The sequence below is a fragment of the Alnus glutinosa genome, chromosome 11 (assembly GCF_958979055.1).
Source record: "Alnus glutinosa chromosome 11, dhAlnGlut1.1, whole genome shotgun sequence".
Lineage (NCBI taxonomy): Eukaryota > Viridiplantae > Streptophyta > Magnoliopsida > Fagales > Betulaceae > Alnus > Alnus glutinosa.
In genome coordinates this window covers 11,984,990-12,057,078 of record NC_084896.1, presented here as the reverse complement: position 1 = coordinate 12,057,078, position 72,089 = coordinate 11,984,990, and the positions used below count along the sequence as shown (strand labels likewise).

The 72,089-nt window shown below is 39.9% G+C and overlaps 2 protein-coding genes across 3 annotated transcripts; one reads left to right on the top strand and one right to left on the bottom strand.

The window, feature by feature from the left end:
• Positions 1–22,969: 22,969 nt before the first annotated feature.
• Positions 22,970–39,668, top strand: LOC133882512 (uncharacterized). Of its 2 annotated transcripts, none has more exons than XM_062321701.1 (3): positions 22,970–23,195; positions 23,651–23,705; positions 38,157–39,668. In XM_062321701.1, exon 3 carries the CDS (start codon positions 38,170–38,172, stop codon positions 39,262–39,264), a length of 1,095 nt encoding a protein of 364 aa, XP_062177685.1. In that variant the 5' UTR covers positions 22,970–23,195; positions 23,651–23,705; positions 38,157–38,169; the 3' UTR covers positions 39,265–39,668. The 2 variants fall into 2 exon arrangements, with proteins under 2 accessions (XP_062177685.1, XP_062177684.1); XM_062321700.1 differs by having other exon boundaries at positions 22,972–23,195; positions 23,651–23,709.
• Positions 39,669–42,967: 3,299 nt separating this feature from the next.
• On the bottom strand, positions 42,968–63,486 carry LOC133880903 (partner of Y14 and mago). Its single transcript, XM_062319860.1, has 4 exons — positions 63,185–63,486; positions 57,018–57,134; positions 52,025–52,273; positions 42,968–43,282 (listed from the first exon to the last, which is right to left on the bottom strand). The coding sequence occupies exons 1-4, from the start codon at positions 63,383–63,385 to the stop codon at positions 43,139–43,141; spliced, it is 711 nt and encodes a 236-aa protein (XP_062175844.1). The 5' UTR covers positions 63,386–63,486; the 3' UTR covers positions 42,968–43,138.
• Between the last annotated feature and the right edge of the window lie 8,603 nt (positions 63,487–72,089).

Here is a 72,089-nt window from a genome sequence, read left to right as displayed (position 1 = left end):
AGACTTTATGTATTTGTTTAAAATACCATGGCTTTTCTATTATACTCTGTTTATCCTTTGTCCTTTTGTGACAAAAAGGGGGAGTATTTTTTGTTTTGGACCGAGAATGTATTTCCAAACCGGTCAAGTGTTTTTTTGTCCCAGAATGGCCAAAGTGGGAGTTTGTTAGTATTTTATGCTGGCTACATTCTGGATGACAAAAACACTTTATGTAATGGTTGCTATTTAAACAGGATTATCAGTCTTATTCAAAATCTTCAAGTTATATGGCCAATGTTTATTTCAAGCCATGTGCTTTGTCATAAGTTTCTAGAAGATGTTAATGAAGATTCCATGCAAATTCCAAGTCAGCTAGCCGGTTCTTGTACAACTGTCCGGACGGGCCTTTGAAGGCAACCTGACGCCCCGTAGTGTCTAGAAGCTTCAACGTTGAAGATGTCCGGACGTCAGGGCAACACTGTCTGGACGCTAGGTCAAGCTTCTCCAATTTCTACACGGAGTTGGATTTCAATCGACACTTATTTAGGAAGTTTCTGTAAGACGTTCGGACGATGTGGTAACACGTCCGGACGCTACCCAGGGTTCCAGAATATTATGGGTTTCCTTTACGGAAGCAGAAAGGAGTGACAGTGAAGACCGTTCGGACGCTTGGCCAACCTGTTCGGACGTGGACCTGTTATGGGAAGAATCGAGCTATTCTGGAAAGGCGGTCACAGAAGACCGTTCGGATGAGGCTAACTTCTGTCCGGATGCCAACTTGTTAGAGTCCGAATTTGAGTTGAAATAGGATTTGTAAAGCCTATATAAAGAGGGCTCTAGGCTTGTTATATGTAAGAATTCAATATAGAATTCCATAGTTCTTAGAGAGGGTGTTTAGGGAGAATTGAAGATCCACTAGCTCTCTAGCCGTTGCCGGTGTGTGCTACCATTGTTCGTGTGAAGTCTATCTTAAGGGTCAGCCCTAAGGTAATGGAATTCATCAAAGACCCCTTCAAGTAGGAAACTTGGTTAGTTAGCGTTCACAATGGGCTTCGTGTTATAGTTAAAGGTATGACTACAGCAATAGGTTTTGTGAGTACAAGTGCTTTGTAACTTGCTTTGTCTTTGGATATTGAATTTTTTGGGTTTGGTTGCCCCGAAGTGGTTTTTCTCTTCATAGAGTTTCCACTTGGTCAACAAATATCTTGTCTCTTTTACTTTCCGCATTTAAGATATTTTGCTGCACACGAACACACACTTGGTTGTTTAGAAGTCATATTTTATTTTCAAAATTCTTTATAGCTCAGAGAGGCTCTTTAGGGAGATATTGTGAAGATCTACTAGCTCTCAAGCTGTTGCTGGTGTGCTGTTGTTGTGCTTGTGTTTGAAGTCTATCTTAGGGAAGAGCCCTAAGGTAAAAAATTCGTTGAAGACCCTTAAGTAGGTGACTTGGTTGGGAGGTGTTCACGTTGGATTACGTGTTAAAGTGCAAGATACGATCGCTGCATTAGGTATGTGAGTGTTACTGTCTTTGTAGTAGCTTTGTCTTCTAATAGTGGATTTCCTGTGTTTGGCTACCTCGGACCGATTTTTCTCTGAATTGAGTTTCCACTTCATTAACAAAATATCATTCTCATTTAAATTCCTTACTTTTGATATTTTGTTACACGTTGTACACACACACACAGAGTTAAATTAGAAGTCAATTTAATTTTTCAGCTTACAAGAAGGATTTCTTCATAGCCAATTGTCAAGCAGCCTAGGTGAATATTCAACTTATTGAGAAAAGATACTAAGTTTTGTAGTTTTATAATATGCAAAATGCTAAATTTGCTTACACTTGCGATTGATTTCAATACCTTCAAATATGTTAAGTTATGCCTTTATATGATTTCAAATGAGTTGAGAATTATGTTTTCATGATGTATTTGAAAAGGGATAGAAAAGCATACAAATTTATACGATGCATATGTGTATGATAGCATGATCATGATGAGTATGAGATGTAATGAACATGAGCATAGAACGAAATCATTAACGTTGAAAGATCACCATGGCATAGCTAGTGTAAGACTAGTGGGTATAAAGCCCCACGGCATCAGTAACAAGACCAAGGGTTTGAGTCCCACTTCACATAGCAATTAGAGCAAGTGTAAGACCAATGGGTACAAAGCCCCACGGCATCAGCAATAGAAAACAAAGAAAACATATGTATGGCAAGCATGACATGGTGTGTGACATGATTTACGTTTTATGACATTTTCATAGCTAGATGTACCAGTATGCCTAAGAGTTTGAATGGAACATAACATATGTATACAATTACAACTAGATTGCGTAGATGATTGTTAGTTTGTGATTGGCTACATTTTGTTGGACAAAATCACTTATATGTAATGATGCATTTAAACAGGGATTCAGCTATTCAGAGTTCTTCTAGAAGAATCTGCACAGTCTACAAGTTAGTGAAATCAGATCCCTTGCAGCCGTCCGGACGATGTGATATTCTGTCCGGACGCCCAACTGTCCAAAGCATCATCCGTCCGGACCATGAGAACTTTCCGTCCGGACCTTCCTCTGTGTCGAGAAGCTTCGAACTATTCCAGCTTGCATCCGTCTGGACGTTTTAGCAGCACGTCCGGACGCCACAGTGTTCGATCAACTATGGGATTTCTTTCTAAAACATAGATATGGGAAAACAGCTGCAACTGTCTGGACGATGTGGATTCTCGTCTGGACGTGCTCATCCATAAGGCAAGTCTCGCATTCAAAATTCAGACGTCCAGACGACGGTCTTCATAGTCTGGATGCTTGAGCTTCATATATGGAAATTGCGTTCATCAGATTCACCGTCCGGACGATAGATGCCATGGTCTGAACGTGCGAAGCCTTGATATGGAAATTGCATGCAACTAAAGTGAGACCGTTCAGACTACAGGGCAACACTGTCCAGGCGCGGCTCAATTCGGGAAAGAATTTCTACGAAATTTGGAAAGCCGATCGCACTGTTGTCTGTCCGGACGCCTTATGTCTACCGTCCGATCGGCGCCTAGGTATTTCAAGCTAGACTCATGAACCTGCAACCTATAAATAGAGGCCCCTAGGCTTGAGAATTGTAAGGATTCGGTATTGAATTTCGTAGTGCTTAGAGAGTTATATTTTAGAGTTGTTGTGCTGAGTTGGTCTCTCTCAAGCCATTGCCATTGTATACTGTTACTGCGCTGATTTGAAGTCTATCTTAGGGGTTGGCCCTAAGGTAAAGGATTCCATTGAAGACCCCTTCAAGTAGGTATCTTGGTTGGGAGGCGTTTGTGTTGGGTTACACGTCAGAATTCAAGATACGACCACTGCATAAGGTTATGTGAGTGCTACTGCTTTGTAACTAGTCTTGTCTTCTAAATAGTGGATATCCTGGGTTTGGCTGCCCCGGAGTGGTTTTTCTCTTAATTGAGTTTCCACTTCGTTAACAAAATTCTTGTGTCTTTTAAATTCCGCATTTATATTATTTTTTTTAACACATTGTGCACACACACACGATTAAATTAGAAGTCATTTAATTTTCAATTGGTATCAGAGCTTGGTACACTCTGAGAAGATTAAATTCTTGAGGGTTTTTTTTTCTGCTTGACTTCTATTGCTTATATCATGTCTGTCAATTTTGATTTGATGGAAAAGGATGAACTCCAACGGTTGTGTGTCAAATTGTTTAAACAATTTGAAGATTTTAAAAAGTCCAGCATTGATCACTTACAAAGACTTAAAGATTTTGAAATTGAAAAAGATGTGTTTATTGAAAAAATTAAGTCTTTAGAAGATGATCTAATAGATTCTAAATTATCGTTGGACAAATCTTTTAATTCTGATTTGAGTATTGATAAAGTTGCTTCTGTTTGTCATGCTATGTCTGTTCATAGAACTATGTTTGTTAAACCTAGCATGTCTCATAATCATACTCAGTTTACTTGTGGGGATAAAAGGGCTAGTCATTCTATACCTACGTGTCATCATTGTGGCATTAGTGGCCATATTCACCCTAATTGTTTCCAGATTCATTCACAAAAACCTTGGAATAGATCACATGTACCTAGGGAAGATGAACCAGGTTTTGAGAACCAAGTCAAGAATTTAAGTGATAAAATAAGCTCATTAGGGAGAAGTTTGGAAGCCTCACTCCAAATGAACAAAGATCTATTTTGGCTAATAATAAAAAGAAAACTTCCAAACAAGTCTGGGTTAAAAAGATGGATAATCTGTGTTTAGTTGCTCATACTGCTTTAAAAATTCTTGATACTTGTTTGTAGTATTTGGATAGTGGTTGTTCTAAATGCATGACAGGTGATAAGACTCTACTGAAAGAAGTTCAGATGGGCAAAGGAGGAAGGATCACCTATGGAGATGGCAGCCAATCCAAGGTTATTGGAAAAAGGATCATCGACATTCTGGGACTCTAAGCATCTCAGGAAGCGTTGTGTGTGGAAGGGCTAAAAGCAAATCTCCTCAGCATCAGCCAATTTTGTGACAATGATTTGGTGGTGCAATTCTCCAAAAAGGAATGTAATATCTTTGACAGTAGTGGCAAATGGCTTATGGGGGGAGAAAGGACTGCTAACAACTGTTATGGTCTTCCGAGTCTCACTTCAGACCCTCAAATTTTCTGCAATAAGGCAACCATAGATGACAGTGAACTTTGGCATCAAAGGTTGGGGCATTTGAATTTTACAGATATGTTGAAGATTGCTAGCAAAGACATTGTCAAAGATCTGCCTAAATTGGAGAAGACTGGGAAGGGAATCTGTGGTCCATGCCAGCTAGGGAAGCATACGCGAGCAGCTCATAAGAAGACCTCAGGTATTCTAACTTCCAAAAATTTAGAATTGCTGCACATGGATCTCACGGGTCCCACTAGAACTGCTATTCTAGGTGGGAGGAAGTACATATTGGTGGTAGTAGATTATTTCTCTCGATATACATGGGCTATTCTTTTTCGGGAAAAATATGATGCTTTTGATGCAGCTCAACATTTATTCAAGAAAATTCAAATTGAGCAAAATTGCCAGATTATGAGGATCCCCAGTGATCATGGAAGGGAATTCGAGAATGCCAAGTTTGAAGAATTCTGCCTTTCGTATGGAATCAAGCAGGAATTTTCTTCTCCTATCACTCCTCAGCAGAATGGAATTGTAGAAAGAAAGAACAGGGTGATTCAAGAGAAGGCTCGTGTGATGATCCACTCAAAGAATCTTGCTCAACATTTTTGGGGAGAAGCCATTAATACTACATGTCATATTATCAACAGAGTCTACCTAAGGCCTGAAACAAACTAGACTCCCTATGAGATTTGGCGAGGTAAAAAGCCCACAGTTAAGTACTTCAGAACTTTTGGAAGTAAATGCTATATTCTTCGTGATAGGGAGAATCTTGGAAAATTTGATCCCAAAAGTGATGAAGGTATATTCTTGGGATATTCCACAAACAGTCGTGCTTACAGGGTTTTCAATAAAAGAATAGAGACTGTGATGGAATCTATCAATGTTGTTATTGATGATGAAGAAGTCGAGGCACCAAGTGAGGGGGAAGAGAATCAACTCATTTCTGCCGAATTGCCTGTTCCATCAGCTGACGTAATTAAGACTTCTCCAGGTATGTCTTCAGTTGAATCTCTTCCAGCTTTTGATACTGCTGTCAGTGCTTTTGAAGATGAGGATAATCCCACAAATCCTCCTAAGCGGTCTTGGGTAAAGCTCAATCATCCTCCCTACCAGCTTTTTAGGTCCATTGAAGAAGGACGTCGGCTAAGAAACAGAGTCATCCAGCCAAAAGTGAAGTAGCTAATCAAGTTTCCGATTACCTCGCATAGACAGAACCTAAGAAAGTTGACAAAGCTCTTCAAGATGAAAGAAGGGTGTCTGCCATGCTTGATGAGCTCCACCAGTTTACTAGAAATGATGTCTAGACTCTGGTTCCCCGACCTGCTCATCACAATATCATTGGCACCAAGTGGATTTTCAAGAACAAGTCTGATGAGCATGGTACAGTGGTCAGGAATAAAGAATGTCTTATTGCCCAGAGATATACTCAGATTGAGGGAATAGACTTTGATGAAACCTTTTCTCCGGTTGCCAGGTTAGAATCCATCAGAATTCTTCTCTCCATCGCTTGTCATCTTGGTTTCAAGTTGTATCAAATGGATGTAAAGAGTGCTTTCCTGAACGGCATTCTTCAAGAAGAAGTTTATGTAGAACAACCGAAAGGATTTCAAGATCCCCATCATCCCCATCATGTCTACAAGCTCAAGAAAGCACTCTATGGCCATAAGCAGGCTCCTAGGGCATGGTATGAGCGTCTCACCACATATCTTTTGGCCAAAGGGTTCACAAGGGGACAAGCTGATCGAACCTTGTTCATCAGAAATCAAGGAAATCACAAGCTCATTGGTCAAATCTATGTTGATGACATTATTTTTGGAGCGACTCTAGATTCCCTAGCCCATGAATTTTCCAAGGAAATGAAGCAGGAATTTGAGATGAGTATGATTGGTGAGTTGAACTATTTTCTTGGTCTTCAAGTCAAACAAACTGCTGAAGGTATTTTCATCTCTCAATCCAAGTATGCTAAAGATCTGGTTAAACGGTTTGGTCAAGATTGGAAGAGTCATGCCCGGACTCCCATGAGTACCAGTGTCAAGATAAGTAGTGATCTTGTGGGGAAATCAGTTGATCCATCTCTGTACAGGAGTATGATAGGGAGTCTTCTATATCTCACAACCAGTCGACCTGATATTGCCTTCAGTGTAGGAGTTTGTGCTCGTTTTCAAGCAAATCCTAAAGAATCTCACATCACTGCAGCCAAGTGTATCATCAGGTATGTAAATGACACTCTTCTCTAAGGCATATGGTATTCGAGGTAAACAAATCTTGTTGTTGCAGGATACTCTGATGCAGACTGGGCTGGAAATGCTGATGATAGGAAAAGCACCTCTGGCGGTTGCTTCTATGTGGGAAATAATCTAGTAGCTTGGATGAGTAAGAAACAATCCTCTATTTCTCTCTCCACTGCTGAAGCTAAGTATATTGCTGCGGGTAGCTGTTGTACCTAATTACTATGGATGAAGACACTACTAGGTGACTATCGATTCTCTCAGGATACAATGATTATCCACTGTGATAATATAAGTGCTATTAATATCTCCAAGAATCCTGTTCAGCGCTCTCGGACCAAGCACTCTCTCTCCTTCATTCCCACTTATAACCAATTGGCTGACATTCTTACCAAACCTTTGGATGGTAGCAGGTTTAGTCTCTTCAAAAAGCCATTGGTGTTTGTGACATGTCCTAGACATGTTTTTCCATGCTAGGATTAGACTTCCTTATGGTTCTTAAGTCTCGTCCTCTAATAGCATGATGTTTTATTTTGTTGTAATAAAAAATAAAAAGTTTGGGAAGTTTGTAGCAAGGTGGTTCTTTTGAAGGTTTGTCAGCTATCTCATGTCTCTTATTCTTGTTTATAAGTTCATTTTGCTTTTGTGAATTATACTTACATGTGGTTGAGAACATAAGTCTGACATATGCAAAGTTTTCTTGCTCACTTTTTATGATTGATAGTTGCTTTTCTCATGTGATGATTTCGTGCACTATCCAAGGCTCTCCTAAGGTACATTTTTTTTTTCTCTCTGACTTCTTGCTTTTGGAAATTCTTAATAAGAGAGATATTTTTGATAAGATGGTCAAATTGACCAACATGCTAGTTGAACCTAGAGCCTAAAAATTCTAGCATTCTCTCTAGGTTGCAGGACCAAGAAACAAGCAGTAATTCTTCTGCTTTCTGTGCTATATGCTTATATTCACTGCTTCTGTGCTGAATTAGCTTTATGCCTTGTCCTTCATGGTGCAAGTAAAATTTTACCTAGTCCTTCATGGTACAAGTAAAACAATTAGGTGCTGCATCTTAGGGGGAATGTATCAGATGAGGGTGACTAGGCCCTAATACTTTATAAGGTTTGACTTTTGACTGATCTTTCATTGATTTTCTCTCTGGTCTAGAAAATCTGGTTGCTTTAAGTCATGTCAGTGAATTTTAAAACCTTTTTGGGAAAACCTTCACACACACATGCATTACATGAGTTAAGCAAGCTAGTTTAATCATTATGTTTGCAGGGAAATGTTTACCTGAAAATAAATAATGACTTCTAACAACCAAGTGTGTGTGTTTGTGTGCAACAAAAATATCTTTAAATGCGGAATTTAAATAAGACAAGATATTTGTTGATGAAGTGGAAACTCTGTGAAGAGAAAAACCACTTCGAGGCAGCCAAACCCAGGAAATTCACTATCTAAAAACAAAGCAAGTTACAAAGCACTCGTACTTACAAAACCCATTGCAGTAGTCATACTTTTAACTATAACACGAAACCCATCGTGAACGCTTCCCAACCAAGTCTCCTACTTGAAGGGGTCTTTGATGGAATCCTTTACCTTAGGGCCGACCCCTAAGATAGACTTCACACGAACAAGGAGCACATTGGAATATTCTGAAATGCTGGACAGCACCCAAACGTGTTGCCATGTCGTCAAAACGACATGCAGAGACTTCCATAACAGTGTCGACTTCTAAAATCCAACTCAATGTAGAATAATGATTGACCTAGCGTCCGGAAGGTGTTGCTTTGTCGTTCTGATGACTTCAACGTAATATGCTAGACACTACGGGGCGTCCGAACGCCTTCAAAGGCTCGTCCGAACGGTTGCATAGGAACCGGTTGATTTGGCTTGAAAATTGCATGGGATCTTCATGGACATCTTCTTAGAAACTTGTGACCATACACATGGCATGAAATGAGACACTGTTCATATTACTTGAAGACTCTGAATAGAACCGATAATCCTGTTAAAAAGCAACCGTTACATAAAATCATTTTATCAACCAGAATGTTACCAATATAAAATACTAACAAACTCCCCCTTTGGCCATTCTGGAACAAAAAAACACTTGACCGGTTTGAAAATACATTCCCGGTCCAAAACAAAAAATACTCCCCCCTTTTTTCTCAAAAGGACAAAGGGTAAGCAGAGTATAAGAGAAAACCACAATTACTAAAATTCAAAACAACAAGAATAATAGTAAAGTGTCTCATCAAAAGCTCAAATCAACATAAGAGAAAACCAAAACCTCAAGATATCACATTTCCTGAATTTGAGCCACTTCGGCTTCTTGCTCCTGAAGCCGGGAAACCATAGACTGAAAATTTTCAATCACTTGAGTCTTCTAGCCCGAAACTGATCATCCGCAAAAAGAAATCCTCTAGACAAGTGGTCAGCAAGATGATAAAGAAGATTCACCACTGAATCTCTAGCTGGTGCAAATCTAAAGGAAAATGTTACGGAAGACTCTGTATGAGCAGGGGGAATGAGCTCATCTAAAATTTGAGATCTCTGGAACATATGATTTCAACACTAGTCTGTTTTCCAAAGAGCCCTCTGTCTGACACTATGCTGGAAGCTGCTGGACAATATATTCCTGAAAATATTTAAACATAAATCTATCCAAAAATAACACCACAATGAAACCAAATGAAAATAAATATTAGATCCTGTTAGTTTAAACAGAATGTGGTATTATGATGGTTATCAATTGGATGCATAAAGAAATACAAAAGTAGATATAGCAATCCAAAAGGCACAGATTAGTAATATCCATCCAGCATAAAGATAGAAAAAGATATTCATGCACAATCTCTCAAATCGTAATCAATTAAAGATTCCAATATTCTAAAAAGAACCAAAGCTTAAGAGAATAAGGAAAGTCAAAGGAAATACCTGGGAATGAGAAAAGATGTGCAAAGGATGCCAAAATCTCGGGATCAGTTCGAGAGAAAACACACACACAACACAACACAACACAACATGATAGAATAGGCAAAAAGTAGTGTGTGTGTGTGTTTGGCAAAGAAAGCAAAATGCTTGCGTCCGGTCGTGGTTCATACTCGTCCGGACGGCATGCTGTCAGATAAGAGATCGACAGAGTCGAGCACATTCGGACGCAAGAACATGTCCGTCCGGACACTTCACACTAGAAGCTAAAAAAATAGAGGGAAATATGCAGAAAAAATTTCCTAACGTTAGCTTCAGAACACGCATGTATAAATAACTGATAAAACAGTCAAATAGCATTTCAAAAATATGGCAAAATATAATTGAGAGTTAAGAGTCAATAAGCAAAAAAATTTCCCTGCAGATAAAAATTTTTCAATAGTAAACTTTACTCATCCAATGCGTGTGCATGTGAAAGCTTTCTCAATAAGGTATGAAGTTCACTGATATGACTTAAAGCAACCGGATTTTCTAAATAAGAGAGAAAATCAATGTTAGATCAGTTAAAAGTGAAACCTTATTTTACTAGGGCCTAGCCACCCTCATCTGATACACTCCCCCTAAGCTGCAGCACTTTTCGTTTACTTCGTCCTTTAGTGACCGTCTATTTCCGCAATGATTTGGTCATTGACTGTTTCTATAGGGACAAGTTCAAGAACATATTTATAGCACAAAAGCAGTGGATCTTTTTATTTATCCATTTTTATTCAGTTTTGAATGCTTTTTATCACTTGGTGCTACAACCTAGAAAGAATGCCTGAATTTATGGGTTCTAGGTTCAACTAGCGAGTTGGTCAATTTGACCATCTTAGCAAAAAAAAAAATATCTCTCATTAGAATTTCCAGAAGCTAAAAGTGAGAGAGAAAAAAAATGTACCTTAAGGGAGACTTGGATAGTGCATATTTTCATCGCATGAGAAAAGCAACTATCTATCAAATAGATGCAGCAGAGAAACTTTGCAGGTATCAAACAAGAACTCTTAGTTATATAAAAGCAAAAAGAGTAATGCACCAAGAACTGAGACATCAGGTAAAAATACATAAGATATCTGAAAAGCTAAATACAGGAATAAATATCTGCATCTTTCTCCCCCCCCCCCCCCCCCCCTTTTTTTTTAAAAAAATAAAGCGGAAAAACAACAAAGACATGCTTAAAAAGGAAAATAACATATGTCTAGATAAAACATGTAGGTAAGAGCAAACCTATCCTCAGGGAGAGAGGTTTGACTATACCAAGACAGAAAAGCAGTGACATGCTTTCTCTGTCATCCCTAGAATGTACCTGCAGAAAATTCTCAAAGCAACCAAGAGAAAATCTAGGGATAGAAAATGTGGTTCCTCAAATAGAATGCAAGGCAAAAATAGGATATATATATATATATATATATATATATATATATATATATATATATATATATATATATATATATATATGACAATCAATGCAATGCAAACATACTTGGTATGTACTAGGATTTAGGAACCAAAATCCTAGGCATGGTGAGATTGCACCTATACTAGGCGAGTCCACTCCCCCTCAAAGGGTGAATGGTCTCATCCTTTCTGACCCAACCCTGGTGTACCCCTGGTAGATGTGATCGGGTATTGCTCATACTGTTCATTCTCCTTAGCATCCCTTGTAACAAGCTCAGCAACCCTTCATACGGATGGTTGCTATCGGGCTTTTGTGGCTTCTTCTTGTAGTGCCTTGATGTGCTCTTCGGAACAGACCGCAGTTGTCGCCACTGATGCCATGGAACCTGATGTCCCGCCGAAGGTAGAGTACCTGATGTGGTCTTAGTAGGCAACTTCCTTTGAGCCTTCTTTCTCTGAGCTTGCAGCTGTGGACATTTGGGTTGGATGTGATCGGTGATGCCGCAGTAATGACAGGTGGGCAGGCTTCTTTTGCTGGAATGGTGCTTGACTTTCTCTGCAAAAATATTGTTAACATTCTTACAAACAATATTGCCCTTACCTTTTATATGTCTTCTATGCGGAGGGACATATTTTGATGAGGAAGAATCTTCAACTTCACTTTTCCTCAGAGCATCCTGCTTAATCTAATGCCTTTGGGATTTCAACAAATAACAATTTGGCCTAATATGACCAATCTTCCCACAATTATGACTAAAAATTGAAATTGACTTCTAAATAAAAGACAAGTGTGTGCGCAAAGTGTCAACAAAAATAAACACAGTGGAAAGTTAAAGACACAGAGATTTTTGTTGATGACATGGAAACTCAATCAAGAGAAAAACCACTCCGGGGCAGCCAAACCAAGGAATTCCACTATTCAGAAGACAAAGCTAGATACAAGACAGTAACACTCACATTTACCCGATGCAGTGGTCGTACCTTGCTCTCTGACGTGTAACCCAACACGAACGCTTCCCAACCAAGTCTCCTACCTGAAGGGGTCTTCAATAGAATCTTTTACCTTAGGGCCAACCACTAAGATAGACTTCTGATGCAGCACAGCAACAGTACACTTGAAATGGCTTCAGAGGAAAAAACACGTCTCTGAGCAGTTGTGGAATTCAATACAGAATTCTTGCAGTTCTCAATGCCTAGGGGCCTCTATTTATAGGCTGGGGGCAGCGTCAGGCAAAATATAGCTGGGCGCCATCCGGACGGTGGACATGGGTCGACCGAATGGACAACTGTGCGACAGGATTTTTTGAAAATTTCGCTGAGACATCTTTCCTGTTTAAGAGCCGCGTTCGGACGGGATGACACATCGTCCGGACGGTTGCACGTCCGCTGCAAGTAATTTCCTTATAAGGCTTCGCGCGTCTGGACCATGGGGGATGAGCATCCGGACAGTTGAACTTCAACACGCAATTTCCATATCTGCTATGCGCGCTTCTAAACCTTGAGAGGCAGTCGTCCGGACGGTTGAAGTCGAATCAGCAATTTCCATATTAGTTTCACACGCATCCGGACCAAGGCTGACTGACGTCCGGACGGTGATATTTGAATTGCGATTCTTACCTTAAGGAGACGCGTGTCAGGACAGGATACAACATCGTCCGGACGGTTGATCGATCTTTCCTTTATCGAAACTTGGAAAGAATCTGAGACTGGTCGAGTACCGAGAGGCGTTCGGACGGGCTGCTGAGACGTCCAGACGGATGCAAGTTGGATAGAAACTTCTCGACTAAGTGGAGGGTCCGGACGGATGATGCTTGGTTTGACTGGCGTCCGGACGGTATGGCACGTCGTCTGGACGGATGGAACAGTGGTCAGAAGGGCGTCCGGACGGGATGGCTCAATTGTCCAGACGGCTGACAGGGAACCAAAATCTTCACAGTGCAAAGTCTTCTGAGAGTGCTCTGAATAGTGGAATCCCTGTTTACAGCATCTTTACACACACAAGTGATTTTGTCCAAACACAGAATGAGGTCAAACTACTAACAAACTCCCCCTTTGATCATTCTGGGACAAAAATACTTGACCAGTTTGGAAATACATTCCCGGTCCAAACAAAAATTACAAAGATTACTCCCCCTTTTTGTCACAAAGGGACAAAGGGTAAAACAGAGTAATAAAAACCAACTGTAATAAAAATTACTCCCCCTAAACGGTCTCAGAAGGACCCAGGAAACAAAGTAATATAAGTCAAACAGTTTTATAGACAAAAGGAAGGAAAACATCAAGCTGAATGGAAGAAAAAGGAGCAGCATGGATAGGTCTTTCACAAGTATAAGAGCACACGCATGTATCCCTGTCTTGAAAAATTAGACACAAGGCATGTCAAAATTATCCAAACATACAGTTGATAGAAAAGAATAAGATAGGCACAGATTCCATTGCAACTCGAGTAACGAAAGTAGCACTATTTGCTCATGCAATGTGTGGGTGTGTAGAGACCTTTTCCCATAAGGTATGACTTTCAATATTTTGACCAATAGCAACCAGATTTTCCTAGATAGGAGAGAAAATAAATGGGAGATAAGCCAAAAGTCAAACCTTACTAGGGCCTAGCCACCCTCATTTGATACACTCCCCCTGAGATGCAGCACCTAAATGATTTACTTGTACCACGAAGGACAACGTAAATGTTTTACTTGCACGTAGAGGGCAAGACATAAAGCAAATGTAGCACATAAGCAGTGAATATAAATTTTAAAACACAGAAATCATATGATTAACTGCTTGTTTCTTACGGTGCTACAAACTAAAGGGAATGCCAGAGTTTATAGGTGCTAGGTTCAACTAGCATGTGGTCAATTTGGTCATCTTATCAAAAACTTCTTCTCTTATCCAGAATTTCTAGAAACAAAAAGTTAAAGAAGGAAAGATGTACCTTATAAGGAAGTCGGAGATAGTGCACATCTTTCATCGCATGAGGAAAAGAAGCTATCATTCAAAACAAGTGAGCAGGAAACCTTTGCATATGTCAGATTTGTGTTCTCAACCATATGTAAGAATAATTCATCAATGCATAGTGAACTAATAATCCAAGTAAAATGCATGAGAGAGCTGACATACCTTAGAAGGGACCAACCTGCTACAACCTCCCAAATTTTTATTTTATTTTATTTTTTTTAATTTTTACAACATCATGCTGGCAAATGACAAGAAGCTTATCCCAGCATAGAACATCATGTCTAGGACCTGGCACACACACCAATGGCTTTTCGAAGGGACTCAAACCTGCTACCATCTAGAGGTTTGGTAAGAATGTCAGCCAATTGGTTTTCAATGGGGATGAATGAGAGTGAGACTACCTCGGATTCCACAAGATCACGTAAGAAGTGATGTCTGATGTCGATGTGCTTGGTCCGAGAATGCTGAACGGGGTTCTTGGAAATATTGATAGCACTAGTATTATCACAGTTGATAATCATAGTATCTTGAGAGAATCCGTAGTCCCCCCAGCAATGTCTTCATCCACAGTAATTGGGTACAGCAGCTACCTGCATCAATATACTCAGCCTCAGCAGTGGAGAGGGATATAGAGGCTTGTTTCTTGCTCATCCATGCTACAAGATTGTTCCCCACATATAAACATCCTCCTGAAGTGCTCTTTCTATCATCAGTATTTCCAGCCCAATCTGCATCAGAGTATCCTACAACAACAAGATTTGTTTCTCTAAAATACCAAATACCATAGAGAAGGGTATCATTGACATACCTGATGATACGCTTGACTGCAGTGAGATGTGATTCCTTCGGATTTGCTTGAAAGCGAGCACAAACTCCCACACTGAAAGCAATGTCCGGTCTGCTGGCTGTAAGATACAGAAGACTCCCTATCATGCTCCTGTAAAGGGATGGATCAACAGATTTTCTTGCAAGATCACTGCTAATCTTGACACTGGTGCTCATGGGAGTGCGTGCACGACTCTTTCCATCCAAATCAAATTGTTTAACTAGATCCTTAGCATACTTAGACTGAGAGATGAAGATGCCTTCAGCAGTTTGCTTAACTTGAAGGCCAAGGAAGTAGTTCAGCTCACCAATCATGCTCATCTCAAATTCCTGCTTCATTTCCTCAGAGAACTCATGGGCAAGAGAGTCTAAAGTAGCTCCAAAAATGATGACATCAACATAAATTTGAGCGATGAGTTTGTGAGTACCTTGTTGCCTAATGAACAGGGTTCGATCAGCTTGTCCCCTTGTAAACCCCTTAGCTAGGAGATAAGTGGTGAGACGCTCATACCATGCTCGAGGAGCCTGCTTAAGCCCATACAATGCCTTCTTCAGTTTGTACATATGATGAGGATGATGAGGATCTTGAAAGCCCTTCGGTTGTTCTACATAAACTTCTTCTTCAAGAACACCGTTCAGAAAGGCACTCTTTACATCCATCTGGTATAGCTTGAACCCAAGATGAAAAGCAATGGAGAGAAGAATTCTGATGGATTCTAACCTGGCAACTGGAGCAAAGGTTTCATCAAAGTCTATTCCCTCTATTTGAGTATATGCCTGAGCAACAAGGCAAGCTTTATTCCTGACCAAAGTGCCATGCTCATCTGTTTTATTCTTGAAAATCCACTTAGTACCAATGATATTATGTTCAGCAGGACGGGGAACCAAGGTCCAAACATCATTTCTAGTGAATTGATGGAGCTCATCATGCATGGCAAACACCCATCCTTCATCCTGTAAAGCTTCATCAACTTTCTTGGGTTCTGACTGAGCAAGGTAGCAACTGTAGGAAACTTGATTGGCTACTTCACTGTTGGGCTGAATGACTCTGCTTCTTAGCCTACGCCCTTCATTTACGGTTCTGAGGAGCTGCTGAGGAGGATGATTGTGCTTCACCCAGGCTTGCTTAGGCTAATTAGTAGAAATATCCACATCTTCGGAAGTAGAGGAAGTGGTATCCGAAGCCGTGGGAGAGAGAGATTTCTCTGGAGACATGTTCGGAGAAGACTTAGTACAATCAGTTTGAGCTGGCTCAACTGTATTGAGCTGACTTTCTTCACTGCTGCTTGGTCTCTCATCTTCTTTGTCATCAACAACCACGTTTATGGATTCCATCACAGTCTCTGTCCTTTTATTGAAGACCCTGTAGGCACGACTGTTTGTGGAGTATCCCAAGAATACACCTTCATCACTCTTGGAATCAAACTTCCCAAGATTCTCCCTGTCACGAAGGATATAGCATTTACTTCCAAAAGTTTTGAAATACTTTACAGTGGGTTTCTTACCTCGCCAAATTTCATATGGAGTTTTGTTTGTTTCAGGCCTTAGGTATACTCTGTTGATAATTTGGCATGCAGTGTTAACTGCTTCTCCCTAGAAGTGTTGAGCAAGATTCCTTGAGTGGATCATCACACGAGCCATCTCCTGAATAACTCTGTTCTTTCTTTCAACAACTCCATTTTGCTGAGGAGTGATAGGAGAAGAAAATTCCTGCTTGATTCTGTATGAGAGACAGAATTCTTCGAATTTGGAATTTTTAAATTCTCTTCCATGATCACTGCGGATTCACATAATCTGGCAGTTTTGCTCAACCTGAATCTTCTTGAATAAATGTTGAGCTGCATCAAAAGCATAAGATTTTTCCCGAAGGGGGATAGCCCAAGAATATCGAGAGAAATCATCCACAATAACCAGAATATATCTTTTCCCACCCAGACTAACAGTTCTAGTGGGAACCATGAGATCCATGTGCAGCAATTCTAAATTTTTTGAAGTATGAATACCTGAGGTCTTCTTATGGGCCGCTCGAGTTTGTTTCCCCAGTTGGCAAGAACCACAGATTCTTTTCCCAGTCTTTTCCATTTTGGGCAGATATTTAACAATTTCTCTACCAGCAATTTTTAACATATTGGAGAAATTTAGATGTCCTAACCTCCAATGCCACAGCTCACTGTCATCTATGGTTGCTTTATTGCAGAGGATCTGAGGATCTGCAGTGAGACTAGGAAGACCATAACAGTTGTCAGTAGTTCTTTCTCCCCCCATAAGCCATCTGTCACTGCTGTCAAATATATTGCATTCCTTTTTGGAGAATTGCACCACCAAGTCACTGTCACAAAATTGGCTGATGCTAAGAAGATTTGCCTTGAGCCCTTCTACGTACAAAGCTTCATGGGATGTCCCAAGACCTGGAATATCAATGATTCCTTTTCTAATGACTTTGGATTGACTCCCATCTCCATAGGTGATCCGTCCACCTTTTCCCATCTGAACTTCTTTTAGTAACGTCTTGTCGCATGTCATGTGCTTAGAACATGATAAGCATTGAATGTTGCACATTCAAATCCCTTAACTTATATATGTTAATTCTTTAGCATTGTTATTTGTTTGATTTTGTGTTGTTTTTATTGTTTTCAGATTTTAAATAAAGATGCAATTAATTTCATTAATTTTGGGCTTAAAGCACACTTTGAGAAGACCTAGAAGATATGTTTAAGCTTAACCAATCGTAATAGAAGACCTATATGATGTGGTTAAGTTTAATCAAATCAAGAGAAGGATTAAATCGGAATTTCTCCATTAAGAGTCAAAATCGGATTGGATTCAAATTTGGATTTTGCACATATCTCAGTGTTTTGATCATAACTTTTGACTCAGATATTTAATTGCTATGAAATTAGTGGCGTTGGAAAGCTAAGAAAAACTTAAACAAATATGTCAGAAATAGCTTTTCCCAAATTCGGAAGTTTACTATACCAAAATAGCCCCGTAATAAAATACCACAATCCTGGACGAATTTGGAATCCTTTTCCTACTTGGATTGAAGTTTCAATCTCCTACTTGGACAAGGAGACTCAAGAGTCAATTTTTATGGAATTCTAAGAGCTTCTAGGCCTCTCCTAATCTCTATAAATATGCCTCTAAACATTGAAGAAAGACACATTGCTACCTAGAGCAAATTCAGAGAAAAACTTCTTGAAGGCTTGAAGAGTTGAAGAGAAGTAATCATGGCAAGAGACCATTGCAGCAACGTCATGAGCGGCTAAAAACCTTTGTAGAGTACTGATGTAGCCCTATCCAAGCACAATGGTTTGATTGTATTTTAATTTAGAGAATTTTAGTTTATGCATGTTGGTTGTATAATTACGAGAATTGCTACAATTTGATATTGTTCTTCATCTTTTAAATGCAATTGTTCTTCAATTCATAATCAATATTGGTAGAATTCTTCTCTTGTCTTAGAAAGCTTTTTACCTTTATTGAACTCAAATTATTCTTATTTTCTGTGATTATGAGAATAATGATTATACAACGGGTTTAATTGACATATGATCAAGAGGATTAGATAAGCCATGCCTAGGGAAGACGAATCGTACTACATCCTAGTTTAGTATAATTTAGGTAGACGATTCGTGCCAACCGAAGATGGGTTATACTTTTCCATTGATTGTATGTATCCTATTAAAGACGTAGCTAATCCATGCCTAGGGAAGACGGGTCGTACCGCATCTTAGTGGTTAGGTGGACGGTCCGTGCCAACCGAAGATGGATTATACTTATTCTTTAATATGGTAACTTCTTGTTTATTTATAGCATGCATAGAATGAATTTATCTAATTAAATATGATTAACCATTGATGTGCGGATATCAGTGAATTGTACATAAGCATAGACATAAATTGTACATAAACATAATCATAAAGTAGTAATGTGACAGTTTTAATGCAGTGTCTTAATTAATCATCTTTTGCACACCATTCGTTCATAAATCCATAGGTCCGGTATAGTGTGTTAGCTCGGGATTAATGTCCCCTCACTTAACGTTTATTGGTTTTGAAAATTAAAATAATGACTTCTAACAACCAAGTGTGTGTTTGTGTGTAACAAAATATCTTAAATGCGGAAAAATAAAAGAAGACAAGATATTTGTTAACGAAATGAAAACTCTGTGAAGAGAAAAACCATTCCAGGGCAGCCAAACTCAGGATATCCACTATACTGAAAACAAAGCTAGTTACAAGACACTCGTACTCACATACCCTTATGTAATAATCATACCTTTAACTCTGACAAGAAGCCCATCGTGAACGCTTTCCAACCAAGTCTCCTACTTGAAGGAGTTTTTGATGGAATCCTTTACCTTAGAGCCAACACCTAAGATAGACTTCACACGAGCTGTTGAGCACACACCGGCAACGACTTGAGAGCTAGCAGATCTTCGATTCTCCCTAAACACCCTCTCTAAGCACTATGGAATTCGATACAAAATTCATACAATTTACAAGCCTAGGGCCCTCTATTTATAGGCTTACAGAAAACCTAAATTTGCTGAAATTCGAACTCTGGCTGTTGAGCGTCCAGACGGAAGTTAGCCACGTCCGAACAATCTTCTGCGACCGTCTTTCAGAAACAGCGCAATTCTATCCTTATCAGGTCCACGTCTGGACGGCTTGGCCGAGCGTCTGGACGGTCTTTGCTATAACTCCTTTCCCGATTCAAACGGAATACTGGAATATTCTGAAATGCTGGACAGCGTCCAGAAGTGTTGCCACGTCGTCCGAACGACTTGCAGAGACTTCCTTAACAGTGTCGACTTCTGAAATCCAACTCAGTGTAGAATTATGATTGACCTAGCGTCCGGATGGTGTTGCTCTATCATCCAGACGATGTCAACGTAATCTGTTAGACACTGCGGGGCGTTCGGACGCCTTAAGAGGCTTATCCAGATGGTTGCACAGGAACCGGCTGTTTTGATTTGGAAATTGCATGGAATCTTCATGGACATCTTCTTAGAAACTTGTGACCATACACATGGCATGAAATGAGACACTGTCCATAATACTTGAAGACTCTGAATAGAACCGATAATCCTGTTAAAAAGCAACCGTTACATAGAGTGTTTTTGTCAACAAGAATGTTGCCAGTATAAAATATTAACAAGTTTGTTACTTGAAGCCAAAGGTCCTAGCGTCAGGTTATTTATTAGGTTCAAACGGGATCTGATGGTCCCACCATTGGCCTATAACCCCCTCTATCTATCAGCTCGTTATTAAGCAGTTTAATTAAAATATAAAATATGTAAAATCATATGCGCAACCAAATAAACAAATAGTAAACATCATATTGAGGAAAAGTCTACCAGTATCACCCTCAGTAAGTATAAAGATACTTACTGTTCCATCCACAAGACAATTCCGAGTAACTACATAATTACATTTATGCATTAATAAATTAATTAAAATAATACTTAATGAACCTACTTATTCAATGTCTTGTTTGAGCATCGTTATAAATATAACTTCTTTTAACATTTATAAAACACCTTATAGACAAAAAAATATAAGGGTATAAAATCTCGTTATTCTGTTTATTTAAGTTAAACAGAAACGACATTATTATTTTAACGCCAGATATTAAAATAGCATAACTGTGCTATAAAATATCTTTTCCTAACAAAACATATTCCTTTTTGTTTTTTTTTAAAATATCAATACATATTTATACATAAAATCCATACATTTTACATATACATATTCATATTCTTTTAAACACATAAATATATATATATATATATATATATATATATATATATATATATATATATATATATAATCACAACTTTTAATAAATATAAATATTCTTTTTCTCTTTCTTTAAACACAAAAACACACTTACACAAAACACTATCCTCCCTCTATTCTCTCGCTCTACCCGAAACACACCCACAGGCACTTCCTTCTTTCTTTCTTCCCTCCTCATTTACACCCAAACACTTTCTCCTCTCACTTACTGCCAACTCACACACATATACAAACATCACCACACCCTCTTCATAATCTACACATATGCACAAACACCACTATACTCATTCCATAACCCAACACACACACACACACACACGTTACACTCTTCACACACACATGCCCCTGCTATCCGACACCCAAGCACCGCCATAACCTCACAAAAATCTCTATTCCTCACACAGATACACTGCCCGGAGCGCGCACACACACATATTCACTCCCATCTCTTATTTATTTTCTTTCTTTTTTAGCTCCCTAATGATCTGTTTGGGAACCGAGTGGAATAATTATTCCACTCGGATTTTTACTAAAACCCGCCCACCCGCCCGAATACCCGAATTTGACCCGGATTCTCGTTTGAATTTTAAGCTGATATTTTGTGTAAGAGCTGGGCCCACGCGCAGGGAAAATTGTCTCCCAAAAAGCGCGTGGGTCCCACATATAAATAATAAAATAATATAAATTTAAATAAAAATAAAATAAAAGAAATTAATTAAAAACAATAGGGGTGGCTGCCGGTTGGCAGCCACCCCTTGGGGGTGGCCGCGCGGCCACCCCCGAACAGCGGGGGTGGCCGCGCGGTCACCCCCGACCAGCGGGGGTGTCCGCGCGGTCACCCCCGGCCAGCGGGGGTGGCCGCGCGGCCTCCCCCGGCCTCCCCCGACCAGCGGGGGTGGCCGCGCGGGCCTCCCCCGGCCAGCGGGGGTGGCCGCGCGGGCCTCCCCCGGCCAGCGGGGGTGGCCGCGCGGTCACCCCCGACCAGCGGGGGTGTCCGCGCGGGCCTCCCCCGGCCAGCGGGGGTGTCCGCGCGGTCACCCCCGACCAGCGGGGGTGGCCGCGCGGTCACCCCCGGCCAGCGGGGGTGGCCGCGCGGCCTCCCCCGACCACGGGGGGTGGCCGCGCGGCCTCCCCCGGTCACCTCCGGGGGTGGCGCGCGGCCACCCCCAAAGGGGTGGCTGCCAACCGGCAGCCACCCCTGCATCAGTTTTTTTTTTTTTTTAAAAAAAAAAAATTATTTATTTATTTTTTAATTAAATAATCAATATATAATATATTATTATTATTTAAATTATTATTTTACACAACTTTTCAAAATACCAATCATTATACACAACTTTTTAAACTTCCAATCATTTTTTACCATTAAAATATAATATTTTTCAATCTCAAAATTCAACATCCAAACACAATTTTTTACCTCGATATTTGTAACTAGAATTAGAATTCAATTCTAATTCTCAAAATTTAATACCCAAACGCACCATAACTATTTCTCCCTTGCACTAGCCGAACCAAAATAGCAGCCCATCCATCTCTTCTCTTTTCTTTAATGCACACACAGCATGCCAAACACTCAACAACAAGGGAATTTCGCAACTCACAATCTGGCCAAAGAGGGAGTCCTTAGTGCTTCTGATTGTGTTCGGCTTGATTGTTTTTTGGAGAGCATTAGGGGAATCGTATCATCAAAGCTTTCCACTCTGGTTATGTAGAGCTTTCATGCTGTGGTTTGTTTTCATGTTATGATTGAAATTGGTCTTTGTTTTATTTTTTTATTTTTAAAAAAGAAAGAAAAAAAGAAAAAAAAGAATACGTTTGCGTTTGCGTGTGAATCAAACAAATTGATGTAAAACTACTGAACTTAAAAAAAAAAAAAAAAAACACAAAAAAACACAAAAAAAATGTAAAAATACTGGTAACCATTTTCCAAACAAATCAGCGGAAGTGCTTTGAAGTTTTAACTTTTAAGAAGCGAATTAAGTCTGGCGTCGCGGATGCTAACACGTGAACCACAGTCACGCCTTCCTATTCCCGGCCAGGTTGAAGTTAAAGGCGGAACTGACGCCACCACGTGAAGCTACGTGAGCGTTGCGTGCACTCCCCTTAGTAGCGCGTGAAGCATTCCCCCATTCGCCTCACATCTCTGAACTAATCCCTCTTTTCTTTCTCCGTCTCTGATGTCACAGCCACAGAGAGAGAGAAAGAGAGAGAGAGTAGCGTAGCAATGACTCGACGAATCCGATAGAACTCTCTATACGTTTGCCCTCAGTTTCTTCGTCCGTGCTTTTCGTTTCGTGATAGAAAACCCTATTTCTCTCGCACTCGCACTCTCTCTGTCTCTGAATTCTCACGTCTTCGATGAGCGATTAACTATTCTGAACTGCAATTTCGGGTATTATGCTACACAGATTTCGTTTGGTAAAGGATTTCCTTTTGAAAATTTGCAAGATATGGGAATTGGGAAACCATTTTCTCGGCTGAGCTTGTCGTTCAGCGTTCTCAAGTTCTCATTTTTCCTTTAATTTTCCCTTGTCTTCCTGGCTCCCAAGCACGGGCAGTTTTCAACAACATTTTTTTTTTATTTAAATAATTTTGAACACCTTTACTTTTACTTTCACTCTTTATCTCTTTTATTTTTCTTTCAAATATTTAAAATAATACTAATTTGGATCTCAGATGGATATAGGTCCTGGCCATAAGCCATGTGCCCTCACATCTTAGCTTCGTATCATCGTTTATTATTTTATACATAAACTGTTCTTTTGCGTGATTCTTTGGCTATGCGCGTTTTCTATTCGGAAATTCGTATTATAGCCTCTGACTTTGCATTGTTTTTGGTATTATCAGACGCACTTTGGTCTTTGCAAATTGTTTGTGAATCTAGATTTCCTTCAACTGCGAGGCAGGTGAGGTTTCTTTTCTTTGCATGCTTCATTTGGCTGAATTCCTATCAAGTTTTAATTTTGATATCATTGTTGGATTTGCAGAATTACACTCGGAACTATGTTATTTTTGTAATTGTGCATTTCTTTCTCGAATTGGGTCAAATCAGGCATTAGCGCCTTGCTTTTTGCTTGATTCCCAGTTCTTACATTCTTGGACATGACAGCGTATATGCATAACGAGAAATAAAGACAAAAGAGAATAGAACATGGCTGCCTATTTTAACTATTGATTTATCCTTGTAATTGGTTATTTTACTTTGGATTCGTTGGTGGTGCTGCAATATATTTCTGCATAATAACAATCTCTCTCTCTCTCTCTCTCTCTCTCTCTCTCTCTCTCTCTCGTATGTGTGTGTATTTATAATATTTGAGTTCTTTCAACTGCTTGCTGGTAGATTTTTTCTGAATTTTTCTTTTGCCTCGGGTAATAACTCTCCAGACATTAATTTTTCTTTTCACATCTTGTTATCATTATCATTAATTTTTTTTGCAATTTTGGTTGTCTTTGAAATTGTATTTTACGCTTGGATAATTCATTTGAAAACTGGATTACTTGGTTCTCTTCGATATTGATGACTTTGGAGTTGCTATTTTTATAGTTTTTGATATTTTTGTTCAGGTTGATATCAGATTCTTCCCTCCTTGTATGTTTAAATGCTTATGAAACAACTGAGTTACTTTCTCTTGTAGTGAACCTAATCCGTCATGTTATAACCGAGTTTTAAGGATTGACATAGATTTAAGACACTTTTTTTAAAAAATAAAATAAAATAAAAAGGTAATTATAAATACAATATTTCAGTAAGTCTTTGAATGATCCAGAAACAAAATCTCTATGCCATCATCAAAAAGAGTCTCTATGACTTCATAATTTAATGGGTCTCTTGATTGGACATTTCACTTGGTATGGTTGGATAAAATAACGTGTTTGTTAGGTAGTCAGCTGAGACTCTATTATTGATCTGGTAGCGGGACAGGTCAATATGGAGGGAGCAACACTACTTACATTGTTCAGAGCTGAGCTTAGAGTATCCCGGACTTGGGAAATGTGAGGCAATTTGATGGTTTAAAGAGGGAATTAAGGTTTTAAGACTCATGTCTATTAGTTTGTTTGTTTTTTGGAGCAGGAAGATGCATGCCCTGGAATTTTGAAAGGTTAAATAGCAATTTTCTAATGCAAACGTAACATTGACCTGTGAAATTAGGAGGGAAGTGTGCGTTGCTAGGATGTTGAGAGATTTGGAGCCAAGTTACACTAGTGAGTGGATTTCTGGCCTCACGAAGTTTGGAATATCATGGGATGTTTGGGTGCATTGTTTTTCAAAAACAAATTCTATTGGTATTCGCAATTTTTCAAAAACAAATCATATTTTATCTTTTTTTTTTTTTTTTTTTTTTTTTTTTTTTTTTAATTTGTCTCGGGAAGTCAAACCATCCAAACATCTTTTTCAACTTTATTTTGCCTCGGAATTTGCGCAGTAAATTATAGTTGAATTTAGATTTCAAAAAATTGAATACCTAAACGTGCCATTACTTTCTAGAGAATGTTTTTCCATGTGTTTGTATGTTTATACGTGTAAAAGAGAGAATTGGATGGGCTTAAAGGGTTTGAGTTGGTTGTACATGTTCTTAGTAAGTGGGAGGTGGATTCCGTCTCCTTTTGCTTCCACGTTTTGTATTCCGCTAGAGCGGGCCAGGAGGGTGATGATAGCCTATGTTGGCAACCCGAAAAAAGAAGAGCTTTTGTGGTCAAATCTTTATATAAGGTCCTTCTCCCTAATGTTGCTTCCCCTTTTCCTTGGAAGAGCATTTGGAGGACTAAGGATCCTTTGAGGTGGGCTTTCTTTACGTGAACAGCTTCTTCCCTTGGGAAAACTATCACTTTGGATAATCTACGCAAGCGTTTCATCATAGTGATAGATTGGTGTTGTATATGTAAAAAGTGTTGAGAAACTCCGAATCATCTTCTTCTTCATTGTGATGCAGCTAGAGAGATGTGAATTATGGTTTTCCAGATGCTTGGGGTAGAGTGGGTTTCGCCTAAACGGGTGGTGGACCTTTTGGCGTGTTGGAATAGAAGGGTTGGCCGGAATGACAACATTATTGTTTGGAATGCAATACCTTCATTTTTATTCTGGTGCAATATGGGAGAAAGGAACACTCGAGGCTTCAATGGTCGAGAGAATGAACGTGGATCTATGGACTAGTTTTCTCAAATCCTTATTTAAGTGGAGCTCTGCTACCACCTTACCTCGTGTCTCTAGCTATGTTACCTATGTACATTTTTGTTCTTTTGTTTTTCCTTGCTCTTGATTTGTTAGGTATTTTATCTTATATACTTCCTGTGTACTAGTGTTGCGCCCTTTGTGCTTCAAATGAATTTCTTTTACTTATATAAAAGAAAAAAGTTCCTTGGTTGAAAGGTTTGCTAGCTGATTTTCGTGGGTATTGCTTGTAACACCCTAGTCTTATATTGAGAAGATGAGTAGTCCACATAGATTGGGTGGTTTATAAAGGCACTCAAGGGTGCTAGGAGAGTATGAAGAAGGCAGAAATCGTTAGCGAATTTGAAAGATCCACTCTCATGGAGGAAGTGAGTTGGAGGCAAAATTCTAGGATCTTGGGGCTCAAGGAGGGTAGTATTGTAATAAAAACGAAGAGGAAATGACCAAGTGTCCGTCCCTATTAGGTATCTTATTTCTAGAATATTATACTAGTTGTCCTCTCCTCTAGAATGATATAGGGCTCGTTTGGTAACGCTTGTTAGGGAGCTTTATGTTTTTTAGCAAAAAAGCAAAAGCTAATACAGGCAACTCAAAATGCAAAACACTCAAAATTAGTTTCACCTTTATGTTACAACACAATGAAAAAGCAAAAAGCACCTTTTAATTTTTTTTTCTTCCCAAACTAACCCATATTTTGCTTCTATAAATAGTAACATATGCTAAGGGCCAAAGTTGTACAAGGCTTCTCTCTTTTGTGAAAACCCTAATCTCGACATGTTGTCAAAGCTTAGAAGATTTTTGTAAAAAAATTCTTGTCCCTCATGTTGTCTTTTTCTTGCTTTCTTTCTCTTCTTCTACAACAATGTTGTCTACGGCTTAGGCCCAATATCTATGGTTGGACGCCGGTCATCACTATAGCAATTGAGATGCTGTCACCATTGACCTTATCAATGTGGTGGTTTTCGTCAATTGTTCATAGCGGTCAATAGTTGTGTGGTGGCCAAAAAAGTCTACAAGTTATTTGGTGAAATCCCTCGATTGCGGTGGCTTTTGGTTGTTTTTGATTAGTTATTTGTATTGTGATGGTAGTTGGCTGCGTCTATAAAGGTGGCTGGTTATTTCTTCAGTGGTTGTATTTGTCCATGGTTATGGTGGTTAGTGGTTGTCATTGATTATGTTTCGGTTGAGGTTGTGGTTGATTGTGTTTTGGTTGAGCTTGTGGGTGATTGTGGTCCTTGCTGGTGTCTATTAGTGTTTTCGTGGTGGTTATTGGCATCATCTGGTTGTCGGCAGTGAATCTCCAGTCGGATTCGAAGATGGAGGTCAGTGTTTGGCTTCAAGTGCCACTATCCCTCCTTCGGAGAACATGAATATCTCTTGACTCGGTATAATCCAATTCCTGGCCTACTTTATTCTAGTTTTACCTTTGGGCCTGCTCAGTCAAGTTTGACTCACGCTTCACTTCAATCCTTGATCAACTTCGGCTTATGTCCAAGTTTGGTCCAAGTAAACAAATCCATACTTTTTCGTAACAACTTAATCGGGTAAAACCCAAATTTGAATTGAATTGACCTAAATCTAAGTCGACCTGACATTGTGCATGTTGGAGTTTTCTTGTGTGTTTTGGATAGTGTAGGTGTTCCCCGACGAACTTTGGCTAGTGTTGGTGTTTGTTTTGGCAAACCTTGGCCGGTGTTGGACTTCAAGAAAGGGTACCTACTTGGTCAGTAGGTTGCTTGTCTCCATGTACTTAGCCCTAAAGTGCTTCAGCATGAAGCAACTTGGTAGTTGCTTTCTTAGCAGCGTACTCACTTAGAATAAGTTCCTCGTCATGAAGTAATCTACTTAAGTTAGGCTATAAATGGGTTATTAAATATCATTCTTGTTATAAGACTACCAGCTTACTTGGTTTAGTTCTTCAAAAAACCTCATTATTGAGATATGGGAAATGTGGGACTATTTTATTTTATTTATTTATTTATTTTTTTATTTATTTTTTTTTTACGTAATTTATTGTGCGGAAAAATGACCCTTAAGGAAACTTTCCTGGTTTTGTATGGCATTGCTCATGAGAAGGATGCGTTTGTTGCAGCTTACTTGGACTTTTCTAGTGATTCCATTAAGTGAGATGTTAGCTTTATTCGAGCAGCCCACAATTGGGAGGTGGATGTGTTGGCTTCTTTCTACACTTTGTTGTATTCCCTTAGAGTGAGAAGGGAAGGAGAAGACAAGCTTTGGTGTGCCCCTTCTCACAAAGGGGAGTTTGATGTTAGATCTTTCTATAGAGTCCTTGTTTGTAAAGATGACGTTCCTTTCCCCTGGAAGAGTATTTAGCGACCAAGGCTCCTTTGAAAGTTGCTTTTTTTGCATGGTCGGCGGCTCTAGGAAAGATTCTTACCATGGAAAATCTTAGGAAGAGGCATGTCATCGTGGTTGATAAGTGCTACATGTGCAAAAGGAATAGGGAGTTTGTGGACCATATTTTTCACCATTGTGAAGTCGCTTGCACCTTATGGAATGCTATTTTCAGCTGCTTTGGGTTGTCTTGGATTATGTCTCATAGGGTGATTGATTTGTTTGCTTGTTGGTGGAGGGTGGGCGCTCTCAGAATGCTGTTGTGTGGAAGATGGTGCATTTTTCTGCCTTTTCTGGTGCTTGTGGAGGGAACGAAATGATAGAAATTTTGAGGATCAAGAAAGGATCTTAGAGGAGCAAGACCTTTTATTCTCTTTTTTCTTGGACAACTACGTGTTTCGCTTCTTTAGTGATTAGCTTTAACGATTTTCTTGTTCTTTTTTCTTCTCCTAATTAAGCGTTTCTCTTGTATACTTCTTGTGTACCTGGGTTGCGCTTTTCACTTTTAATAATAATTTGCTTACTTATATAAAAGAAAAAAAAAAGTGATTTTTTGTCCCCAAGGAGAGGGTGAAGGGGAGATTTGAACTAGTGACCTCTGCTTTATGAGGTGTGGTCCCCAACCGATTGAGCTGCTTTTCTGAGGTTGTAAATAAGGTTGTAACTATATCATTTATCAAGGAGATTCTGAAGAGTTTTCAGCCATCATTTAGTTTCATTATTAGCTAGAAAAGAGAATTTGAAGAACAGTTCTGCAGCTTACTGGCTCTTGAAATTCCTTGAGTTCCTAAATCAAGAAGTAAGGTGGTTCTGGAAGTGAGGTGCCCTATGGAATACCATTTTCAGCCTTGTAGAGTTGGTTTGGGTTATGCCTAATCAAGTAGTAGACCTTTTCACTTTCTGGAAAGGTCAATGCTGTAGGTTTTGGGATGTGGCCATGTGGAAGATTGGTTCTGTCATGCCTTATGTGGTGTATTTGGAGATCTTTTACATAACTTATGTTTACATGTGAGGAAAAAAAAAGGAAGTGAGGTGCAACACTTCCAAACTATTTTCTCTTTATTTCTACACGACAGCTCATTTTACTACTCCTAGAAACTGTCCAGCATCAATTAAGTTGCTGTCCTTCTATGTCATCAGCTAGTAAAGCATTAGGTTTTGCCATAATTTTCTAAATTCATTGTGGATACTAAATGACTAGATTGACATATTTTGAGGAGATGAAGATGGTTCTCAGAAATAAATATTTTTCACTTTTCAGTATTATCTGTATAATCAAATGCTCAATATGTAACAAAGTAACTTGCTTGTAATTGGTTTGCTTGGTTGGAGATTGACTTGAGACTGAACAGTTGTTTCATTATCATCGATGTGCTGCCTCCAATGAAAATATGCAAGCAATATCATGTTGACTTCCTACCATATGCTGAAGAAGCTCTCGAGAATGGGCTGATTCTAGTATTGCAACATTTCAACCCCGAGTTTTATCCAACTTAGAGAAAGCAATGTGGAAAGAGAGAATTCTGTGAATTAAGGTTGATTTTAGTACTTGGACGACAAAGCTCTTTTAACATTTTGTAATTCGGTGATCAGAATCTCTTGTCTCCCTTTAAAAAAAAACCCTTAGCCTTTTTTGAGATCGTCTAGTGAGGAGGGAGGTGAGGCTCTCCTCCCTCCCTCCTCCACTTCCGATACCCTTCCGGTCTAGGTTCTCAAGTGTTCTTTCTTCTTCTTTTTGGTCTTTTAGTTTTGGGATTCTCTTCTTCTTGGGTGTAGATCTACGGTAATTGGGTCATCTTCTCCGTACACACGCCTCGCCCGAGGCCTCGCCGGCTTGTTCTAGTCTTAGCCATCGACGTCGCTTAAGTGGGTGGCTGCCGCGCCGGTGTGCGTGGTTGTTGGGTTCTTTTGCATCTTGGGTTGTAGATCTATGGTGTTTGGGACCTCCTCTCCGTGCATGTGCCTCATCGGGGGACTCTCTGTCGTGGTCCAGCTCTTCTCCGCAGTCAGCGCAGTTGTGGGTGGCTGCCACGCGCCGTTCTGGCACGTGTGGCTGAGGGGGTGTCTGAAGCTTTGGGAGTTAGATCTACAGTGTTTGGCACCTTTTTACCGCGCACGTGCCTCTCTGTAGCTTCTCTGGCTGTTTCCGCGTCTTTCCGCTGGCTTCTCCAGCTGAGCTTGCGCCACTCCGGCGCGTGAGGCGCCACGCGGCACCGCCTTTTTTTTTTTTTCCTGTACGACTGGCTTTTTCTTTGCATTTTGGGTTTGCTTTTTAATTCGGCTTCCATTGGCTCGGGTTTTGGGTGTCTCACGTGGGTTTTGGGGGGTTTGTTGGGTTGGGGTGCTTTTGGGATAGGTTTGGGTGTTTGACGGGGGCTTCAACTGTTTTTTGGGTTTTGGGTGTTTGCTGTTTTTGGGTTCTTGCTCCTTGTGGGTTTCAGGTTTTAGGGTAGGTCCTTGTGGGTTTGTTTGGGCTTTTCTTTTGTTGCTTTGAGTGCTCTTTGTGGGTTTTGTGCTTTAGGGCTTAGGTCTCAGTGGGCTTGTTTGGGTTTCTTTTTGTGGGCATGTTTGGGTTTGATGGCTTTTAAGGGTGCTTCGCCATGAAACAATTACTAGTTTCTTAGTCAGCAGCTTACTTGCTTAGTCAGCAGCTTACTTGCTTAGTCTTTTAGTTAGTTTCTTGTGGTTTTTATGAAACATAGGTTTTTTTTTTTGGTAATATTGAGTATCAAGAAAAGCCAGTGCTTAGTCAATGGCTTGATCATCATCACTGATACGGACAGAATTCTAGAGCTTACGTGGCAGTATCGAAGCGCCAAGTCGGCAGAGAATAAGGAGTATAATTTCCATATTTTATTTCCCTAAATGTTTTAGCTAATAAGGAATGTATTTCTTTTCTAGTTAATTTTCTTGCATGATGTAATGACGGCTAAACCTAATGGTTATGTCTTATGACCTAGCCATCTTCTATATAAATATAACGTTAATGAATAAAATATTATGCTGAATTATTATCAAACCTAGAACTTTTGTTGGTATCTTGGAGGTCACGGCTCCTTCGAAGTAGCCATTAGAGATCATGGCTCTCTCGAAGTAGCTCATATCCCTTTTCCTTTGTTCTTTTACTATTTGGTCGCATCAAGTGGTATCAGAGCCGAGGTTGATTGTTTTTTACAACAATCTCCGATCCATACCATCACCATGTCTTTCCAAATTTTTGTAAATGCAGAGCAGTAAGCAAGGCTAGAAAAGATGTGGTCAGAATTCCTCACGTGGAAAGATGAATGTAGCAAACGAATGGAGGAGCACATGAGAAGAATTAAAAGTTCCTCTCCACCACGCACCTCTCCAGCAAGCCAATCCTTGCCCATAACACCTACCTCATCGGCTGCCACCGTCACATAAAAAGAGGAAGAAAAGAGCAGTTGAAGCAACAAAAATCCATTCACATCGGCCTCCCACCAAACCACTGTTGACCGGTTGTAGATCAGCCCACCTCAGCCGCAAATTTAGAAAGCACTGGACCGAACCTTCCAAACGCGCCATCATCAACTCACGTCGTGCCTCCACACCTTGGGGAGTCGCTCGTGTTCACTGTGGTGTGAGAGAGATAAAGAATAGAGCTTTTGTTTGGCTTTGGGTCCCGAAAATATATATATATATATATATATATATTTTTTTTTTTTTTTTTTGATAAGTAATTTAAAATTCAATAAAAAAGCGCAGAGGGGCGCAACCCTAATACACGGGAAGTATACAAGAGAGCCCCTAAACAGGAGGAACAACTAATAAATTAAGAAAGTCTACAAAAGTAGAAACACCTAGGTGGCAAAGATGGGGAGCTATCCATAGATATAACGTGTTAAGAAGACGCTTCCTTAAAACCACCATTACCGTCTCGACATCTTCAAAAAGCCTCGCATTCCGCTCCCTCCAAATGCTCCACAAAACACAGTGAGGAACTAAACGCCAAACATTTTTTGCTAGGCCATGCCCTCGAAAAGCACCCCAAGTAGTCAACAAACCCATCACCGATTGTGGCATGACCCATTCAACTCCAAACAAAGAAAACACAAAACTCCAAAGCTCACGGGCGGTGTCGCAATGAAGTAACAGATGATCAATAGACTCCCCCTTCTTTTTACACATACAACACCACTCAATAACCACAATATTCCTCTTTCGTAGATTGTCATGAGTCAAAATTTTTCCTAAAGCTGCAGTCCAAACAAAGAACGCCACCCTTGTCGGAGCCTTAGCACACCATATCTTCTTCCACGGGAATGATGGACCTTCTTTCCGACTAAGTGCTTCATAATATGACCTTACTTCAAAATAGCTCCTTGAAGAGAGGTTCCAAACTAACTTGTCACCCTCTCCTTGTCGAATCGGAGTGGAGTACAACCGCTCGAAGAAAGAGAGCACCATCTCCAACTCCCAGTCCTGTAATTGCCGCGTAAAGAGAACATTCCAATGAATATTGCCATTATGAACAGCCATATTATCTACCACCATAGCCGCTTTGTTCCTCACAAGACTATACAGAACTGGAAAACAAAGCTTCAAAGAAATCTCCCCACACCACCGATCATGCCAGAAACTGATATATGAGCCATCCCCTACCACACACCGAACATAATTACAAAACTTCTCCCACCCTTTCCTAATATATTTCCAAACCCCTACTCCATAGGAACCCGACACCTCAATAGAGCACCACCCACCCTTTAGGCTCCCAAATTTGGCGTCAATCACCAAACGCCATAGAGCCTCTCTCTCCCTACCATATCTCCACAACCATTTACCTAAAAGAGCTTGGTTAAACATGGAAAGATTGTGAACTCCCAATCCACCTGAATGCAACGGAGTACAAATCCTGTTCCATTTCACTAAATGAAATTTGGCCTCATCCCCTATGCCACCCCATAGGAAATCCCTCTGGATTTTTTCAAGACGATTAGCCACCCTCAAAGGAATAGGGAACAGCGACAAGAGATACGTGGGGATATTGGACAGCGTGCTCTTAATAAGAGTCAACCGACCGCCCTTTGACAAATACATACGCTTCCAACCAGCCAGCTTCCTTTCCATTTTCTCAATCACCCCTTTCCAAGTACGAACGGACTTGTAAGAGGCACCCAAAGGCATACCCAAATTTGTCATAGGAAGCGATCCAACCCTACAACCCATAAGATGGGCCAACCCTTCAACATCCTCCACCTCACCAATAGGAACAATTTCTGACTTTCCTAAATTAATCCTTAATCCCGAAACTGCCTCAAAACAAAGGAAAATGCACCTCAGATGTCGAATCTGTTCTTCTTCCGCTCCACAAAAAATCAACGTATCATCAGCAAACAATAAATGATTCACTACTATTGCCTCTGACTCACTATGTCCCACAGTAAAGCCTGTCATCGAACCCTGCTCCATCGCAGCAGCCAACATCCGACTCAAAGCCTCCATAACCACCACAAATAATAAAGGCGACAAAGGATCACCTTGTCGCAACCCGCGAGAGCTAGTAAAGAAACCCGTCGGAGTTCCATTGACAAGGATGGAGAATCTCACCGTAGAGATACAAAAACGAATCCAAGCTCTCCATTTCTCCCCAAAGCCACAACGTTGTAATAAGTAGAGTAAGAAGTCCCAATTCACATGATCATAGGCCTTTTCCAGATCCAGCTTACACAGCAACCCAGACTCCCCTGAACGGATTTGACTATCCACACATTCATTAGCAATAAGCACTGAATCCAAAATTTGTCGACCACCAATGAACGCATTTTGGGTGTTTGAGATAATCTTACCCAACACTGATTTAAACCTGTTCGCAAGGACTTTGGAAATAATCTTATAAATTCCCCCAATAAGACTGATAGGCCGAAAATCACTCACATCCACAGCATCATTCTTCTTTGGAATCAGAGAGACAAAAGTAGCATTAAAACTCTTTTCAAACTTGCCTCGAGAGTGAAAATCTGCAAAAACAGCCATAATGTCATGCTTTAAGATATCCCAACACTTCTGAAAAAAAGCCATAGTGAAACCGTCGGGGCCCGAAGCCTTATCTCCATTGAAATCTCTGATGACCTCCCACACCTCCTTCTCCTCAAACCCTCTCTCTATCCAGCTACTCTCATCTTCATCAATTGAAAGAAAAGAAAGGCCCTCTACCCTTGGCCGCCAAGAAGAATTCTCAACATACAGGTTTTTGAAAAATTGAACTATATGCTCCTGAATTTCCTTTGGGTCTTTGGAGATTTCACCATCTATACTTATAGAATCCACTTGATTAAATTTGCGACGCGAGTTGGCCATCCTGTGAAAAAATTTTGTGTTCTTGTCCCCCTCCTTCAACCACAAAGCTCTGGATTTCTGTCTCCAAATTATTTCCTCACACAGAAGAGTTTTCTCCAGCTCTCTAGACATATCTATCTTGCGAACCTTCTCTTCCTCCTCTAGGCCTCGGTCTTCATCAACTGCATCCAGCTCACAAATGCCCTCCAATAATTCCTTCTTCTTCTTCCCTATATCACCAAACACTTCAGCATTCCATTTCTTCAAGTCCGTCTTCAATGCCTTCAGTTTAAACGCCAAAATGTGACTTGGAGAACCCGAACACTCATAAGACAACCACCACTTATTGATTTGCTCAACAAAGCCCTCATAATTCAGCCACATGTTCTCAAATTTAAAAGACCTTTTTCCTCCTCTTGGTGCCCCACAATCCAAAAACAAAGGGAAGTGATCGGACAGAAGTCTTGGAAGCCTCCTTTGGACTACTTCGGGGTAGTGTTCCTCCCACTCCACAGAAATTAAGAATCTATCAATTCTAGACCATGTGTGGTTATTCGACCATGTAAATTGGCCATCTTGAAGAGGTAGATCCACCAAGTTCTGCATGAAGATGAAGTCTGAAAATTCTTCCATAGCAGCTGAGAAACTGGCCATGCTCGACCTCTCACTCGGAAAACGAACAACATTAAAATCTCCCCCAATACACCACGGCACCTCCCAACAATTCATCAATCCAGCTAACTCAATCCATAAATCCCTCCTATCCCTGTCATCATTAGGGCCATAAACCCCCCCAAACGCCCAAGAAACATTATCACCAATGTTGCGGAAAGAACAAGCAACCGTATATCTACCTATACATTCCTCCAATTTCTCCACCACTCTCCTATCCCACATAAGTAAGATCCCACCCGATGCTCCATTGGCTCCCAAATAACACCAATCAACCTGATTACACCCCCATAAACTCCGCACCACCTCCCTTGAGATTATTGCCATCTTAGTCTCCACCAAACAAACAATATCCGCCCTCCATTCTCTTAGAAGCCCTCTAATTTCTACTCTTTTTTTCATCTCATTAATCCCTCTAACATTCCACGAAATTAGTTTAGGCATCATAATTGCATACAGAACCCCTTCCTTTGTTGCGACCTCTAGCCGATAGAGCCCCTTTCTTCTCATAATTCAAGGACCAAGCCAACCTGTTTAGTTCTCTCTTCCCTTTTGCCTCTTTGTTCATATTGATGGGAAAAGAAGATTACATGAACCCAACAACTATAAGAAAGAGACACGAACCAGTAACAAGAAAGCCAAGCTTTGGGATGCATCTCGCTGTAAGAAGTCTGTAGGTGTTGAGTGCAATTGCGCCCTGGAACTTTCCCTTGGCTATGATTACTCGAAAGGTTGGTCCTGCACTTGCATGTGGTTGTACGGTAGTCATAAAACCCTCTGAAATTGCGCCTCTCACAGCTTTAGTAGCAGCTGAGCTCTCTCTTCAGGCTGGAATAACCCTGGGCATTGTCAACGTGGTTATGGGAAACGCTTCTGATATAGGGGATTCTTTTTACTTGCGAGTACACAGGTAAGAAAGATCACAATCACAGGCTCAACAGCAGTTGGAAAGAAGAAGATGGCAGGTGCTGCTGGGACTGTTTAAAAGGTATCTCTCGAAATAGATTTTGATGATGCAGACCTGGATGTGGCAGTAAAAGGAGCTCTTGCAGCAAAGTTCCGCAACAGTGGACAGGCATGCGTTTGTGCAAATAGAGTTCTTGTGCAAGAAGGTAAAAGGTTGGAAGGGCAGGGAGTATTTTTGCAAAACTGGAACTCTTCCTTGGGGACAAGGAAGTTAGGGGGGAGGGATGATAGGGACAGAATTCTAGAGCTAACGTGGTAGTACACGTGGCAGTATCAAAGCCCCAAGTCGGCAGAGAATAAGGAGTATAATCTCCATATTTTATTTCCCTAAATGTTTTAACTAATAAGGAATGTATTTCCACTAGTTTATTTCTTTCCTAGATAATTTTCCTACATGATGTAATGACGGCTAGACCTAATGGTTATGTCTTATGACCTAGCCGTCTTCTATATAATCCTAATGAATAAAATATCATGCTGAATTATTATCAAACCTAAAACCTTTGTTGGTTTTTTGGAAGTCACGGCTTCCTCGAAGTAGCTAATGGAGATCATGGCTCTATCGAAGTAGCCCATATCCATTTTCCTTTGTTCTTTTACTATTTGATTGCATCAATCACTTATTGTAATATGAGATATCTCTAGGTGGGTTTCAGGTACAATTTACATGTTTGTGCATTAGAATAGGTACTGAGATAATCTTATTTAGTTATTAGTTCATGGTCTTTTCGGAATAATCTTACTTTTTCTTTTTTGTCATGCCACCTACTCTAGTGGGGGTTTTGACAGCCTCATATTTCTGGAGCATATAAACATGATATCAAAAGAATACTGGTATTATGGTTGGTGCTTTGTGTGCAAGAACTATGGAAGTGTAGCCATGCTAAATATGTTCGCCCTAAACGTCTTTAAGTAAGTGTAGTAATCTTTACTTCAATCAAGGCTAATATGGTTGAGTTCGAAAGAGCAAGTAGATTCTGACCACCTGGTTTGCCTTTCCTTGTGACTTTAATAATAAACTGAATTTCAGGTGCATTCCTCTTGTGAGCACTTATATGTGACTAATTGCAATAGTTATATCCTACATCTGGTACAAAATGTACTTTTTCTGGCTGTAGCCTTGTAGCGGACACTGTAGTAAAGAGAAATAGCATCATTGGCCCAAACAATTGAGGATAGACACTCTTAATATGTTAGCTTTCTCTCAGAAAATTTTCACATGCTGCGGCCAAAATATAATAGTTAAAGAAAAGTGTCCCACAGGCTCTGCTGGGGATGGTAGCTAATACCATATGGTCCTTTGCTCTTGTATTTTTGGTGATGCCTTGTTTGATTGATTAAGAATTTTGGTGCTCATATTTCTCTTTATTGGATGAACAGATCATTACAAAAAGAAAGGCTTGGCAAAAATTATAATTTCTGATAGCGCTCATATTAATTTTAAAGATGAATTACTAAGATACACGGTCCAACTGGATTGCAACCTTTACAAAGAGAAGTGAAGATTTCACATATGACATGTAGAAGTGTGTTATGAGGAAGATTTACTGCTGGTGTCTGACCTTTGCGTGGAACAAAAGTTAAATTGAATTATTTTTCTGTAAATCTATTAATGATTGCTCTGTGTATATTGCTTTGTTACAATTGGTGGGTAAGATTCTCAAGTAACTGTTTTTCAATAAATAATCAGGCTGCATTTTAACTTATGTTCTGCTTCATTGTCATGGGATAGAACAGTGGTGATTAAAGCAGATTGACATGCAGCAACAGTTTTGATCAATTCTACCAATTCGGTGTGGAAATTCCTGAGTTTTATTTATTTTTCAGATAAAGAATTTTGCTGACAATGTGGCAACTTTATGTTCATATATGCTGCAATATGGTTTTCAGGTACAGACTGGAAATGGTGAACGGTAGCCGAGGACGACGCAGGATGGCTTCCCGACAATCAAGGGTAGCTCCATATCGACTGCCTTCTTATAACTCGGATGTTTCAGTGGACTTGTACCCTAAGAAATGCTCCAAGGCTTTGGATAAAAAGGACTGGGAAGATGTGACATGTTCTGTATGCATGGAGTGCCCTCACAATGCTGTTCTTCTCCTCTGTTCCTCTCATGACAAAGGTTGTCGTCCTTACATGTGTGGAACTAGCTTTCGGTACTCCAACTGCCTTGACCAGTACAAGAAAGCGTATACTAAAGTAATCTCATCGAATGATGGACAAGATGTGCATGGCTCTGTCAATAATCCCATTCTGGTACCAGATTCCAGTGGGCCTGTTGAGAGGTGTGAAGTCGCCGAGCTTGCCTGTCCCCTTTGCAGGGGCCAGGTTAAAGGTTGGACTGTGGTTGAACCTGCACGAGAATATCTAAATGCAAAAAAGAGAAGCTGCATGCAGGATAACTGCACATTTATTGGAAATTACAAGGAGCTGAGGAAGCATGTAAGGGCAGAGCACCCCTCTGCACGGCCACGCGAAGTGGATCCCACGCTTGAACAGAAATGGAGACGGCTTGAGCGGGAGCGGGAGCATGATGATGTGATCAGCACAATAAGGTCAACAATGCCAGGGGCAATGGTTTTTGGAGATTATGTAATAGAAAGTAATCATAATGGGTTTGATACAGATGAAGAGGATGGGGCTTTTGATGTAAATGCTGCAGAGAGGAATGGGGGCTTTGAGGTGGGCTTCGATAGTAATCTGGTGAATGTCTTTCTTCTGTTGCACACATTTGGACCGTCAGGGAATGACCTTAGTAGACGGCTGAGGCAGCCTGAGAGGAACTTTCACCATGGATCAGATCAGAATGGTGTTGGCATTCACCATACATCTCCTGTGGGTGGGTTAGTTTCCTCTGATCAAGATGACAATAATAACAGCGATGATAATGATGGTGGTGGGTCACTGGTTAGCCGCCTCCGCCGACATGGCAGAGTATTGTTGGGACGATCAGGCAGGAGACGCAGACGTAGAGAAGGCGTAATGGGTCAGAGGTAGATATAAAAAAAAAAAAAAAAAAAAAAAAAAATGGTACTGGCAAAAGGAGGGAGGAGTGGGGAAAAGTTGCTTAGGTATATAGTTTTTCAGTAGGGGAAAAGAAATTAGAAAATAACATTGAGGATTTGACTTTGTCACATAAATGCATTGAGCCATTAATTACTTTTCATTAGTATTGTGCCGTAGATTAGCCAGGATGATGAAAGGTGGAAAGATGGCTTTGTTTCTTTCCCTGTTGTGTAATTCTTTTTAGATGTAATTTCCTAATTCAATCCTCCTCTCGTTTTCAATTACGGTCATCTCCCAAGGTGACATTTATCTATGTAAAAACATGTGATTTGCTTCCATCACCAACCGACATTGTTTTGAATGTCATGCAATGAATCCAATTGCAATTTGCAACATGAATATTTTACCCTTTGATGTGGGTTGATAATGATTATTGGCAATGCTCTTTTATTTATTTGTTGTCCTTAATTTATGACCAATTACATTACAAAAACACTAAACTCTTGACGCTTGATATAAGAGCAGCAAGCAACAGGTTGGTTCTCCCTCTGGAAGATTATGGATAGAAAAGGGTAATCACGAGTCAAAATGCATGAACATCAACAATAATCCCCTTCCATTCATTACATAATTTTGATACCGTTTACCAAGTCTCCTCAAGCCTCTCAAGGCCCACTCAAGCCCAACATAGCCCATTACCCTTGGACTTGGAAGGATCCATTCACCCTCGGGATGGGATGCAGTCGGCAGGTCAACTCTAAGCTTGGTGAGTCATCCCACCCTCGAAGACGGCTTGTCTGACATACACCTCACTAACGGTTAACAGGCCTGATCGACTAAGTCACCTCACAAACGGATGCACGAAAGGACCATAAAAGGAAAAGCATCTCAGGTATCTCCTAATCATGACCTTACTTGTTTAAACCTGGCTCAATAAGGGATGGATCTCGATATCAACCTTCCCTAAGGTGGGAAACAGGCCAATTATTATACTGGGCTAAATAGACTTTTATTTGGTTAGGGAAGTCGTTTTCCCCCTCTCACCCCCTCTAGCTCTGCCTTTGCAAATGATAGTGATTTATTTTGCCTAACATTGCCACTTCTTATATGAAAAGTTACCTCTATTTGTTTAATATCAGATCAAATCATTTCTAAACATTTAAATTATTAATTTTCACTTTCTCATCTCTTGTAAAAGACTCTTTAACCTATTTCCAAATTAATGAAATCAAATGGGAAAAATACAATTTAGCCTATCAAATACCACTTTTTTTTCGGATGACCCCTCAAACTACCAATGCTTGCACTCTGACCCCCTAAACTACTAAAACCTTTGAAAAATGCCAATTTTGACGAAATATCCTCTTAATAAACCTGCTGCATTTCATTTTTCAATTCAAAAAAAATTTAATTTAATTTTTTTTAAATAAAAAACTAAAAAAAACTATATATATATATATATATATATATATATATATATTTTTTTTAAAAAAAAATGTTGTGATCGACCGGAAGACGTACTGCTTCTTTCCAGCATCGTCGTTAGGCACGATGCACGCATGTAGCTCGGCAAACTCATCCCCGCCTCTCCGAACGCGGACATGGCTAATTTTCTATCCTTCAATGTCTATGATATTGATCTTTCGAAGGTTATGAATGATTCAAATCTGAATTTTGTTTGTTACAAACGACAAGCAACTCTATCATCATTGTGGTAGACTTCGATCGGTTTCTGATAGAGAAATCAATGGCTGTGAGCTTGTTCATTGATGTTTATATCTATTTTCCTCTCTATGATTTTTTGGCATTCAAAATGTTGGCCAATAGCTACCTGGGGCTCAAAGATCACAAGCTTTTTTCTTAGGTAGAGGATATTTTCCAGAACAGGGCGAGCTTGAGCTCAAGCGAGATTAGCAAGTTGATGATTGGGAATCAGAACTCAACGAGCCGGACTATAAAATCGGTCATCACGGCGTTGCAAACGGGCGGTGACCGGAGGGGTGTCGGGATGATTGAGTCGCGGTTAGGAAATAACGCCACCCCAAACACCCATATTTAAAAGAAAAAAAAAATTAGTTTTTTTAATTTTTTTAATATTTGTTTTATTATATTATTATTTTTAATTGAAAAATGACAAGTGAGAGGAGTATTATGAGAATATTTCGCCAAAATTAGTCTTTTTCTAAGGTTTTGGTAGTTTGAGAGGTCAAAGTGCAAGCCTTGATAGTTTGAGAGGCCATCTGAAAAAATGATGGTAATTTGGGGGGCTAAATTATATTTTTTTCCCAATCAAATGATATAGTATATATACGGACAAGATTGGAGCATATTTTTTTTTTTTAAAATATCATTTGAATTATTATTTTTCACTTTCTCTTTCTTTTACATAAGAATATATAATAATTATTAAATATCCTAAATTATTGCAAAATTTCACCAACATAGTTTGAAATGATAGAACCCCATGTGCGTGTCATGATGTTCGATTGATCAAACCATTTGGATTTATGTAGTATAGTGGCAAACTACCTAGTTATAATAACTAGTACAGATTACTAAGAAAGAGGTACCCAAAGAAGAATCGAGATCCCCAAATTGTTAGCAAATCAACATGGTGCTTAGGGATGTAAATTAACCGGTTCGTTCGACAATCCGCTCAATTTAGCAGGTTCCAAATTCGAGCTCAATATTGCAGAAACTCGATCGTTATTGTAGAAACCCGCTTGATTAATAAGTGATACATACCTGACTCGCTCAACAAAACTCGATAGGGGCTCGCGAGCTCAGCTCGTTTAAAGCTCGACCGGCTCGTTAGCTCGTTCATATCTTACATACATATTAGTAAAAATAGAATAATATATATAGTATTACATATTAATTATAATACTTTGATAACAATATTTAGTATGTTAAATTAACATATTAAGTTATTATTAATAGTTAGTATATAACAATATAACAATATTAAATAGTATATATATATATCCCATCACATATGGTTAACAATAGTTATATATTATACTTATATTATAGTTGCTTAGTTTTATAGAATATATTTGACTTACTATTTGTTCACATTATACATATACCATAGTTTATACTCTCTAATTATATATAATAACATATTGTTAATTTGTTACTTATAAACTATAGTTATGTACTATATTTTATAATATGCCTTATATAGTTACATATTATATATTTATGTTATTAATAAATGCATAGAGGTTGTTCATAAACTTGAGCTTAAATTCTGTTTTGATCACTCATTGAAAAAATTTAATAGTCTATCTCAAGCTCTAGTTGAGCTGAGCTTGTCGAGTAACCCGACTCGGCTCGAATGTCATTTTCAACGAACTCGAACTTAAGCTCGAGCTCACCCAAATTTTAAACGAGCTGATCTTGAACATGCAATTTATAACTCGGCTCGAATTCGAACTCGATTATTTAGGCTCGACTCATAAACGAACCAGTCTTGAAATCTTCAAACTCGACTCGGCTAGATTCGATTACACCCCTAATGGTGCTTTTTTCTTTTTCTTTTCTTTGGGGGGGGGGGGGGGGGGGGTGGTTGTTCATGCATTTGAACTAATTGTTGGCTTGCTAAATCCAGAGCGGTGGGACGAAGAAAAAAAAAAAAAAAACCTGCCAAAAATATTAGAGATGAAGAGTTTTTGTACGGAATACCCCTGACTGGTGGAACAACTGCGACAATTAACTCATATGGTCAATCATGTGTAATAAAACAGCTGAAGGAACAAAATCTAGATAGATGAACTTCTGTTCCTACCATACAGGGTTCTAAACTTTATCAAGAAAGCATCAAGGAAAGAAACTAAACAGTTTCTCCGACCCCAATCCTAATTCAAGATGCTACCATTTCAGCTTTTTTATCCTCCAAATGTTTTAGCTCCTTATGCCAGCCTTCAAGCTTTATCAGTTTGTCCAACTGTTCTGGCTTCATATCTTCTTGTGCAGTTTTCTGCTGTTGAGATTCAGCAAGTCGAATCTGCAGAATTGAACAAACAATTAAGTGAACTAGTATATAAAATGGCATTTACACATAAAGCATGAGCCTTCAAGCAAATATTTGGGCGGTTGTAGTTTTTGATGTTTCCACCAAACCATAGACTTGACAAGTGCCAGGGATTAAGGGAAGTGATTGATAGGAATCAAAGGATAGGGATAAGGGTCAGTTTTGGTGCTTGGCTAAGGGTAAGAATAAGGGGTGCTGTTTTGTGTATTGCTTACTTTTGTTAGGTTTGTTTTGAGAAGTGTTGGTTAGTGTCATTATCAATTGGGTTCGATGAGTATGTTAGTTGATTGGGTTGGATGAGTGTTAGTCGAATAAAGGATCAAACGATCCTCTTCTATAAAAGGAGGTGAGTAGAGCTGGGGGGAGTCATTGAGTAATTTTATCAAACAGCTTGTATGTAGTGAACTCCTACCCGTGTTTGAGTCTTATTTTCATCTAAATCAATTCCATTTTTACAATTCCATCATCTCAATCCAATTTCCAGTTTACAATCCAACCACAATCAGTTGATCCTAATCACAAGAATCCATCAGTGATGCCCTTGATTTTCCTCATGCCTCCCTCCAATTGAACCAAGAAAAGGTTGAGTGAGCCAAAACTAGTACGAATGACCTTTATTTTTTGCTAATTCACTCACTACAATTTCCATCATCCCCCTTATGCCTATCTAACTACAGATTAGATAGGGAAGCAGGGTGTATTTGCCCTTTATTCTGGTGGTTGGTGGGTTTGGAGTGGCAATCTGGTTAATCCACGGATTTGAAAAGTCACACCTCTGAATTTGACTGAATTTGCTTTTTTTTTTTTTTCCTCCAAAAAAAAAGAATGTGCATCGTTAACATTGGGTTGAACACAAGCCTCACAAGAATATCCGGGTTTCAAAGCCACTGAGCCACTGTCTGTTAAGCTTTTGAATAAACTAGTTGTTAAACTTATTTATTTATTTTATTTTTTATAAGTTAACAAGTCTTATTGAAAACGTAAAGCACCCCCTAAATACACCGAAAGTATACAAAATGAATCATTTAATTAGAAAGAGAAAAACGAATAAGGAAATCGACATAACTAAGCGACAATAGGGATAAAAAAGCCACCGTCCAAAGATAACAAGTATGAAAAAACAAAGCTAAAACATTCTCCATTCAACTCTCCAAGTCTTCAAAATACCTATTATTTCTTTCCTTCCAAACACACCAAAAAATGTAGATCGGCACCATCTTCCAAATTGCAGCACTCATCGGCCTACCAGATTTTCACCAACAAGCAAACAAGTCGATAACTCTTCTAGGTATAATCCAAGACAAGCCAAATCGAGTAAAGAGAGCATTCCACAGAGCGGAAGCCACATCGCAGTGAAGTAGAATGTGGTCCATTGATTCCACATTTCTTTTGCACAAGCAGCATCTGTCCACTACAATAATAAACCTCTTCTTGAGATTATCCATTATAAAGATCTTGCCTAAGGCCGCTGTCCACGCAAAAAAAAAAAAAAAAAAAAAAAAAAAAAAAAAAAAAATCCTGCTCTTAAAGGAGCATGAGTTTGTCACACATTCTTTCATGGGAAGCGACTACCTTCAGAACAAGCCAAAAAGCTAAAGAAGGACTTGACCTTGAACATGCCTCTTTTGGAAGAGACCCACCAAAGTCTATCTTCACGACTTCTACTCACAATGACTGAGTGCAACACTTGGAAGAAGGAAGCAAAGCCATCCACTTCCCAATTATGCGCCTCTCTAACAAAGCTTACGTTCCACTAAGTGGAACAGCCCAAAAGCTCCATCTTATCTGTAACAGAGGCATCCTTCACACGAGCAATGCCAAATAGAACAGGAAAAGTTTCCTTCAGAACTGTATCCCCGCACCATAGATCATGCCAAAATTTTGTCCTAACCCCATCCCCTACCTCAAATCTAGCAAAACTATAGAATGTCTCCCACCCTTTCCTGATGTTCTTCCACAACCCCACTCTAGGGAGCACCACCCACAGGCTCTAGGGAGCACCACCCACCCCACCAACTGCCAAACATGGAATCCTCTGCAATTCTCCACCAACCATCTCTCTCAATCCCATACTGCCACAACCATTTAATTGACAGAGCACAATTGAACATCACCAAGTTCCTGATACCCCGCCCTCCCTCTTAAATTGGGGTACAAACCTTAGGCCGGCCCCGCTTACCAAGTGATATTTGAACTCTTCACCAATCCCACCCCATAGGAAATCCCGTTGTAACTTCTCAATATGTACTGCAACACTCCCAGGTAGAGGGAATAAGGACAAAAAGTACATGGGTAAATTGGCGAGGGTACTGTAAAGAGCTTATGAAGTTTTTCACATAATCACAGTTATCGTACTTTAGTACAACAATGAACCAGATTCTGGGATCACTATCTTAGCATAACTCACCAGCTCTGATGGATAGCCCACTAGTGCATTTTCCCTCTCTTTTTATATCCTCTTTTAACTTCTTTATTGTATCTTGCCACTTTGTTCCCACTGCTCTTAGACAAGGAAACATATTTGAAATCCAACCCATTTTCTTTTCTATTCGCTACTTTGAAAAAGATTTACAAATAGAGGCTTTCCCCTGATTGCTCCCTTCAAGATAGCAAGGCCATGCATTTATCTACTTCTAACTGAAAGTTCTCCTAAAAAAATTGGAGCAAAAAGACAAACTGAGGTACTCAAGCTTGGCTTGAGATTGGCCTGGTAAGAAGCTACTCAATTGACCTACTACTTGGGTTGTAGACAAATCTTCGGCAGTCTGTTATGAACCTCAACTTGAGATTGGCTCAATAAAAAAACACCCTTGACATCACATCATCTCCCCCCCTCCCTTTAACAGACAAAACACCCACATTATAGTGCCCCAGGTGCACAATCAGTATAAGCAATGGCTTTTCAGCAAGTAAAATCCATCCACAATCAGATAAAATATCACACAAGCAATTATAATAATTAAAAACGGCCTCTTGCCCAGAAAATATCATTTTAGAAGTCTAGACCTCATCCAAGGTAGCCTGCCTACTCCATTTCCTTTGAACCATTTCTTTATAGATGATCAGCTCAGCAAAATCAGATGAGAGAGAAAAAGCAAGAAAAAAATGACAAGGAAACGAAGAAGTAGAAAAGAAAAGAAGCAGATGTATAATAAAACAAAGGTGACAAACAGCAGTCAGCTCACAAATCAGTAGTGAAATCACACAGTAGCGCGTGCACACAAACATTATGTGATGAAAAGGCAAAAGCACCCTATACAACCTCGTTTTCGCACAAACATAAAAATTGGTAAGGTAAGACTCCCCCACTAAGTTTGATCATATGCAGCCATTGCAAAATATTTAACTGATTAATGCTAAAAGCTTTTCGGAAGGTTTTCCCTGATTTCTGCATTGAATTTCATATATCAAGTGCCAACTTTCTTTGTTAGTAGAATATCTCAGATTAACTGTACAATCTGCCTTTATTCCTCTGGTGAAACACAAGGTTTATGCAGATTGCAGCCCAAACATAACAACTGTAAACCAAATCAATAGGAAACTGCATCTCTTGCAAGGAAGATTATTGTATTTTTTTTTTTTTGATAAGTACAAGGAAGATTATTGTAAGAGCCATTATGCTACAATCTGGAGCAGCACGAGGCAAACCACGGGTAGACCTAATGGCTTAACTACTTACAAGCTCAATAGAATATAGGGAAAAGAAAAAAGAGAAAGCTAAAACTCTTCTGGGCTAGGCACAAAAAATTTTCAGAGTGCATCATGCAGGCGCCTCGGTATATTAAAAACAACTTCACACAATGCATAAACAAACAACCTAATTGACACGTGAAGTGAAAGGAACATAACACTTCTCCTGGGATCATCAAATAAATACCTCGCTCATTGTCAAACTTAAAACTTTTTTCCCTGAGCTGTCAAACTTAGCATTTAAATCCAGATGAGAGCAACCAGACTAGTGCACAACAAAATAGTCTCTCTGAACCGGGTTACAACATACTAAAAACTAAAAAGAAGACCAATGATCAGGAATGGGACCTAGAACACTCGAATACCATGTCATGCCACCAGAACAGAGAAGAAGAGAACAAAAGATCCAACCATAAATTCCCCAAAATGCAAGTAAACCCATCAATCTATTCTATATTGTTCAGATAAAAAGACCATAATACCCTCATGTTTAACCAATTTGAGGCAGTACTGCCAATTCCCAGAAAATGGTTGATTTCTATTTCACATGCTATAAATGTAACCTGTGGGTGTTCATTATTATGTAATGCACTGATTTTTACACTCAAATCTTTCTAGGTTCATTTTACTCAAGGTTTAGACCTAATTCATGCTTAAGGTAATCTTGAGCTATATTATATTCTTTGATACTAAGACTAAGAAATTTTGAACGAAGACTATGGACCCTTTGGTGTATGTGGACCATCAACATATGAAAGAAGTGATCATTTTCTTAAAAAGAGAACCATCCAGTAGTAAGTTATAGTAAGTTCCTAGATAATAATGCTTAGAAATTTAGGGTGAAAACTGTGGACCCTTTGGCATGTGCAGACCATCTAAAAGAAAAAGGAAGCAACATTCTTAAAAATTGACAGGCCTGACGGAAAGAGAAAATTGATGGACAAGAAATGAAAAAGAAAACAACAAACCTAATTGACTCAACAGTTAATCACGTGTAAGAATCATGTGTGAGAAGGATGCCTTAATAAGATTATTCCAGAATAAAGAAAACGAAACAAAGAAACTTACATTACGCACAAAGACTGCAATTTAATATGTAGCATATACATTATACTCCATTTGGAATCAGATAATGGGTAAAATTCAATTGAACACTACTGGTGCAATTCAGATAAATTGATGGATATTTTATTCTACTTTTGTCATATTATTGGTTTTAACCCCAAGGGGTTGGCTTAAGTGGCAAGGGCATTGGTCTTTGTGGTAGTCCCACGAGGTCAAAGGTTTAAATCCCCTTTAGTGCAAACAATTCCTTAGGGCCAGTTCGCTGGCAAAGCTAGAATATTATTCGATCCATGTGGAGGGAGCGCTTTACACGGATCCAAGATTTACCTGACACGGGTGGGTACACGAAGCAGTCATGCCTTGAAGGGGTTCCTCGTCATAAAAAAATAAAAATAAAAATAAAAATAAAATAAATTCAATTGATCTATTTTCCAAAATTATCCTATCCACAAATAAGTAGAAATTGAAGTAAGAAAAAGTCTTACAATTTGTAAATAAAAATAAAATTCTATTACGACTTCCAAAGAAAAAACACAAGTGCACACATGCGCACACGCAAAACAAAAGAAATCCAAAAAACTAAGGGTTGGTTTGGTAAACTGCTGGAAAAGTCTTTTGAGTTTCAAACATTGAAAACTCTTTTTAAAACTAGTTAACCAAACAGATTTTCAAATGTTGCCTCCCACCACTAACACATTTTTCAAAACAAACTACAACACACTTCTAAAAAAAATAAAAATAAAAAATAAAAATATTTCTAAAAAATAACTTAATATTTAAAAAATTAAAATAATTTTTTTTTTTGATAAGTAAAGAATTTTATAAAAAGCGTAAAAGACGCCTCTAAGCATACAGGAAGTATACAAAGAGGAAACCAAAACAGGAGAGCAAGAGGAGAGAGGAAAAACACCCGAAAAACCCAAAAACGTAAGGAAACCCAAAGACCCCTACAAAACCAGCCCACAAAACCCAGAGACTAAAACATTACATCAGAGGCTCTCTTGCCTTGCCCCGGCTAGAACTAAAACCCCTAGCATCATAGTTAATAGTGCACTCTAGGTTCTTTACTTCACGACACCCTTTAAACTTTGGAGTGGGGACTGGAGCCTCCAGACGATGCTCCACATCAATTAGAGCCATGAAGTCCAAAAAGGCCTTCTCATTCCCCTCATGAGAAACCCCCAAAGTTTGAAAGCAGAGGCTAAGATCAATAGCTGTCCTGGGAGAACCACCAAGCTTTTCAAGACCACCTCCCCGTGAAGAATCATCAACAAAAGTTGCCCCGGAAGACTCGCCCACTTTTGAAGGAGAAGGAGCCATGCCCTTTGGGAGAAGAAAGCCACGCCGAAGGAAAGGCTGACAACCCTTGTCAAGAGCAGGAGTAGACATTAACCCATCCTTTGATGGTTCAAATAAGGGCTTGGTAGCATCCCCAAATGACGGCAAGGAAGGAGCTTTGGGAACACCGAAAGTCTCAAGAGCCTCCTCAAGCAGAAGCTTATCCATTTTGCCAACCTTATTCTTCCGGGAGTATTTAAGCACAGACTTGGATTCCAACGGGTAAATAGGCGCTCCAGACTCCGACATCACAGGAAGAGAAAAACCCAACCTTTCACCAAGGGCTGCCGCTTCTGATAAGCAAACGCCGGGGGTTGGACCAAACCCATCTAGAGCCGGAGAAGGAGCCAGCAAATCGCAATAAACCTCAGAAGAAGACGGCAACAGAGGATCCTCACCTAGGGCGAATCTCACCATGGACGTTGAAGACAGCTCAGCTGCAGAAAGCGTCTGGTTGCAACCCATGTCTGACTGCTCCAGAGCAGCGGCAATCACCTCCACTAAAGCCGCTGGAGATGAGACCTTCAAAGAAGAAGGAGAGTGCACAGCAGACACCGAGCACTCACTTGACGAACAGCCTGAATCAAACGGCGCCCGCCAAAGCCGTCGGGTCCAAGGACAAACTCGGACTCGCTCTCAAACCCACAGAAAAAGCGTTGGAGCCCCGTACCTGATCAAAACCTGACAAGGAAGACTTCTTAGACCTACATCCCACTCTACAGGACCTATCCAAACGTCTCCAGCCCAACCCATAACCACTCTTAAGCAATCGACCCAACCCAAATCTGCCTATTCTCCACTTCAGCCCAATAGAGGAGTGCAAGCCCGAAAAAGGCCTACGCTCACAAGCCCAACCAATCCACGCTTCAAAAAGACCAAGAAGCTTCCTGAGAACCCCAAACTCCTCTGAGGTGTCACCATCACACTTCTTCGAGCATGCCAAACTGCCTCTTCTGGACATGAAACCCCTCTGAAGCGTCACCATCACCCATTGCAGCCCTCTGCATGGAACACGCCAGACTGCACCCACAAGACCCTCGAAACTTGGAGCCACCAACAAGAGGGTCTTTACCTAGAGGATCAGAAGAAAAACACTCCATTGCGTAGCAGTCCACCGCCTGCCGGATCATCTCCTGCTCCCGACCCATTGGAATAATCTTCTCCATCTCACACCAGACCACACGCACCTATAAAATGGTTGTGCTTTTGCCACCACTCTGTTTGGCTGCCACCACCTAGGCTGCTAGATCACACCACAGTGGCAACAAATGTTTTTAATTTCTTTTTTTTTTTTTTCCTTTTCATTTTTATTATACTTCATAAAAATATTTTTCAATTCTAATTTTTACAAAACACTTCCAAAATTTTACCAAACCAATTTTCAACTTTTTCTCAAATGTGGCCCCCACCAAATCAATTCTTAACTTTTAACTTTTTCAAAGCCCAAAACACTTCTCAAAATTTTATCAAAAAGACCCTAAATTTGATCACTGAAAATCATGGCAGCAACTAGAAGCCCCTTAGCCTAAACCTAGAGGTGGAGAAAGATCAAAAGATGGAATTAAAGCGAAAAATGAACAAAAAAATTAGAGATTGAAGCATTTCGTCCTAGCTGATCCAGTCATGAATCCAACCCTCTTACAAAAAAAAATGAATCCAACCCCAACAAAAGCCCCTTCTTCATCAAAACAAATTGCACCAATCGCACCAAAACACATTGAATCTCTCTAGGATGCATCAAACTATAATCGATACCTATAAACTGCAGAAAACTCAGGCAGAGTACAAACAATACCAATAAATTTCAGAGTTTTCTAATAAGGTACAAACAATATATGTGAAGTCTTAATCTACGAGTTGTCTTTATTGGCAGCAATGAAATCTGCTGAGAACTCTGACAATGAGGTTGAGTTTAAATCATGGATTAAAGGTCTCACACACACACACAGGGCGTTTTTCTTATTTGGTATGTAAAGAGCAGAGTGCTAGGGATCAAGAGACAGGACATGTATTTTTGAGAAATCAAAAGGACTAGTGGTAAGACCCACTGCAAATGAATTTTTTTTTTTTTTTCAAAAATCTGACCCATTTTGAGGAGAACTTTTCCTACGAAATGCTATCAATTTATTTCAGTTGAAATCTAGCTGCATTTTCCATTCCAAACACACTGCTAATATCCCAAGTAAAAATCAAACTTATAAGTTCTTAGATTACTACTCATCTCGTACTTCTCAAAAAATAAAAAACAAAACGGATTACTACTCTTCTCTTGCATGATGGAGATAATTATTCATTATTATCGGTAATCAATAACCATCCCAAGCATTGCAAATCAAGAATGATTTTTTTTTATTTTTTATTGGTAAGTTGCACACGCACTTGGTGGGACTTGAACCCATGACCTCATCCTCCAACTTGCTACAAAGGGAGGAAGTACCATTTGAGCTTAAGCTCATTGACCAAAACTAAATATTAAAACTTCTACCCACCCCTTTTGACCAAACTAAAAAGACAACAGTATATATTTCGTAATGAGTAACAGGGTCAATACAATGTCAAATGTGAAACATGAACAATATGGTCATTTGTATTTGCAGGAAAGGCTAAATGCATGAATCCTACCTTCTTTTTAAGTGCTCGAATTCTTTTATCAATATCTTGAACTGGATTTCCTGAATTTGAACCCTCTGTTGAGTCTGAGGGTGGGGTGATTACAGTAACATTTGCAGAAACAGCTAACTCATTCATCTGAGACATTAACTGCTTGACAGATTCCGATCCATTATCCAAATCTTCAACATGTAGTGCTTCTTCATTTTCAATCTCCCCAGATAGTGCTTGCTCCGAGTTCTTATCCTTTTCAAGAGCAGCCTGCAGAATTAATCAACACAAACAAGCAATTTGCATGAGATCCATAGGAACTTTTGATTCACAATAACACGGATCAATACAAACAACTGCACTTTTTCAGTCCTAGTGCCTATGCACTAGCTCATCAAAGGTGTTCAACAAAATGCTCCTAACGACAATGTGCGACCTAGATGAGCTTTGGGCTCAAACCAAGCCGAGGTGCATAAGAATTACACTAGCTGTCCTAGGGCTAAGTGAGGATTCCATATAATGGAATTCTTATACTTGCTAGCCACCAATAATTATAGTACCCCTCACTCTTTCTTTACCTTTTTTTTTTTTTTTTTTTTTTTTTTGGGTTAAAGGTAAAACTTCACTAAATATAAGAATAGCAAACCTTCAAGGAGTGAAAGCACAAAGATCATACCAGGCATAATTTAACAAAATAAGAATTCTATCTTCAAATATCTCCAAAGCGTGCCCCATTTTTAAGCAAATATTATCTCCATCATCAGATCAGTGCCAAAAGAGATTAAGGCACCAATATCTGCAGCTAATCATGTAACATCTACATGTGGTACCAAATTATTTTTCCAATTTGGCCATTTTTTTTTTTTTTTTTTTTGCAATAAGAAGCGACAACCATGTCATTCCTCATTCTTTAAAAATCTGGTCACTTACTCCATTGTCTTCAAAATTTTAGAACAAGAGCATGCCAAAAATTAAGGGTCAAAGAAATGCTTCTATGTCTTCACTTTCAAATTACTTGGATAATTGGTTTTCAGATGTTACTACTCTAGTTGGTGATAGATTAGACTAAGGATCAAAGGCAAGCTATCATACATTTGTGAAAGGTAATGAGGTGATATGGCAAAGCAGGAAGCAGGGCTTGATGGCTGCAGCATGTGCTAAGGCAAAGTAACACACTATGCCTTGTGAGACCTTTGCACGCTATGGCTGAATTTTTTTCCTACATAAGATAGAAGTTGGAGGTTTTTTATCCTAGGAAGATGTTGGCTAACAATCACATCACCCTATCTAAAGGTAACAAACAGCCGTTTCATGAATAAAAAAAAAAAAAAAAAAATTTACAACATGACTTCCACCAAATGAACTGCTAAATTGCTAAATAATTTGATCACCATCTCATTTTTTTTTTTTTGATGAGTACAGAATTTTATTTAAGTGTAAAGGCACCCCTAAGCATACAGGAAGTATACAAAAAGGACATCAAAACAGGAAAGAGGGGAATGAGAAAAATCACACGAAAAACCCAAAAACAGGAGAAAAACCATAAGCCCCTACAAAACTAGCCCACAACATCCAGAGAATAATACATCACATTAGGCCGTTTTGCCTTGCCCCAGCTAGAACCAAAACCCCTGGCATCATAATTGATCGAGCACTTAAGGTTCTTCACTTCACGACTTCCTTTAAACTTAGAAGTAGAGACTGGAGCCTCTCGATGATGTTCCTCATCAATTAGAGCCATGAAGTCTAAAAGGTCCTTCACATTCCCCTCGTGGGAGACCCCCAAAGTTTGAAAACAGAAGCTAAAGATCAATCGCTGCCCCGGGAGGACCACCAAACTCTTCAAAACCACCTCCCCACAAAGATTCACCCACTTCTGAGACAATCAACAAAGGCGGGCACCCAGGCATAGACTGGACTGAAGAGAGCGGAACCTCACCTACTTCTGATAGAGAAAGAGTCGCGCTGCTTGGGAGAAGGAAGCCACGCCGAAGAAGAGGTTGACAACCCTCGTCTTGAGCAGGAGTAGACACTATCCCATCATTTCTTGGAATTGAATTATAGACTAGCTCAATGCCAACAATTTTGCAAGTGTTGGCGGTTCCCACCAAGAACATTCATGCTTGTGGAGCAAGATGATTGGCACTAAGAGTCGATTTGTAAATTGGATTTGAGATCCAACAATCAAGTACATCTCTACAACTAGGGCCTTTAGAAATCTACACAGAGTGAATGAGAATTTCTTTAGGAGAAATTGCACTTCAAAAACTTTGCAGTCAAGGATGTTCAACTATAATTTCGCTATCTCATATTAGTAAGTACATCATTATTAGGTTTCCTAAAGTCATTCTTGAAAAAAGCTGGCACAGTCATGGGGACATCGATCAAAAGCTTGAGTTACGTGTCCAAAATGGTATTGTACTATCAGATCAAGTGGATTTAGTAATAGACACCTGTTCACATTCCAACTTCCTTCTCCTTTCAGGCTGCATCAGAAATATGCAAGGATTGTCAATGACATAGCTTACCTATTAGAAAAGAGACGGCTCCTACCGGAAAACAAAGTCATTCAAGTTCCTTTTTCCAAAGAAGTTCCACTCTAATGGCCCTACAAGTCATCTACCTAAAATGAACACTCCCCTTCCCCTAGGGCAGGTGCACAAAACTTGTCCTAGAACAAATGGGTTCAAAGCAAAACCAAGAGGAATAAAATGAAGTATAAATGTCCACAGATAAGATTAAGAGACGTGCGGGGATACATTAAAAGGGAGTACCTCTTTTAGGCGGATATAATACTTCATTCTCAACCTAAAATTTAGCTCTCTACTTTGAAGATGTTTACCTAGAACAGAAACCAATTGAACAAATAACAATAGACAACCTTATCTGTATGAGGTCAACCTCTCCTAATGCATATGCTACATGTAAGATCTCGGTGAGTTCAACTGTCAACTCTAGAATTATAAATTTGATTAGAAATTTGGCTCACTTTATGATGGAAACCAAGGAGCTGGACATGCTGATCATACACATGGGAATGGAGCTGAAGTTGCGCAAAACCCTTTGTCACTTCCTAGTGGCCCAATTACAAGACTTAGAGCCAAACGTTTCAAGGAAGCACTAAATGGGCTAATCCAAGAGAATTGGGCTGATTCTAAAAAGACCAAGATGGGCTCAAATAATAATCAAGGCTTAGTCCATGTCATCAAAGCAATTGAAGAGGATAATTAGCATGCAAAAACGTGACCAGCATGATTTGACCATTAAAGGGTGTGAACTTGTTGAGTTTCAAGGATATTAAATAGGGGAATGAACTTGGTCTTGGCTGATTATGAATTTAGTCATTTAGTTATTTTGGCTGCCTCTAGAAGTCCAAAGAGACCTAAAAATGTGGGGACTTGTTTATGTTGGCACTTGTGTTGCTTTTAAAGCTATAGTTAAGACTTTTCCTATTCTTGGAGGGTTGTTCCAAGTATATAGATGGGCATTACGAATTTTGTAAGATATAGATTTTTGTTTTCAGAAAATTATTATTGTGAGGTCTTGTGTTCCTCTTAGTTCTTGAAAGAACTTCTTGAGCTTATCAAGTTAATCTTGTGGCGTTCAAACAACCAAACTTATCACCTTGATTCTTGAAGAGATTCAGATTCTTGGTGTGGCGTTTCAATCCTTCGTAGTCTTGGTTTCTCATCTAGTTAGGTGACGGGTCAAGCCTCAACAATTCTTGTCTACACGATCTTGGGGTTTCAAACCATCATTGCTATCGGGTTTCATCACATTTGTTGGTGGAGTTCATATCATTTTGGTATCAGAAAATTATTATTGTGAGGTCTTGTGTTCCTCTTAGTTCTTGAAAGAACTTCTTGAGCTTATCAAGTTAATCTTGTGGCGTTCAAACAACCAAACTTATCACCTTGATTCTTGAAGAGATTCAGATTCTTGGTGTGGTGTTTCAATCCTTCGTAGTCTTGGTTTCTCATCTAGTTAGGTGACGGGTCAAGCCTCAACAATTCTTGTCTACACGATCTTGGGGTTTCAAACCATCATTGCTATCGGGTTTCATCACATTTGTTGGTGGAGTTCATATCACTTTATTAATACAAGAGTATAGAACCAAATCACAGCACAAGATAGAGAATTTTCAATTAAACAAGAACATAGAAAAATTGTTGGTTTCAATCTTCTATCTTTTTGCAATAGAGTGGGTCATGCCTAGAAGGCCGGTGGACTTGTTGGTTAGATGGAGAGATCAGTTGGGAAGCCATTGCATTTTTGAAGCTTGGATGATGCTCCTCTGTGCATAATATGGTGCATTTGGAGAGAATGGAACACAAGAAACTTCGAAGATTGTGTAAGAGTTTAGTGTTATAGCTAAGAGCTGGTATGTTCAAATCTCTTTACACTTGGATGAAGGCGTACAATAGTCCTCACTTTTCTAGTTTTACTAAATTTATGGACTTGTGTTCTTTTTCTCCCTAATTGGGGGTCTCTCTTATATATTCATGAGTATTTTGATAGCGCCCCTCTGCATTTTCTAGTGAGATTGATTTATACACACACACACACATATATAGTCACATGTTTGAAAACTTGTAGTCTTATGAGAAGCACGAGAGAGAGTGTGTTTTCTCTAGTGTTTGGGTGGTTACCCTATCCTTGCTGGATTTCCTTCAGCAAGTACAATTCATTAAACTGATAGATAAACACAAATAACACATGGATATAAAGTTGGGCATACAGCTAACCACTGTAATAGAGGGCTATCAGCTATATATATCCCTAACAAGCAAAAGAAATCTGGATCTTGGAGAAATAAGGAACCCATGCTATCAGAGAGAGTTGAAAAAGAAAAGAGAAAAAAAAAAAAACAAAAGCGATTCTTCTCTTTAAAACTTTGCTGAGCAAACCCAAAAGTACTTGATCACAGTGATAAACAAAAGATAAATGAATTCCACTTAACAGGAAAATAATCTTAAAATTGAGGCAATTACAGCAAAACAAGAAAGTAACATGCCTGTAGCCGCTTCTCCTTCTTTCTTTCATTCCTCTTTACTGACTTAGTCTTGGGTTTTGCATCCAATTCAGGATCATAGCCCGGAGGCCCTGCTTGCGAGGCCATCTCCTTTTTCCACTGCATTACAAAAGCACAACAGAAACCCCATTAAACCTTGAGAAATAAGCCACTTACAAGAATCTGTGTGCTAAGTAAAAAAAAAAAAAACTTGTAATCCTATGCTTTTCTTCATTTGAACTAAGAGCGTTTTTCACTCTTCTGTTTTCAAACTCTAACCTACAGATAATGCAACTCTTTTAATCATCTAATCTATAGTTTCCACATATTTTAGGTAACATAAACAGAAAATGATAAAAAATTATGAAATATTATCTTCTCCTCTTCTGACTTTCCCAGCAACCAAGAAAAGGGTAAGAGGGAAAAGAAGAGCAATTTACGTATATACTTCCATCTTTGTTTGTGATATCAGAGACAAGAAAAGAATTTTTCTTTTGTATAGTTAGTTTGTTGAGTTAAGTTAGTTTTTCTGTTATTCCAGCTGTACAGGTAGTTTAGTTTTCTGGCTTGTATTACTCAGCCTATATATTTGTATCTTGAAACACTTTTGTAATTACCCAATTCATTTTTTCAATCAAAGAGTTCTTTCTTTTCATCGCTTTCTCTGTTTCTCTCTAAACTTGACATGGTATCAGAGCATACATCCATGGCGTCGGAAATCCCTTCATCGTCTTCTCCAACTCCACCCGCTAATAATCCTCCACCACAAACTGAAAATCCGCCTCTTCAATTCACCATTTCCCCTTCTATCTTTACCAATCCAGCTAGTCCTTTCTATTTGCCTCAAGGTGAAAGTCCTGGAGCAGTTCTTGTATCTCAACCGCTTGTCGGTGAGAATTACAACACCTAGAACCAATCGATGATAATGGCTCTTACTGCCAAGAATAAGCTGGCGTTCGTTGATGGATCTCTTCCTCAACCTGCGATTGAATCTGGTGCTGAATACCAGGCTTGGGTGCGCTGCAACAACATGATTCTGTCTTGGATTCTGAATTCGGTTTCCAAAGAAATTGCCACAAGCGTCATCTATATTGATACTTCTCACGGTATGTGGATTGATCTCAAGGAATGTTTTTCTCAGAAAAAACGGACCTAGGGTTTTTCAATTACGGAAGTCAATTTCAGTCCTTTCTCAAGGAAATTCTTCTGTTAGTTCGTATTTCACTCATTTGAAGTCACTCTGGGATGAACTCAGCAATTATCGTTCAATTCCCCCATGTTCTTGTGGAGGAATGAAGGTTGTTGCTGAGAATTATCATCAGGAGTATATATCTATCATTTTCTCATGGGACTTAATGAGTCTTTTGCGGCTATTCGAGGTCAAATTCTCCTTATGGAACCTCTGCCTTCTGTGAATAAAGTTTTTTCTTTAGTCATCCAAGAAGAAAAACAACAAGAAATCTCTGTGAAGTCACAGATTCTCGGTCAAGAATCTACTGCTCTTATGACAAAATCTACTGCACCTGTTTCTTGTTTCACAAAATAGTCTTACCGCAAAGAGAAGCCCGTCTATACTCACCGTGGAGTACTAGGTCACACTGCTGAAAAGTGTTGTCGCCTGCATGGCTTTCCACCGAGTTTCAAATTTACCAAGAATCTTCGGAATTCTTCACCTGCACATTCTGCAAATCATGTCCAGGAGATGGACATCAATTCTTCTCAACAGAATGACTATCATCAGGTTGTGCCTCAATTGACTATCACGCCAGATCAATGCCAACAGCTTCTGTCTCTTCTCCAACAACAGTCCATCGCTCCTCAATCTTCTGCAAACATGGCAGGTAGCATTTATGCATCTTCCTCTGCTCCGGCTTCTACTTCATCCCAAGTGTCAGGTTACACTTCTAGTCATTATAATCTTGATTTCAAATACTCTGTTTTTTCCGCTGCTTATCTAGTAAAGCCTCCTGTTTTACATTCAAAACACACTTCCTGGATTGTTGATACAGGGGCAACTGATCAAATGATCAATTTTTTTTGATAAGTAAGATAATTTCATTAAAAAAAGCGTAAGGCGCCCTTAAGTACACAGGAAGTATACATAGAAGCAAACTCAGCTAACCTACATAAAAACCCAAGAAAACCCACAAGAAACCCACAGGAAACCCACAAGAAAACCCCTAACAAGCATATAAGGAACACCGAACCCAACCCCAATACCCCAACAGGACCCCCAAAACCCAAAGGAAAAACCCCAGAACCCGAGAAAAACCCAAGAGAAACACTCCTCAAAATAAACCAAGCAAAAACCGAACCCGATGGATGACCCACAGACCCACCCAAGCAATAAAGGCACACAACTCTACAACATAAAGTCCTTTCCTATCCTACGCCTAGCGGAAGATTTATCGTCGCCATAGTTGATAGAGCTATGCAGATTTAGAAGCTCCCTTTTTCCTTTAGACTTTTGGCGCGATATCATCTTGTCACGCTGAAATTCTTCTTCCATGGCATCCCGAATAGCCAACACCTCGTCCCCAAAAGCATCCTCTAGCGCCCAATCCAAAGGCGACACATCCCAAAGATCAACGTCCTCCTCCCAAACCACAATCTCCCCGTTATGATCAAAACCGATCGGCCAATTCCGAGATTGGGAGAAACTATTACCCTCAACGGATGAAGAAGTGGAGCAACCTCTAGGAGGGGAGGAAGGCCTGACCATCCCTACATCGATAACCTTCCGAGGCGAATCCATAATGGCTGGCTTATTTGGGCGGGGGTTAAGAAACCCTTTTTTGAGAATGCCCGTCTTCACTGGAAGCTCTGCAACTTTCTTCGTTGGAGTCTCTACAGCCGAAACCTTCTTAACAGCTAAGTCGGCAACCATCTTCGATGCTTTCAAGGAGTCTGAAAGAAGCACCTCGTTCCACTTCAACGAAACCCCTTCCCTGAGAACCCTCGCCTTCTTGATATAACTATGAAATGGCTTCGAGACTACGGGGAACGAAGAGCTCAATTTCTCCCCCAACTCAGTCGCTCCAATGGAAGGAGGGGACGTGAGTTGAGAGGCCGCCATAGAAGCATCGACCGGATTGCAAAGTAGAGGAGGGGACACCAGAGCCGACAGAGAATCAACCTGGACCACCGGAGGAAGAGACACCTGAACCGGCGAGGGGGGAAACCCAAAAGGCTTAGAGGCAGTAGCCCGGCTAGGTACTACCTTCAAGCAGCTAGACTCTTCCCCTGAAAATGAAAATCGAGCTGGAACAACCCCTGGAACAGCTGGCGACGGCGCCGGCGCCGGAAGAACAGGAAGCACCCCTGGGGCTTCAAAACCTTCCCCCGGCAAACGAACCAGAGAGAGCCCAGAAGACGACGTCCGAACCGGAGAAGCCTCTGGAACCGCCGGCGACGAAGGCTCCGGCCGAAGAAGAGCAAGAGACGGCGCCGGAAAAGGAGACGCCCCTAGAGCTGCTATACCCTCCTCTGACGAAGGAGCCACCAAACCTCCAGGAGAAGGCCGACTGAGAGACAACCCAGAAACAGACTCTGGCTTCAACTCCGGCGAGATTGTAGACGATCGAGAATTAGGTTTCGGCAAGAGTCGGGCCAAGCGAAAACCAGAACGTTTTCGACCTAGGCCAAACCCGACAAACTGGCCCAAAAAATTCTTAATAGCCCGACCCAAGACCGCTTTCAACCCGTTGACCAGCTTGCTCCACGTGCGCAACATCGAAAATTCGAAATTCGAATTTGAATTTGGAGAAGGCCTTTTACCCAGAGAATCAAGCGACCGGTCTTTAACCAACGGGTCAGCCGGACGAGACTCCACAGCGAAGCAACCCACCGCCGAGCTCAGTACTTGCTCAGTATGACTCGTCGCCGGGGGGGACACAAGAGCTACCGGCTCCTCCGACGATACCCTCAACCCAGAACGATGATCCCCCTCGGCGGGCAGTTTTTTCACAGCGTTGGACGGAATCGAGCACAACACCTCCGCAAAAGATGGTCCCGTCCACTTTGAAGCCAAACCCAAACTCGGCCCTAAAGCCTTCGCATCCTTCTTGGTCGACGAAGACGAGGGACCAAGCCCTGTACCCACCGTAGTAGAGAGGAAATCGACAGCCTTACTCAACTCTCCGTAGAATTTCTGCCATCCCCTCCTTCCACGACCCTCAGGGATGAAGATTAACCCTTTCCGACCGCCCAGCCCAAAAGTTGTCGCCTCTAAGAAGCGCCCAGCTTGGTTCCCACCCGTCCGAGCAATCAGAACTTTTGAGCCTTTTCGGAATGACTTGATAACATCTTGTTCTTCCGGTATACCCAACAGCATCTCCAGTGTCGCCGCTAACCATTCTGAGCACTGAACACTCAGGACAACCTCGCCCAAAAACCTTTTTCTCTTCTCCACCACCCTCAGCACCGACGCCCCATCCAAAACCACGAAAGCAAAAGCCTTCGCCTCCACAGTAAATCTCTTCTCCATCTCGCTACATCTCCATAGGAGATGCAGTTCGTAGATCTGCAGCCCAGTAAAAGGTTGGCTTTGGCGTACATCAACTATTGAGCTAGAATAGAAACAAACTAATGCTGGAGCCTAAACAAATGATCAATTGCCCATCCCTTTTCACAAAAATCACTGCTGTTGTATCTACTTTTGTCAAATTACCTAATGGTTCGGTTGTTCCTGTAACACACATAGGCATTGTTGTTATATCAGAAAGTCTTACACTGACTGAGGTCCTTTGTGTGCCTTCTTTTTCTTTCAATCTAATTTCTGCTAGCAAAATCATCAAATTCTTAAAAGCCTGTCTGATTTTCCTTGCTGGTTTCTGTTTTATCCAAACTTTGTGCCCTTGGAGGACGATTGGAGTGGGTAAGGAAGCAGGCAGCTTGTTTTATCTCCTGCAGCAACCGAAGGTTTTCTCCATATCATCTTCACCCACACCGGTTATCAGAACTTTCTTTGTTTGCTTTAATTCAATAAAGTCTTCATTTTCTGATGTATGGCACTATAGATTAGGCCACCCATCTGCTTCCCGAATGCATTTTCTTCATACTAATGTTCCTTAAATTCCTTGTAATTCCAAAGACATATGTTCTATATGTCCTTTAGCTAGGCAGCATCGCCTTCCTTTTCCTATACATAGTGCTGCCACTTGTATGCCTTTTGAGTTGGTTCATTGTGATATCTAGGGGCCAATGGCCAATACTTCAATAAATGGCTCAAATTTTTTTCTCACAATTGTGGATGATTATACTCGCTTTACTTGGGTGCATTTGATGAAACACAAATCTCAAACACGTTCACCCATTCAATCTTTTTTTAGCCTTGTTCATACTCAGTTTAATCTCAAAATTAAATGCATCCAAACTGATAATGGTTCTGAATTTAAAATGGATACATTCTTTTCCACTCATGGTACAATTCATCAACTTTCTTGTGTTGAAACTCCACAACAAAATGCTGTTGTGGAAAGGAAACACCAACATTTGCTTAATGTAGCTAGAGCTTTAAAGTTTCAATCTCATGTTCCTATTTCTTTTTGGGGTGATTGTATTCTAACCGCTGCTCATATCATCAATAGAATTCCTACTCCTTTGCTGTCAAATAAAACACCACATGAAATGCTTTATAAAGTTTTTCCTTCCTATAATCATCTTCGGATTTTTGGATGTCTAGCATACATTTCTACTCTTTCTAGGCATCGGACCAAGTTTTATTCTAGAGCTCTTCCTTGTGTTTTCATTGGTTATCCTTTTGGTACAAAAGGATATAAATTTTACAATCTACATACACAATCCATTGTTATTTCTAGAGATGCTGTTTTTCATGAGCATGTATTTCCTTTTGCTATAAATCTTACTCATACCTCTGCTGATGGCTCTTTTCTTAAACCTCTTTCTTCATCATTAGATTTTCCTGTTTCTTAGATTTGATAAGGCAATTTACAAATAACAAGAAGTTCTTGCATCTTTCTTGTTGACAGGTCCATAAGAATTTTTTTTTTAAAAAAAAAATGCAGCGATTTTGTAGATAGGGTCGTATGTTTTGTCTATGAATGTGTGCGTATGGAAAAATATATACATAAAAAGCTGATATCATAGTTTTCCTAGGGATGCCTGAGTTTTCCGAGCAACAAAACAAGGGGGAGAAAGTGAGTAGGTACCAAGGCGCCTTTGGATTGGTAAATGGCGACTTCCTCTTGAGGGACATAGCCAGCCCTAATCCGGATGGGCTTACGGAGGGTCCCATCGGGTCTCCTGGTCGGCGCCAGAAGTCTCTCCCCTTCTTTCAGGCTTTTGCTCAGCTCCTCCAATTGGTTCAGATCCTCCTCTCCTCCTCCTCCTCCTCCATTGCTGCTCGCCATGATGTTGCCAAGCCTTTAGGACTTTCCCACTGATGCTGACATGCTGTTCAATGGCTTCTAAAAACACAGGGATTTTTTTTCTTTTTCTTTTTCTTTCTCTTTCATCTTCATCTTCATCTTTCTTCTTTCTTTTCTCTGGGCTTCTGTAGTCTAGCCCAACCCGGATTTCTTAGCATGAACCCAACCCGACCCAACTCATTTTTCACTTTACTTTTACAGTTTACTGCTAAATAAAGTCTCGTTTTTAACGTGGACTGTGGGCTAGTAGAGTTACCGATTGATTTTTTTGTTTTTTTTTTTTTTAAAAGAGTCACCGACACAAGGCCCTATAAGTAAGTCTTGTTTTAAGAAAGAGATATGATTCTTTGCTAATTTTTCACACAACTAAAAACACAATTATCCTATGTGGGAGGAAATCATAAAATAATTGTGATTTCTTTTTTTTTTTCAAAGTGCCTATAGTTCACTGCCACATAAAATAGTTGTATTTTAAGTTGTGTGAAAAGTTGGCAGAGAATCATATCTCTTGCCTGCAATTCGATGTTTATGTTACCCTGTCAAGGGTCGGAAGCAGGTGTCAAGACCGGTTGTCAAGACCGGTTGTCAAGAATAAGAATAAGGAAAGAATACATTGGTGATTTTGATACTATGTTTAGGATTGTTTCTGTGTCTTTTGTTTGTGTTGGGATACTGTGGATGTCATTCTTATTATTAAGAAAATAATACATTGGTGAATTTGATATTGATGTCACAGAAACATTGATGGTGCAGATACCTCATCCCAGTGCAGAGAGCATCTGATCTGATCACAGACGCTTTCGTTATTTTGCAGGTAGATTTGAATGTCTTTATATTTGGAAAAAGAAAAGCACATGCCTCTATTTCATGCCTTCATCTCTCCATATTCTGTAGCAACTTATTTATCAAACCAATCCAATGTGATCGGATGCGCTCTGCACTAGGGGATAAGGTATCTGCACCATCAAACCTATACAAGGGTTTTTTTTTTTTTTTTTTTTTTTTTTTTTTTTTTTTTTTTTTTTTTTTTTTTTTTTTTTAATGTTCTTATTGTTAGTGACAGATTCTGAATGATAAAGTGTTGAGCTCCAATTGGGTCTTCGACCGGAGGGAAATAGATATTTGCAAAACAAATAAGGCTTACCGGAAATTGGCCAACGACGTCTCCTCTAATGGTTAAGTCAGTAAAGATTTTAATGGAGAGTAAATGAATTTGTAGAGAAAATTCATTACCTTACCTGTGTCAAATTTTCCTTATATATCAATGTTGTTTTTCTCAAACTTACCACTATAATCTCAAAGATTCTCTGCATTAATTGCTACCATGTGCGGATTACCTCATAGGTGGCAATTGGACGTTGCTAGACGTTCCTGATATGGTCCATTGGGGACATTTTGGCTTTGATAGGTACAACTTGTCAGTCGTACGATCTAGTTTAACCGGTCCAAGTATAAAGTTCATTAAATGCTTAGATACTAATAAAGGAAGGGAATCTCATGCATTTAATATTCCTTAATTAGTCCGGCAGTCAACACAGAGATGCCCCCGATCCTTGGAGGTTCTGGGGTTCTTTGTTATCTGTGATCTCCACACGCCTATGAGTAGACACCTCATACCGAGGTCCAAACACTTTCTCTACACTATTGAAACTCAGCCACGTAATCACCATAACGTTTTGACTAGGCCCGCCCCATGGTGTGCGCCATTCTTAAGGACGGTGATCAATATTTCCGAGCTACCCCCAAGTTCTCTTATCTTTGAATAAGAAGATGGAGAGAATTAAGAGATTGTACATTCAAGACTTAACGCCTTTGCTCACCGTCTATTATTGGATCCTTTAATTACGTAACATTCTATATTTCAAATTCCGAAAATTTTGGCTTTCTCTCTTGTAACAGCATTGTTAGTCTTTAAATCATTTATGGGAAGGAAAATGTTAGATTTACAACACCAATACAACAACTGCACAACAACCCTTCACATGAGGGTGGGTCCAACACAGTGGGGCCCACCCTCATGTGAGGGGTTGTTGTGCAGTTGTAGTGATGGTGTAGTGCAAGAATCAAATCTCTTATGGGAATTGCCTTGGCAATTACGCAAGCCTTTAATTCCCATGCGGTTAGGTGCATCCGTTGCCTTGTAGATCGCATACGCACTAATGACTCCACTCCTATATATATGCACCTCTCTTCATCAAAACTTTCTCGAGTCTTCAATTATTTTGAAGAACTTATTTTTAAGAATTCTCCTTGGTGTTCTTCTCTGATTCCTTTTTTTTTTTTTTCCTTATTACATGGCTTTGATTGCCAAACCCCTCTGTAAGTTCGTCAAAGACAGTGCGAGTTTAGAAGTTCCAGGTCCAGGAACAATCATTCCCTGCGACGGTTCCTCATGGATGTGTAATCTTTGGCTTTGAATGTGTCAGGGTTTGCAACCTCCGGCTTTGTATCCTCATGTTCCTGTTACTCTAGCAGGAATAGTGCGGCGCCCTAGTTCTGGTCCCTACAGATTCCATCAACGGGGAGAGGTTGCACATCTCGGCAGTTGGTTGGGAGGCTTCGCCTTCAAGCAAGAGCTAGAAGATTCAGTACTTCCACAAGTGCTGATCTCCGGAGGCTGTACTCGTCAGCTTCCATAGTGCCCCCGGCGTGTGCCTAGTCTTCCAACTCCACGCCCCCTTGGCTTCAGATGTAGGTCAAAGTGGTCCTGAGCACTGAGTCTCGGGTGTTGCAAATTTCCAATTACTTAGACCTTGTAAAATTTGAATTCCTTGTAATCAAAGTTGTACACTCTTTGTAACGAAGTTGTAAATTAATAAAATTATGGATTTCTGCCTAATGTTTGAGTGAACGAATATTTAACACAATTCCATAATCTCCCCTACTAGGATTAAGGTGACCCCCTTAACATCTTCAAGACCATAAGAAAGCTTCTCATTATTCTTCTCTTTTATATATATATATACCAGGATCACGGCCTGAGGGCTTCCTGCTCTCATTTAAGGATCAATGTTCGGGTGTTCAAGATTTTTCCTATCAAGGCTGGGCCAACCTCCAGGGAATCAAAGGCCATAAATATTGGTTTACCATTCTTAGACTCCTAAAGAGGGTCATCATAATGGGTGCCTCGAAACGTGCATTTTGGGGTTTCGAGGCGTCGTGCCAGCGCCACATGTGGCACCTCAAGGCAAAAACCGTGATGGTGATTTGATAGGAATTCTAGCCACACGCATTGGGCGACAATGTGACTTCACCGTTTATGATTCTAGGGACACTCAATCGTCAGACTTATCACTCTATGTACCCTTAAAATTAGGGGTGTGCAGCGGTTCGGAAGGCGGTTAAATCGGGTAAGTCGGTTCGGTTAACTGACCATGTCGGTTAAGTCGGTTAATTCGCCGACATTTAACCGACAAGGATTTATTTCGAAGTTATCGGTTAATGCGGTTAAAGTGGTTAACGCGGTCGGTTAAGGAGTCGGTTAACTGTCGGTTAGGTCGGTCGGTTAAGTCGATTTTGGTTAAGATTAAGCCTTAAAATGGGCCTTCTGGCCCTTCTTATTTTGGGCCTCATTTTTTAATGGGTCAAAAAGACTCAAAATAATTTTAAGGCCTTTACAGTTTATGCTTTATTAGTTTATTTTTTAGGATTTGGCAAATTGGCAGCAGGCCCAGGCTGCCTGCCTAGCCGACAGCCAGTAGGGCCACTGGGCTGTTATTTTCTTGTATCTACTAGACTACTACCTTGAGTCCTTTTTAGTTTTTAGTTTTTTACATAAATTTTTTTTTTTTTAAAAAAAAAGGGGTAATTACCTTTTCCCCCCATGAACTACCAATTTTTGCGCAAAACCCCCACAAACTACCAACTCGACCAAAATAGAGCATCCAACTACAAAAAACAACCATTTTTCCCCTTCCGTCAGTCAAAGGGGTTAAAACAAATGGTCAACGCGTCACGTAACCGTCACATGCCGTTTTACCGTCATTTTCTTCCTTTTTTCCCCCCATGAACTACCACCATCTTCCTCTTTTTCCCCCATGAACTACCACCATCTTCCAACATGCCCCCACGTAAAACGGCACATGACCTGTTGACTATTTCTTTTAACCCCTCTAACTGACGGAAGGGGGGAAAATGGTTGTCTTTGGTAGTTGAATGCTCTATTTTGGTCGAGTTGGTAGTTTATGGGGGCATCGCGCATTTTTTGGTAGTTCATGGGGGGAAAAGGTAATTACCCCTTAAAAAAAAAAACAATAATACATAAAAACAGAAAATACTCCAGTGGCAGTGAAAATTGGAAAACATAACATAATTACATAAAAATGAAAAATCCAATTCATGGACCACGGGTCCACAGTGACCGCAAATGTGAAACACCGAAATCTGAATGATTGAAATGTGCAATTGTGCTTTCACAGTTTCACTGCTTTGTGCAAAACTCCAAAGTCCAAAATCCAAATTGCAAAATGAGTCAAAATGTCAAATACTCAAATGACTCAAATGCACTGTATCATTATGCACTCAGCCACTCAGCACTTATCACCTGAATACCTGATTTAGTTGATTCTCATTCACTTATGCACTTAGAGTCTCAGACACTCTGACTAACTCAGTGAGTCATTGCTGACTGCTGAGTGATGGAAACCAAGGAGCAGGACATGCTGATCATACACATGGGAATGGGGCTGAAGTTGTGCAAGACCCTTTGTCACTTCCTAGTGGCCCAATTACAAGACTTAGAGCCAAACGTTTCAAGGAAGCACTAAATGGGCTAATCCAAGAGAATTGGGCTGATTCTAAAAAGACCAAGATGGGCTCAAATAATAATCAAGGCTTAGTCCATGTCATCAAAGCAGTTGAAGAGGATAATTAGCATGCAAAAACGTGACCAGCTTGGTTTGACCATTAAAGGGTGTGAACTCGTTGAGTTTCAAGGATATTAAATAGGGGAATGAACTTGGTCTTGGCTGGTTATGAATTTAGTCATTTAGTTATTTTGGTTGCCTCTAGAAGTCCAAAGAGACCTAAAAATATTGGGACTTGTTTATGTTGGCACTTGTGTTGCTTTTAAAGCTATAATTAAGACTTTTCCTATTCTTGGAGGGTTGTTCCAAGTATATATATGGGCATAACGAATTTTGTAAGGGATATAGAATTTTGTTTTCAGAAAATTATTATTGTGAGGTCTTGTGTTCCTCTTTGTTCTTGAAAGAACTTTTTGAGCTTATCAAGTTAATCTTGTGGCGTTCAAACAACCAAACTTATCACCTTGATTCTTGAAGAGATTCAGATTCTTGGTGTGGCGTTTCAATCCTTCGTAGTCTTGGTTTCTCATCTAGTTAGGTGACGGGTCAAGCCTCAACAATTCTTGTCTACACGATCTTGGGGTTTCAAACCATCATTGCTATCGGGTTTCATCACATTTGTTGGTGGAGTTCATATCATTTTGATATCAGAGCCTTGGTTCTAAGGCAAGTTTGACTATCTTTTATTATTGTTTCTATTTTTTTTAATCTCCTGTTCCCTGCTGTGAAAAAAAAAAAAAAAGAAAAAAAATAAAAAGAAAAAAGAAAAGAGCAAAAAAAAAAGAAAAAAAAAAAAAAAAAAAAAAAAAAAAAAGAAGAAGAAGAAAAGAAAAAGTACTCGACTCCAGTAAGAAAATTTCTTACTTTCTATCTTGTTTCTCACCTTATTCAAGTTCTTGACCTTTCTGAGTAAGAAAATTTCTTCTTTTCTATCTTGTTTCTCACATTATTCAAGTTCTTGACCTTTTTGATGAGTTTTGGTTATTTCTCAATTGCTGCTGGATTATTTTGAATTAGTTTCTTGAAGTTCGATTAAGAACTAAGAAGACACAAAAGAGTGGAAAAAGGCAAGAGTGTGTGAGACCAAAAGAGGGTAAAAGCCGTTTAGAGTGAAAACACGAGTGTAAGTGTATTAATTCTTGAGTGAAACACGTGAGGGAGTGCTTGTGAGGATTCTAACCTTGTTTTGCAGATTCTAAACATGTCCAATAATCAAGAAGAAGACACAATCGAAGAATTTCGACAACCCGCAGCTTCGAACCTCCAAATGCAAGCGTTGTTAGGGGAGATCAGGCGTATGTTGAGGGCTGAATTAGAACCTATTCACGAGAGGTTGGACAGGGTAGAAGCAGAAACTCCTAGGGGACAGCAACAAGACAATCCCAATAGGCAACAAGGTGGGCGTGTTCCGTGGCGGAATGTTGAGGAAGAGGCGGAGTTGGAGGAATTTGATGAGCCATATTTGAACCGAGGCAGGTTTGAGCGTGGGTATGGGAATAGAGAAGCTAGGATGGGTAGGCCTAGGAGGGATAATGATTTAGGAAACATAAAGATTAAAATTCCGTCTTTTCAAGGTAAAAATGATCCTGAAGCTTATTTGGAGTGGGAAACTAAAATGGAGATGGTGTTTGATTGTCACAACTACTCGGAGATAAAGAAGGTTAAGTTGGCTGCAATTGAATTCACAGATTATGCCATTGTTTGGTGGGATCAATTACTGATTAATAGGAGGAGAAATAGAGAGCCACCCGTGGACACTTGGGAGGAGATGAAAATGCTTATGAGGAGGCGTTTTGTACCCAACCATTATTATAGGGGATTGTATCAAAAGTTGCAGAGGTTAACTCAAGGTTCCAAGAGTGTGGATGAGTATTACAAGGAGATGGAGGTAGCAATGATCCGGGCTAATGTAGAAGAGGACCGAGAAGCCACCATGGCTAGGTTTTTGCACGGTTTAAATCGTGAGATTGCAGATATAGTCGAGTTGCAGCACTATGTTGAGTTAACAGATATGGTGCATCAAGCCATAAAAGTGGAGGAACAATTCAAACGAAAGGGATTGGCTAGGAGGGGACAACCTATGGCTACCACCAGCCCATGGAAGACAGCTCCAAAAAGGGACGAGCAGCTTCAAAATAAGCAAAAATTTGAACCCTCTAAGAATGCCAAACCAACAACCACCACTACTTCAGGTAACACCGAGGCTTCTATTTCTAAAACACGTGATATTAAGTGTTTTAAATGTCAGGGGCGGGGACACATAGCCAACCAGTGTGTAAACAAAAGGGTGATGGTGATAAACGCCCAAGGAGAGCTTGAGTCGGAGAATGAGGAAGAAGTAGATGATGATGACATGCCACCTTTGGAGGATGCCGATGATGAGCAAAATGCTGTGGTTGGAGATTTATTGGTAGCAAGGCGAGTTCTCAATGTGCAAGTTAAGGAGGAAGAAAGTAACCAAAGGGAAAACTTGTTTCATACTCGGTGCTTTGTAAATAACAAAGTTTGCAGCGTCATTATTGATGGTGGGAGTTGCACAAACGTAGCCAGCACTTATTTGGTGGAGAAATTGGCCTTAACCACCTTGAAACATCCTCACCCTTACCGGCTTCAGTGGCTGAATGAATGTGGCGAAATCAAGGTGACAAGGCAAGTGTTGGTGGCATTATCCATTGGCAAATATGAGGATGAGGTGCTTTGTGATGTGGTTCCTATGCATGCATGCCATTTATTGTTGGGAAGACCATGGCAGTATGATCGGAGGGTTACGCATGATGGATTCACAAATAGGTATTCTTTCACTCTTAAAAGGCAACCCATTACTCTTGTGCCATTAACTCCAAAACAGGTCATGGAGGACCAACTAAAGTTACAAAGATCAAATGAAAAGAAAAAAGAAAAAGAAAGGAAGGCCGAAAGTGGAAAAAAAGAGTTGAAAAAAAAAGAAAGAGAGAAAAACATTGATCAGAGTGAAAAAGAAAGAGAGAGGATTTCGGCCATAGTGAGAGCAAGAGAGGAAAAATTCAGTTACATTGCAAAAAAAAGTGAGATCAAGAGAGCATTATTTTCACACCAGCCCCTTATTGTACTCATGTACAAGGAGGCTCTTTTATGTACTAATGATCTCGTCGGTACTTTGCCGAGCAATATTGTTTCTCTTTTGCAGAAGTTTGAAGATGTCTTTCCCGAAGAGGTACATAGTGGCTTACCTCCAATCCGAGGGATTGAACATCAAATTGATTTCATACCCGGTGCATCAATTCCTAACCGACCTGCTTATAGGAGCAATCCTGAGGAGACCAAGGAACTTCAGAGGCAAGTAGGTGAATTATTGGAGAAGGGGTATGTGCGTGAAAGCATGAGTCCTTGTGCGGTCCCGGTGCTATTAGTTCCTAAGAAGGATGGAACATGGAGAATGTGTGTTGACTGCCGGGCCATCAACAACATAACGGTAAAGTATCGTCATCCTATTCCTAGGTTAGATGATATGCTGGATGAATTGCATGGTTCTTGTGTCTTTACAAAAATTGATCTTAAGAGTGGATATCATCAAATTAGGATGAAGGAAGGTGATGAATGGAAAACTGCTTTTAAAACTAAATATGGTTTGTATGAATGGTTAGTGATGCCTTTCGGCTTAACTAATGCGCCAAGCACATTTATGCGTTTGATGAACCATGTTTTGCGTGCATTTATTGGCAGATTTGTAGTTGTGTATTTTGATGATATCCTAATTTATAGCAAAAACTTGGAAGAACATGTGATGCATTTAAAATCTGTTTTGGAAATCTTGAGGAAAGAAAAGTTGTTTGCTAATCTCAAGAAGTGCACCTTTTGCACGGATAAGCTTGTGTTTCTTGGTTTTGTTGTTAGTAAGAGAG

What these genes read in the sequence shown, in the direction of transcription:
- LOC133882512 (XM_062321701.1), top strand. Translation starts at nt 38,170, where the DNA reads ATGGTGAACGGTAGCCGAGGACGACGCAGGATGGCTTCCCGACAATCA.
- LOC133880903 (XM_062319860.1), bottom strand. Translation starts at nt 63,385, where the DNA reads ATGGCGAGCAGCAATGGAGGAGGAGGAGGAGGAGAGGAGGATCTGAAC. An exon ending in ACCAATCCAAAGGCGCCTTG is followed by an intron (nt 57,135 to 63,184) that starts GTACCTACTCAC and finishes TTTGTAATGCAG; the next exon opens with TGGAAAAAGGAGATGGCCTC. An exon ending in AGAAGGAGAAGCGGCTACAG is followed by an intron (nt 52,274 to 57,017) that starts GCATGTTACTTT and finishes TTAATTCTGCAG; the next exon opens with GCTGCTCTTGAAAAGGATAA.